The 72,089-nt window shown below is 43.9% G+C and overlaps 2 protein-coding genes across 3 annotated transcripts; one reads left to right on the forward strand and one right to left on the reverse strand.

Annotated features, from left to right (window-relative positions):
* Positions 1–11,766: 11,766 nt before the first annotated feature.
* LOC124661031 (alcohol dehydrogenase-like 4) lies at positions 11,767–17,409 on the forward strand. Its single transcript, XM_047198893.1, has 9 exons — positions 11,767–11,883; positions 11,996–12,132; positions 12,213–12,262; positions 15,074–15,417; positions 15,961–16,043; positions 16,200–16,275; positions 16,551–16,708; positions 16,945–17,106; positions 17,195–17,409. The coding sequence occupies exons 1-9, from the start codon at positions 11,823–11,825 to the stop codon at positions 17,309–17,311; spliced, it is 1,188 nt and encodes a 395-aa protein (XP_047054849.1). The 5' UTR covers positions 11,767–11,822; the 3' UTR covers positions 17,312–17,409.
* A 14,729-nt stretch (positions 17,410–32,138) lies between these two features.
* On the reverse strand, positions 32,139–37,467 carry LOC124666043 (calcium-transporting ATPase 1, plasma membrane-type). Of its 2 annotated transcripts, none has more exons than XM_047203389.1 (7): positions 37,273–37,467; positions 35,480–35,534; positions 33,423–35,371; positions 33,179–33,337; positions 32,930–33,101; positions 32,549–32,841; positions 32,139–32,447 (listed from the first exon to the last, which is right to left on the reverse strand). In XM_047203389.1, exons 1-7 carry the CDS (start codon positions 37,465–37,467, stop codon positions 32,139–32,141), a joined length of 3,132 nt encoding a protein of 1,043 aa, XP_047059345.1. The 2 variants fall into 2 exon arrangements, with proteins under 2 accessions (XP_047059345.1, XP_047059346.1); XM_047203390.1 differs by having other exon boundaries at positions 33,423–35,370; positions 35,476–35,534; positions 37,273–37,443.
* Between the last annotated feature and the right edge of the window lie 34,622 nt (positions 37,468–72,089).

Genomic DNA, 72,089 nt, shown 5'->3' on the forward strand with positions numbered 1-72,089 from the left:
TATTTCCAAGAAATTGTTTCTAGCGAAGTATATTTGAGTGGGAGGACAATAGAACTTGATAAGGTTTATGAACCTGAGCATAATGATCAGAATAGCGCAGCATCGGAATTGGTTTCGAAGCAGCCACAACGATCATGGCTCCCATGACTACAAAGTGTTTTAGCCATGGAGATCAAAGTACATATTGAACTTTGTAGGTATGGTTTACTTTGTGATCAAATAAATGATTTGTGGACAAAGAATTGATTTTAAAATGATAAACCAACTACAAAACAAAGAAGTTATGATGGGCCCTGACTCCGTTAAAATGGCTATACGCCATGAAATCCAAGATAGATGAATACTTTTTGAAAGTAAATGTATCTATAAAATTGATGGACTTGGATGGAATATCCTTGAAGAAGCTTGACTTGTCGAAAAGTTGTTTACGACAAAGTTCAAAGAGTTGACTATGATAAGATTAGATCTTCCGTAGCAATGCTTATAGTCTATGTGGATTATTCTAGTAATCACTACATATTTCTTTTATAAGATATTTTAGTAGGATGGCAAAATACATTACTTATCAGAAGTATGTATTAAAGGTGTATACAAGATACAACCAAGAGTCTTGCTAGTCCATGGAATACTAGATAGGTATACGAACTTCAATTGGATGAAGTGAGTATCACAGAGTTGGAATCTTGACTAGATGAAATAATCAAAGAGTTTTTGATTTCATCAGAGACGATGAAGAGGCTTGCATTTGCAAGAAATTAAGTGGGAGCGCTAAGACATATTTATAATACTTTTTGTAGATGACATATAGTTGGTTATAAATGATGTAATTATATACTTGATTAAAAGGTTTCATTGAGAAATTAACTTCAATGAAAGTGATATGGCTGAAACAAATTTTGTGTCAAGATCTATGAAGATAGATTGAAACACATAAATATGTTCAAAGTCAAAGTACATAGAATGGATATTGAAAAAGTTCAATATAAAGAAAATATTCTTGTCATGTTAAGTTTTAACAAGACTTGAGTGTATCTGACACTCAATGAGTAAAAACACATGAGTGATTATAGATCACGAATAATATGTACACAATCAGATGTCATGTGCTATAAAGTGTTATGAGCATATACCAGAATGATTCATATGATGATCATTGGACGACAGTAAGAATATTCTTGAGTACTTTAGAAGAACTAAGGATATATATATAGTTTTGTATGGGAAATGACAAACAAATCGCTGTAAGATGTTGCACCGATATTTGTTTTGTCACATATGAAAATAAAATTTCAAATCTCAAATTAGACTAAGTATTGTTTAAAAGGTAGCACAATGAGCTAGAAGTTGTCTATGCTAGATTTAGAAGAGTTCTAAATATTGTGACGGACTCTACAAAAGAAGGCAGAGTATGTCATTGTTTTGACAATAACAAAGGATGTTAAGTCAAGAGGTTCTTTTAGAACTTGGTGTAGTTCGACAGCAGTCGAACTTTGAAGCTATATTGTGTGTGACAATATTAGTAACATATTTCAGGACCGCGGAACTAAGGTTCCACCAGAAGACCAAACATATTTAATGCCGACTCATTTGGAAATGAGTGATGCGTTGAGACGCAAATGAATTACAAAATACATACGTTTCTGAGCATGTCAGATCCGTTGACTAAAACCTCTCCCGTGAGCAAAACATGATAAAACACCGGAAGGCCAAGGTGTTATATCTTTACAAATGTAAACTAGATTATTGACTCTAGTGCAAGTGGGAGATCTGTTGGAGATATGCCCAAGAGGCAATAATAAAATGGTTATTATAATATCTTTAAGTTTATGATAATGTTTACATACCATGCTATAATTGTATTAACCGAAACATTGATACATGTGTGTTATGTGAACAACAAGGAGTCCCTAGTAAGCCTCTTGTATAACTAGCTTGTTGATTAATAGATGATCATTGTTTCATGATCATGAACATTGGATGTTATTAATAACAAGGTTATGTCATTGTGTGAATGATATAATGGACACACCCAATTAAGCGTAGCATAAGATCACGTCATTAAGTTATTTGCTATAAGCTTTCGATACATAGTTACCTAGTCCTTATGACCATGAGATCATGTAAATCACTTATACCGGAAAGGTACTTTGATTACACCAAACGCCACTGCGTAAATGGGTGGTTATAAAGGTGGGATTAAGTATCCAGAAAGGATGAGTTGAAGCATATGGATCAATAGTGGGATTTGTCCATCCCGATGACGGATAGATATACTCTGGGCCCTCTCGGTGGAATGTCGTCTAATGTCTTGCAAGCATATGAATGAGTTCATAAGAGACCACATACCACGGTACGAGTAAAGAGTACTTGTCAGGAGACGAGGTTGAACAAGGTATAGAGTGATACCGAAGATCAAACCTCGGACAAGTAAAATATCGCGTGACAAAGGGAATTGGTATCGTATGTGAATGGTTCATTCGATCACTAAAGTCATCGTTGAATATGTGGGAGCCATTATGGATCTCCAGATCCCGCTATTGGTTATTGGTCGGAGTGAGTACTCAACCATGTCCGCATAGTTCACGAACCGTAGGGTGACACACTTAAGGTTTGATGTTGAAATGGTAGAACTTGAATATGGAATGGAGTTCGAATATTTGTTCGGAGTCCCGGATGAGATCCCGGACATCACGAGGAGTTCCGGAATGGTCCGGAGAATAAGATTCATATATAGGAAGTCATATTCCAATTTTGGAAATGATCCCGGTGCATTTATGGCAGGTTCTAGAAGGTTCTAGAAAAGTCCGGAAGAAATCACCATGGAAAGTAGAGTCCCGGAGGGACTCCACCATGCATGACCAGCCAACCCTAAAGGGGAGGAGTCCAAGGTGGACTCCCCTAGGGTGGCCGGCCAACCCACCTCAAGGAAAGGTGGGAGTCCCACCTTGGGTAGGACTCCCTCCTTGAGTAGGTTTCCCACATATGGGAGGTTTTAGTGTTGTGGTCTTATTCGAAGACTTGGACTAGAACTCTTGGGGCTTCCACCTATATAATGAGGGGCATAGGAGAGGGGGCTGACCACTTGAAGCCTCAGCCTTGGCCGCACCCCTTAGAGGGCCGGCGCCCAACCCCCTCTCTCCCCAAACCCTAGCGGTCTCTCTCCTCCACCACATCCCGCACGCTTAAGCGAAGCTCCGCCGGATTTCTCCACCACCACCGACACCACGCCGTCGTGCCTGTCGAATTCAAGAGGAGCTAGTACTTCCGCTGCCCGCTGGAACGGGGAGGTGGACGTCGTCTTCATCAACAACCGAACGTGTGACCGAGTACGGAGGTGCTGCCCGTTCGTGGCGCCGAAGCGATCGTGATCAAGATCTTCTACGCGCTTTTGCAAGCGGCAAGTGAACGTCTACCGCAGCAACAAGAGCCTCATCTTGTAGGCTTTGGAATCTCTTCAAGGGTGAGACTCGATACCCCCTCATTGCTACCATCTTCTAGATTGCATCTTGGCTTGGATTGCGTGTTCGTGGTAGGACATTTTTTGTTTTCTATGCAACGTTATCCTACACCAACATCTATGAAAGAGCGTTTATGGGGTGATGTGTGCATTAGATGAAGTAGCATGGTTATAGTGATTGAATAGTGACAACAAATTCATGATCTATTATAGTTTTTACCTTCTCCTTTTGCAGCATATTTGATATTCAAACATCATGACAAAATACTTAAGGCTATGCTCTGTAAATTCTTAATACAAGATTGCTTGGAGTTTTCCCTTTCTTGTGGACGTGATGCCAATATAAATATGAATACGTATCAAACACATATTGAAATTCCAGCAATATCAAACGGAGTAAAAATACTTAAGGCTATGTGTTGCATCATCTCTATGTTATGACGTGATGCACATATGAATGCGTATCAAACACACACTGAAGTTCCACCAATATTATGTCATTAATGAATTGTTAGTGTCCACTACAACTTAAAAAAGAGTAGACAAGTGAATAAATGAACCCCAGTCCAATTTTAATCATAAGAAACATATTTCCAACACTTTTATCATACTTTAAATTTGCTACACATAATACCCAAAAACAATCATCCCTTTACTGCTTTTATCTAGTTTAGTAAGTTTTATTTACCTTACTTTACTTTGAGTTTCTCTTTTACCTACAATTACTAATATGAAATCTTGTGCTTGATAACTACACGTGGAGTTGGGGACATAAGAAAAAAAATTTCTTTACAAGATTGTTAGAAGAAGAGAAAGAGGAGACAACGCTGCGCCAATTTCCCAAGAGTTCGATATAAACCCCCCGAGTCACCCTTGTGGGGAAAGGTACTCTTGACAAGACACTCTACACTTGGAGTCTCAACGAATTGATGATATATGCGAGCGTCATCAATCGCCAAGATCAGGCACTATGTATGAAAAAAGCGATTCCTAACACTTTTTCTCTCCTCCTCTTGAACTGGCTCAACACATAGCAGGGAATCGATTCCTATAGCCTGACAAGCAGCACAACAAATTGGTTTATTTTTTTTAGCAATTGTAGGACCTAGCGGTAGAATTTTGAGGGAAAGGAGGATGCATGCGTGCAAGAGATGTCACATGAGGGTCCCACTACCGATTTGAACACATACATCATAACCAGAGCGGATCCTAGCTCTTACACAATTAAACCAAACCGATATAGTGCATGTCTAAGTAAGTTGATGACCCACAAGTCTAGGGGGTGTATCGCAGTACTTTCGATAAATAAGAGTGTCGAACCCAACGAGGAGCAGAAGGTGTTGACAAGCAGTTTCGATGAAGGATTCACTGTAAATGCTCACAGACAAGTATTCAGGGGTTTTTGTTATAGCAGATAAATAAAATACAAGTAAGTAAAATGTGGGAATAATAATTGCAGAAAGTGGCCCAATCCTTTTTAGCACAAAGGACAATCCGGTTTGTTTACTTATGATGACCAAACGTTCTTGAGGACACACGGGAATTTAGTCTAGTGCTTTCGCTTCATATAGTTGATTAATCTTCATTGTTTTGATAAGTGTTGTGTGGGTGAACCTATGCTAATGCACCGCCCTTCCTAGGACTAATACATACTTGTGATTAAACCCCTCGCAAGCATCCGCAAATACAAGAAAGTAATTAAGATAAATCTAACCACAGCCTTAAACTCTGAGATCCTGCTATCCCTCATGCATTGATTTACCAACGGGGGTTCAGGTTGCTGTCACTCCGGCAACCCCACAATTAGCAAACGAATACAAGATGCATTTTCCTAGGCCCATAAAGGTGAAGTATCATGTAGTCGACGTTCACATGACACCATGATGACCCTCAAGTATAGGGGGTGTATCGTAGTATCTTCGATAAGTAAGAATGTCGATCCCAACGAGGAGCAGAAGGTGTTGACAAGCAGTTTCGATGAAGGTTTCACTGTAAATGCTCACAGACAAGTATTCAGGGGGTTTTGATGTGACGGATGAAATAAGTACGAGTAAGTAAAATGCGAGAGAAATAATTGCAGCGAGTGGCCCAATCCTTTTTAGCACAAAGGACAAGCCGGTTTGTTTACTTATAATGACCAAACGTTCTCGAGGACACACGGGATTTTAGTCTAGTGCTTTCGCTACATACGGCTGATTAATCTTCATTGTTTTGATAAGTGTTGTGTGGGTGAACCTGTGCTAATGTACCGCCCTTCCTAGGACTAATACATACTTGTGATTATACCCCTTGCAAGCATCCGCAACTACAAGAAAGTAATTAAGATAAATCTAACCACAGACCTTAAACTGCGAGATCCTGCGATCCCTCCCGCATCGATATACCAACGGGGTTTAGGTTTCTGTCACTCCGGCAACCCCGCAATTAGCAAACGAGTACAAGATGCATTCCCCTAGGCCCATAAATGGTGAAGTGTCGTGTAGTCGACGTTCACACGACACCACTAGAAGAATAACACCACAACTTAAATATCATAACATTGAATATTACTCAACCATAGTTCACTACTAACAATTAGACTTCACCCATGTCCTCAAGAACTAAACGAACTACTCACGAGACATCATATGGAACATGATCGGAGGTGATATGATGATGAATAACAATCTGAACATGAACTTGGTTCAATGGTTTCACTCAATAGCATCAACAACAAGTATGAATAGATACCGGGAGAGTTTCCCCTATCAAACAATCAAGATCAAACCCAAATTGCTACGGCGGTGACGAGGTGCTGCGGAGGAGATGGCGGTGATGATGGTGGAGATGATGATGATGGTGATGGAGATGATGTCCAGCTCGATGGCGGTGACGATGGCGTCGATTTCCCCCTCCGGGAGGGAATTTCCCCGGCGGATTCCTGCCCGCCGGAGAGCTCTTTTCTCTCCGGTGTTCTCCGCCCCGCAGAGGCGGCTGTAACCCTTCGTGAGGATTCCTCTGTGGCTTAGGTCTTCGAGACGAAGGGTTTCGCGAAGAAAAGGAGGCGAAAGGGGCCGAGGGGGCCCCACACCACATGGTGGCGCGGCCAGGCCTTGGGCCGCGCCACCCTATGGTGTGGGCCCACCCTGGGTCCACCTGGCTCCCCCTTCTGGCTTCCTCCGTCATCCGGAAAAATAGGAGTTTCGTAAAACTTCCTTCCACAATTGATCTTCCGAAATATCGCATCCCGACGGTGCTTTTTCCAGACAGAATCCCGCCTCCGGTGCTCAATCTCCAAATAATCATGAAACATGCAAAATAGATGAAATAACATAAGTATTGTGTCCCAATATGAAATATATCAATGAATAACAGCAAATTATGATATAAAATAGTGATGCAATTTGGACGTATCACACCACTAGAAGAATAACACCACAACTTAAATATCAAACCATTAAATATTACTCAACATAGTTCACTACTAACATTTAGACTTCACCCATGTCCTCAAGAACTAAACGAACTACTCACAAGACATCATATGGAACATGATCATAGGTGATATGATGATGAATAACAATCTGAACATAAACATTGATTCAATGGTTTCACTCAATAGCATCAATAACATGGAGTAATCAACACCGGGAGAGTTTCCCCTATGAAATAATCAAGATTCAACCCTAGATGTTACAGCGGAGACGAGGTGCAGCGGTGGAGATGACGGTGTCGGTGGTGGATATGATGATGATGATGATCCCAATGAAGTCCAGCTCGATGACGGTGATGATGGCGACGATTTCCCCCTCCGGGAGGGAATTTCCCCGGCAGATTTCAGCCTGCCGGAGAGCTCTTTTCTCTATGGTGTTTTCCGCTCCGCAGAGGCGGCTGCGACTATCCTCGATGTTCTCCTGCACCTTAGGGTTTCTGGGAGATGAAGTACGCGAAAGGGCGATGGCCGAGGGGGGTCGTGGGCCCCTTCCCCACATGGCGGCGCGCCAGGCCTGGTGGCCGCGCTGGCCTATGGGGAGGGCCCATGGTGGCCCTCCTCAGCCTCCCCTTTTGGCTAGCTCCGTCATCTGGAAAAATTGGAGCTTCGGTATATTTTCCGTCAATTGTTGATCTTCAGAAATATTGTATCCTGACGGTGCTTTTTCCAGCAGAATTCGACTCGGTGAGTAATTCTCCAATAATCATGAAATATGCAAAATAGGTGAAATAACATAAGTATCATCTCTAAATATGAAATATATCAATGAATAACAGTAAATTATGATATAAAATAGTGATGCAAAATGGACGTATCATAAGTCTAGTATGCAAACAAGCCGACTAAAGTGGCACGATCCAAAGGGTACATAAGTGGTTGAAAATTTTCTTAGAGGCTACAAATGGTTAAAAATTCAGCTAAGGGTTATTTATGTTAAAGTGGTTCAGTCATCTAGATGTGTTTAAAGGTTGCATGTAGGCTAGGCCCGCCAAAATCGAGAGGTAATGCTATAGTGCTCGACCCTATCCTATATTGGGTAATACAACGTTAGGTTTAGGTGTGACACACTAACCTTACACAAGGTGCTATGATATAGAAGGCAGCACCCCAAAAAGAGGCATTATACCTTGAATAACACTCGGGTTCTCGAAGTTTGCCAAAATAGTCAGTCTTTGTCATTTTCACCGATTTGGCTAAGTCGTGCACAGCCGTGTGACATCCCATACGTCCATGACTTCCCGTGCAGTACGGTAGAGAAAATTAGAGTCGAGTTAAGTCAACTAATTAGAACTGGACTAAGGGCCAAAGGGTTTCATTAGATTAACAGATGGAGTTGATCACTCACCTTTGGTTTCCAGTGTCGTTGAACAGCAGTAGCTGTCTCTCTCACCTCACGGGTCACGGCTGTTGCGGTTGCCGTTGCCGTCGGCGGCCGGTCTGCCGCTGGCCACTTCTTGGTTTCTAAGCTTGGCCAGTTGCCGTCGCTGTTGTTTGCAATAGACATATCAATCTAATTAGCTGACGGACGGAAGGATAGTCCGTGGTCATAACATGTTTTAAGGCCTAATCAGTCAGGCCTATTACGTTTTTTTTTTTTTGAAAAGACATATTACGTATTAACCATGCGACGGTCCTCCACCGCTGCCCCTCTCTACAATTATATAAATCACATACTAGCCAGCAGCCGGCTGCCAGCGATTTTCACGGAAATAACCATTTATACAAAGAAATGCACAAAATAACCTTCGGTAAAACTATTTCACTTCACTAACCCTTTTATGTGGCGTTTATACGTGCGGCGCCACACTTAACTGTGTGACGTCCATGCGATCGGCGCTATATACCTTGCCTGCGTGTAGCTGTCAACGTGAAAGCCCATGGCAAAGACGCAACACTACTCTTTATATATAACGTTTGTCTAGAGATAACACAATATTATAGTAGCTCAGCTCGAGTTCAAACCTCTCATACCTCCTTATTTACTTTTTTACTTTTAAAAGTTATGCTAGACATTGTAGTATGTTTCAAAACTTGGAACCCAACCTCGTATTGGGTTTAAGACTTTTTTTTCCATTTTTTAGACAGTGTGGTAAGCTACCCATCATTCTAATGGAGTTACAGCTATTTTTCAAATGCTTCAGTTCAGTTAACTTGGCGAGGTAGCTAGACATCCTACAACTTCAGAATCTCTGTCTGCTTTATTTTTGGACATGTTCGGAGCCTGAAAACGCGAGCATCTTTTACCAGTTGTAGCAACTTCCTCATTTCGAGTTCCGGACCCTTTCACCGCGGTCGATCCGGTCAGTGGGCGAGATCAAATCACCAGGAATTGGCTCTCCATCACGCACAAAATTTGAACCTTTCAGTCACCCATCCGTCTATCCATGCATCTATCCGTCCATCCCATGCTGAACAGATATAGAGGTAGCTACAGCTGAATGCGCGCCAGATGCCGTAACTTTTCTCTGTTCGAAACTACGAATTATACTCGCAGACTCTCTTTCGCTCCGGCCGATGCAATCATGCCTATCAGCCCGGCCGGCGCGCGCGCAATTCCTCACTGGCAGAGACGACACATCGAGCCTGCTCTGCTCCCCGGCCCCTAGCTACTAGCTAGCTCAAATACTCTCTACTCGTTTCCAGCGCGTTCCTCTGCTGAAAATGGCGATCGGCAACGAAAGCTGTCTGAAACATGCGATCGATGAGATGCAGTTAGGTCTATGCCGCTGGGCGCTGCGAGCGCCGGCAGCAGTGGCGACTACGCACGCAGGGAAAGAGAGTGCGTGTCTGTGCAAGGTAGACGAAGCTTGCACATTGGCAGCTGCACGCCACGCAGGTAAGCTGTGTGGCGCCGATCGCATGAAGTGTGGCGCCGGTTGCATAGACGCCACATAAAAGGAAGGGCATCTCCAGTCGCGTCCCCTAAATGCCTCCCCAAAGTGATTTGGGATGCGCCAGACAAAAAAACGTTCACAGCCGCGTCATCCAAACCCTCTTTTTGTCCGACGCGGCCCAATACGGTGTCCGGCGTTCCGAGGTCGTCGCCGCCTCACAGGGGACGCTCGAGGCACGCCGGACACAACGAACGCAGGGCCGACCCGTCAGCGGCACATTGAATTTTAACCTAACTGTCGCCTACCTCGCGAAGGAAGTTATTCGCGCCCAGTGACATACAACGACATCTTTGCCTTAATGGCAGATGCCTTAATGGCGACGGAGGGGCAGGCGAGACGTCTCGTCGGTGTTGCGCAACCTCCACGCGTCGCCGGCGTTCGCACGCCACCGCGCTTTCTTCCCGACGCCGGCGGTCGAGGCGGAGGAGGAGGAGGCGGAGGAGGACGACGACGACTTCGAGTGGTCCAACGACGACGGGCCGCACCCGGACGAGACAGCCGATCAGCAGCGCGCCCTCGTCGAGTCCTTCGAGTAGGAGGAGAAGCTCCAGGACACCGCCCGTGCCCGCGAAGAGGCGCAGATTCACCGCGCCGTCGAGCTCTCCCTCCAGACGGCGCAGCAGTGGAGGGCAGGCGATGAAGCCCTGCTGGAGCAGCGGCGTCTGGCCACCCCCCTACGCATGGAGAGGCGGTGCGCGCAGCAGGAGCTGCGGCGGAGGGGTGGCGACGACAGGGCAGGCCCGTCGAACGCACCGCCGGGGGTCAGTAGGCTAGGATTTAGATGAAATGTAGCCGTTTTCATTCGAACTTTGTAATATATAATCAAATTTAAATGAAAACCTTTATTTTTGTGCACTAATATTTATTTGGGGATTTTGTTTGGGGGACACGACTGGAAAGCGACAACCCCCAAACGCGGCACGAACAAAACACGTCCCCTAAACGCTCAATCCGGCGCCGTTTGGGATGACGCTTTGGGGGACGCGACTGGAGATGCTCTAAATGGAGTGAAATAGTTTTACCGAAAGGTTATTTTATGCATTTCTTTGTACAAAAGATTATTTCCGTGAAAATCGCCCCGGCTGTCTCGCCAAGAACCAGAACCCCTCCTCTCCCTCAAGACAAAAAGAAAGAAGAACCAGAACCCCTCCTCTCCCTCAAGACAAAAAGAAAGAAGAAGGGGAAATTTCACACCATGGACACCAGTAGCTTATCCAATGGCGGCAGCACGAGGGAAAACCCATCAAGTGCAGAGGTCATTTTCTGATACTGATAACCCATTAACCCCTCCTCATCATCTTCTTCAGTTCATTATCCTTCTTCTTTCCCTTACCTATATTTGGGTTAGATTTGAAAATAGTTTCTCAAATTCGGTAAAATAGTCGGTCTTTGTCATTTTCGCCGACTTGGCCAAAAAGTCGTGTAATCCCACACGTTCATGGCTTCCCGTGCACTACGGTAGAGAAGTCTAGAGTCAAAGTCAAGTCAACTAATTAGTACTGGACTAATGGCCAAAGGGTTCCATTAGGCTAACACCGTAAACAAGATTAATTGGCTGAAGAGGAAGGCATGGAGAGAAGGGCTTGATCACTCAGCTTTGGTTTCCAGCGTCGCTGAATAGCACTGGCTCTGGCTGTCTCTCTCACCCCGCGGGTCAGGGCTATTGCCGTTTCCGTCGCCAGCCGTTCTGCCGCTGGCCACTTCTTGTTCTGGAAGCTTGGCCACTTATTTGCAACCGACAGATCAATGCAATTAGCTGACGGAAGGATAGATCGTGGTCATGCAGAATTACAGATACAGATGTTTTAAGGCATAATCAGTCAGGCCTATTAAGTAGTACTGTATTAAAAACCATGCGAGGGTCCTCCGCCACTGCCCCTCCCTCTCTACAATTATATAAGCACACACCAGCCTGCCAGCAGCCGGCTGCCTCTCTAAGAAGAACGGGAACCTCCTCTCCCTCAAGACAAAAAGAAAGAAAGAAGGAAAAGTTCACACCATGGACACTAATGGCTTCTCCAACGGCGGCAGCAGCCATGGAAAGCCCATCAAGTGCAAAGGTTCTTTTCTGATACCGATAATCCCTCCCCATCATCATCATCTTCTTCTTCTTCAGTTCACTACCCTTCTTCTTACCTATGTTGCCGTTGCCGGCCATGACTGATTGAGCAGCGGCGGTGGCGTGGGGCCCGAGCGAGCCGCTGGTGATGGAGGAGGTGGAGGTGGCGCCGCCGGAACGCATGGAGGTGCGCATCAAAGTCCTCTTCACCTCCATCTGCCACACCGACCTCAGCTTCTGGAAAGGAGAGGTGACTAAACTAGTACATGTTCCATCATCACAAGTTTACTGTGCATGTTACTAATTTCCATCTCTTCATCGATTATGCAGAACGAGCTCCAGCGCAGGTTCCCTCGCATCTTGGGCCACGAGGCGTCCGGGTACGTTTACCTAGCTCTAGTTATGATCCCATCTACCTATTTGACTATTCACTACTTTTTTTGTTCTCAAGGGGCTATATATGTGTTGACATATATAGTTTACACGGTTGAATTTAGTTTGTACAACCTTTTGTTATTTTAGTTAATACTACAAACTTATCTTTCAAAAAAAGTGAGGCGGACAGGTTTATATTATTTAGGACATGTTTTAATTATCTTCCTTGATGAAGTGGTTCCATTTGTTGCTGTTCCGGAGAGAGGTCAACTGTCAAGCGACTGCTCTGTTTGCCTAAACAAAGCCATCCATGCACAGTATGTACAACAGCTATTCAGACTCAAACTTTTTCTGCAGCAAAGGAAACTAATCGGAAATGTCTTTGTCAATTTGTTAGAAAATGAAAAGAAACTATATATGCATATATTCTTTGTGCAACTGGTCGACAGGAAGTAGCTTTTCGGAATGTTGATATGTCCATCTTGGAGATAGAATCGGTGCATTTTATATTGGCTTGGAGATGCACATCAAAATAAAAATATGGCTAATTAGTTGGCTGTTTGCACGTGGTCTGGGCGATCAACGACCGACCCCTTGTTGCTGGCCTTGAATCATCCCCAAGGCATGGCTCCATCGTGCCAGCTTTTCCTATAGGCACACCCTTTGGCTGGTTTCTATCTTGTCGTACTTGTTAGCTGATGCCATGCACACATTGACTCGAGAATGCATCAGTTTGGATGTGGGAGAAGTCAGGGATCAGATGAACCTTCTTGACACACATAGTCACTTCTTAGTCACTCTATCTCTACTCCTAGTTGCTTAAACAAAGCCAGGGCTTGCATGTACTACAGCAGTTATTCAGATAGATTTGCCACTCATGCAGCAATGGAAATCAAAAGTGTCTTCCCAGCTTTTGTGTGAGACTGAAAAAGGAATTATGCATACGTATATACTGGTTTTTTAATCTGCACAACTGGTCGACAAGAGATGTCTTTTAGGAAGGTATGATGTATGTTTCCATCCATGTCGAGCAGATGGAATCACGGGAGTCAGGGAGTATACTGAGTACTACCCATCTACTCTCGAGAGTAGTATGTACACGTCTAATGATCTAAATATACTACTACTAGTTAGCTAGGCGGTCGTTGGCACGTGGACACGGCGATCACAACACCCTCCTTGGTGGCCTTGGATCATGCAACGGCGGCATTAAGGCATGGGGCTATGTGCCTATGTGTTGACATATATAGTCTGTACTGTAGGGTTGAATTTAGTTTGCAGTACCCCCTACAACCTTTTGTGATTTGAGGGTATAGTACAAACTATCTTTCAAAAAAAACTTGGCGACTCTGTGTATTTTCTTAGCATATATATGTTTTAGTTAGCTTACCTGATGAAGTGGCACCATATGTATTGTTGTTCCTGAGAAAGGTCAATTGTCAAAGGACTGCTCTGTTTGCCTAAACAAAGCCAGCCCTGTTATGTATTCAACAGTTATTGAGACTGGAACTTTTTCCGCAGCAAAGGAAACCAATCGGAAATGTCATTGTCAATTTGGCTGAAAATGAAAAATAAACTATATGTGCATCTATTCTTTGTAGTACAACTGGTCGTCGACAAGAAGTATCTTTTAGGAAGGTGCGATATCTCCATCCACGAGATAGAATTAGTGCATTTATATAGGGTTGGAGATGCAGATCAAAATAAAAATAAAATATAGTTAGTTGGCTGTTTGCACGTGGTCTTGGCGATCAACGACCGACCCCTTGTTGCTGGCCTTGGATCTTGCAATGGCATCCTCAAGGCATGGCCCCGTCATGCCTGCTGATCCCATACCACACCCTTTGGCTGGTTTCTATATTGTCGTACTTTCTAGCTGATGATGCCATGCACACATTTGACTTCACGAAAACCAATAGGGACTCTACCCCTTTTTGTACAACAGTTATACAGACAGATTTACTACTCATGGAGAAAAATGGAAATCACAAGTATTTTCCCACCTTTGTGTGAAAATGAAAAAGGAATTAGGCATACGAATAAACATGACATGAGATATCCTTTTAGAAAAATATGATGTACGCAGGGGCTAAATCAGAATGGGGGGAGTATATATCCATCCATGTCGAGCAGATGGATCATGGGAGATAGCATTCGAGCCATTGTATATACTCTCGAGACTAGCATACGTTAATATAGTTAGCTCGCCGGTCGTAGGCACGTGGACACGGCGATCACAACACCCTCCTTGGTGGCCTTGGATCATGCAACGGCGGCATCACGGCATGGCTCCATCACGCCAGCATAGCCACGTTTCTGGCTTGTCGTACGTGTCAGCTGATGCCATGACATTGACTTGAAGAAAGCGACCGTTTTGATGTGTTACTTGTCCATTGCATTGAACTCTCGTAGCTAGCTACTCCCTCTTTACAGGTTTATAAAGAAATTATTTCGAGAAAACATTTAACTACAAATTTAGTTAATAAAAAAAGATATATGCCAAAAAATATATTGATTATATTTTTGGGCATATATCTTTTTTTGTTAACTAAATTTGTAATTAAACTTATTTCTCGAAATACGTAATTGACCTGTAAACCGATGTGGACGAAGTAATACTTTTCTAGAGCAACAAAATATAAGTGAGAAAATAATCAAATTTAGACATAGTTCTTGAATTAGAGGCTTGACAATTACTGTGATGATATCTATAACGTGTCAATACAGCTTTTTTAATCTATATATACATATATACATGAATTGTTATTGTGAATTGGAGGAAGTATTTATTGACGATCCCAATAACTCGTGTACAGAGTGGTGGAGAGCGTGGGCGAAGGAGTGGAGGACCTTGTGGCCGGAGATCATGTAGTCCCCATCTTCAATGGGGAGTGCGGGTCTTGCGCCTACTGCAACTCCACCGCCACCAACCTCTGCAAGTCCGCCCGCGTGAACGCGTTCAAGAGCACCATGACTCTCGACGACGGCACGAGGTTCTCCGTCGTTGATCAGTCGACGGGCGCACGCCGGCCGGTCTACCATTTCCTCAACACCTCCACCTTCGCCGAGTACACCGTGCTCGACTCCGCCTGCGCCGTCAAGATCAACCCGGCGGCCCCGCTCGAGAAGATGTGCCTTCTGAGCTGCGGCATCTCAACCGGTAACTTAATCTGATCCTTTTTTTTGGCTCAATTTGTGTTCCTATGATTGTCATATTATAATTGGGTGCAGTGTGCTCGATCTCGATTGGATTCAACGTTGATTGATTATTCGATCAATCATTCTGAATTAACTAACTTGGCACCCAAACAAACGGACGGTATGCAAGTAGACATGGCATGGGCTTATCAGCTACATGCTGTCTCTGGTTTTTAAATCTCAAACTGAAACTGAGAGCACGGCACCTGTTCAGTGCGTCGCTGTCCCTCCTCGCATCACTGCCCAGCCCAAGGATCTTCCAAGAAGAAAACTTGTATTAAACTGTCACGTAAAGTTGCTGTCATGCATCGGTTTCCAAGGGTGTCTGCTATGCATGCCGGGTAGCCTTCTGAAGAAGATTCCTGAGAAAATAAACAAGTTCACATCACACGGATACAGCTTCCCTAACCACTCGTTCTTCATATGTGTGTTCTATTGTATTCAATTTCATGGATTCAATGGTGTTCATGTTTTTTTTTTTTTTTTTTTTTTTTGCTTTCAATAGGAATTGGAGCAGCATGGAACACTGCAAACGTGTCCAAGGGGTCCACCGTGGCGATATTCGGACTTGGTGCTGTCGGTCTTGCGGTCAGTCAGTTAATTACCATCTTTTATTCTCCAAATACACAATACAATAAGAATTGCATTTTTTTTCGGCTCTATGCAGTTACCACTAACTAGTGATCAAATTTTTACAAACGGTTAGTAGAAAAACAATTCAGTGATACTTTTCCTTTACCTTAGGTTGCTGAAGGCGCCAGGATAAGAGGGGCAGCCAAGATCATAGGTGTGGACATCAACCCTGAAAAGTTCACCAAAGGTGCGCATTCAGCCACGTGATTTTGCTCATTGATTAGCCGGTTCCAATGTCGCTTTCTAATCATAAACGAAAGTATAATTTTCATCTCATATATAACCAGTACAACAAATTTATGAATTTTTTTTTCAAATAGCTTAAAGCCTATGTCTTCCATTCATTTTAATTTTGTTCCAAAACAGAAATAAAGACCACATGTCGGTAAAATAGCAACATGAACCGTCAGTGCCTACAGATGTCACTTTCTCAATTGGCATGAATGTGTCGCGCACGTGCAGGAAAAGAGATGGGAATCACCGATTTCGTCAACTCAAAGGCGTGCGGCAAGCCTGTTCACGAGGTTATCAGGGAGATGACGGATGGGGGCGTCGACTACAGTTTCGAGTGCACCGGCATCCTCGATGTTCTACGAGAGTCCTTCGTTTCTACACATGACGTACGCATTCGCCTTGCACTTTCTGTTTATTTTCAAAAACTTATAGTATTAACTGTTGAAAAACAATTTTACTATCGTGTACAACTAAAAAAAGATGACATGTTTATTCTAAATTTTCGACGACCATGCCATGCGTAACAGAATTGGGCATATCCAAAGTGGGTTCCTAATACAATCAGTTGGCCAGTTTATAAAATTAATTAGGCTCATCAGCAAGAAAAATATTGTGGATCCAGGGTTGGGGATTGACCGTGATCCTAGGGATCCATCCAACGCCGAGAACACTGCCACTGCATCCCATGGAGCTCTTCGATGGCCGTCGGATCGTGGCTTGTACCTTCGGTGACTTCAAGGGCAAGACACAGCTTCCACTCCTCGTCGACCAATGCATGCAAGGGGTAATAACATTTTTGTCATTATTTCTGCACACATCAAACACCAGTGTGTGATTTATTTTGTTGAAGGAAAATTACTATTTTTTTACAGGAGGTTAAGATAAACTTTGATGGCTTCATAACCCATGAGATGCCATTTTCTGAGATCCGAGAAGCTTTCCGGCTGCTGGAGGAAGGCAAGTCCTTGAGGTGTGTGCTACGTCTGTAGTGAGGCCCGGGAGTAATTGAACAATAAATACATCCTAGTCGTGAAATTTGTTGCACTTGTTACTACCATGTGTTGTACATCTTGTAAAATTTGTACTGGAGGTTAAATTTGGCTCAAAGAAGGCAACTTATTATTTCGAAAAAAAGAACGGCAGTTGTGTTGGAGTGCTCATATTGCTCGCTCTTAGAGGGAAATATGGAAGCAACACTAATATCAAAAACAGAAAGGCCCAAAAGTGTAGCTCTTTATTTGTTATAGTTTGGCAAGAAGATCGTCTAAAACTGAAGTATTACAAAACTGCACAATTTTGGGGAAAAAAACTGAAGATCCAGAGTTGTTTCTTCAATACTTCAAAATCGCATGTTTTGAGAGATAATGAAGTATTGATAGCCCAGTTTTTAGTCACAGCCAAATACATCAAAGTATTTAAAATTGTGATATTTTCAAAAACTGTAGTACTACAAAAATACTTCAAAAATATTTTGCTAACAAACGGAGCCTAGTTTCTTAGATTTTCTATGGCTTCTTATTTTCCATTTATTTTGAAAATAAGAAATGGAAACTTCTAACACTAGAAAATATAAATGCAGTCCTTGACTCTGTAAGATATTTGTATGTTGCAGCAATTTAATGCATTGGCATAGATTGACAAACACGATTAGGTGGAAATGAAAATGTTTTCGGTGAAGCGTGAACTCCCACTAAACCATATCAACAATCCAAATGTTGGAAAAGACGAGGCATCAAGACAATGCCAATAAGATTTGTGTGGATCAGTGGTTGCCTTTGGATGTCTTGTTAGTGCACGTACTGTAATCCAACTTATACCAAACAAAAGTGACCAAGGATAGTTGTTACTCCCTCTGTCCGTAAAAGGATGTCTTTTTATGGATAGAGGTAGTATTATTCCTGCAACTATGTTGTCACATACATAGCTAAGCTCACGTTCAAATCGTAGTTTGAAAATAATTTATTCGATGAGATGATAAGAGAACGGTAAATAAATAGATTTAACTAAGTACATACTAGAATATAAACTAAATATTACTCCCTCCGTCTTGAAAAAGATATATTAACTTTATCTATAGATTTGCATCTACCTACATGTATCAAACCTAGACAAAGTTAAGACATCTTTTTTAGGACAGAGGGAGTAATACAATCGTGAAATTACTAGAGAGGTTTAATAAAATCTTTACTTGAGCAAAAATGTTGTCTGGGTAATTGTAGAAGGGTTTTGGGGGAAGCCTCACACGTATAATGACGTGGGGTTCCGGTATTTATATAATAGGCCAGAGGCCTAGGGTTAGGTTACAATTACAATACAGTCCTACTGTAAATACAATATGTGCAATCTAACACCCCCCGCAGTCCCAGCGGGAGGTTCTCGGACGTTGAGACTGGACCGAAAGTCGAGGAAGAGCTGACTCGGTAATCCCTTCGTCATGACATCCGCGAACTGGTGGGAGGACGGAACATGCGGAACACGGACCTCTCCCAAGGACACCTTCTCGCGGACGAAGTGGATGTCTATCTCGATGTGCTTGGTACGTTTATGTTGCACCGGATTCGAGGACATGTAGATGGCGGAGACGTTGTCACAGTAGACAACCGTGGCAGAGCTCAGGGGGCGATGAAGTTCCTGGAGCAGCTGGCGGAGCCAACAGCACTCGGCGACGGCGTGGGCGACGGCGCGGTACTCAGCCTCTGCAGAGGAACGGGACACGGTGGTCTGTCGCTTGGAGGACCAAGAGATGAGACTATCACCGAAGTAGACGCAGTAACCGGAGGTGGAGCGGCGCGAGTCCGGACAGCCGGCCCAGTCGGCGTCGGAGTAGGCCACAAGGGCGGTCGACGAGGAGGCATGGAGCTGGAGACCAAACTCCAGTGTACCCCGAACATACCGCAGAACACGTTTCACGAGAGCCAAGTGAGACGTGCGCGGAGCATGCATGTGAAGGCAGGCCTGCTGAACAGCGTAGGAGAGATCGGGGCGCGTCAGTGTGAGATACTGAAGGCCGCCCACGATGCTCCTGTAGTCGGTGGCGTCGGGAAGAAGCTCGCCGTCGGAAGCGAGAGAGCTTCGAGGACGTGTCGACCGGTGTAGGTGAGGGGTGACAGTCGGACATGCCAGCCCGGCTGTAGAATATCCGGAGCATACCGTCGGCCGTGACGAGAAAGAGACCAGCCGAGGACCGGCTGACCTTCATACCCAGGAAGTAGTGGAGGTCCCCGAGATCAGTCATGGCGAACTCGCTATGGAGACGCGCAAGGAGCCCCTCAAGAAGGCTCGTCGACGAGGCGGTGACGATGATATCGTCCACATAGAGCGATAAGTATGCCGTGTCCGCCGCAGAGTGGAGGACAAACAGAGACGTGTCCGTGGCGGAAGCAACAAATCCCGTAGTGGCAATGTAGGAGGCGAACCGGTGGTACCGGGCGCGAGGGGCCTGGTTCAAGCCGTACGGGGACTTGTGGAGGCGACGGACGTGGTCGGGGCGAGAGGCATCAACAAACCCAGGGGGGCTGCTGACAGTAGACCACCTCATCCAAGGAGCCATGCAGAAACGCATTCTTCACATCAAGCTGCCGTATGGGCCAGGAGCTGGAGACAGCAATGTGAAGAACAAGACGGATCGTAGCAGGCTTGACGACAGGGCTGAACGTCTCCTCGTAGTCGATGTCGGGGCGCTGAGAGTACCCACGAACGACCCATCGGGCCTTGTTGCGCGCAAGGGTGCCATCCGAGTGGAACTTCTGACGAAAGATCCACTTGCCAGTGACGACATTGGCCCGCGGAGGGCGAGGAACGAGGGACCAAGTGTCGTTGTTGACGAGAGCCTGGTACTCATCAGACATGGCAGCACTCCACTGAGGATCCTGCATTGCCTGGCGAAAGGTGGTGGGGACGACGTCGGGGACGGAGTCCACGGCGGAGAGGTTGAGCCTGTCCACGGGACGCACTTGGCGTCCGGAGCGCGTGCGGCGAGGGTTGGAGGCCCCACTCGAGGAGGCCGCCGGGGCAGCATTGGCAGCCGGGGCAGGGTCCGGTTGGACCGGCCTGGTGCGCCGGCGTGACCGGCACAGGGCCCGGCCTGGCCGGCTGGGGGACCGGCTGCTCGGCGCGGCGAGGCGGCGGGTCCGGATGGACCGCCAGGAGCGCCGGCGTGACCGGCACAGGGCCCGGTCTGGCCGGCCTGGCAACCGGCTGCGCGGCTCGGCGAGGCGGCGGCGAGGCAGGGGCGCTCGCGGCCAGGGCGGGCGCACTCGGGGCCGGCGCATGGGCGCGCGGTGGTGGCACGATCAGCGTGCCGAAGAGGTCGTCGAGTCTGCGCGGCGCAGGAGGCGCAGGCGCAGATGACGAAGCTGCATGCTGAAAAGGAAACACCGTCTCATCGAAGACAACATGTCGTGAGACAATAATTCTCCCAGTGACAGGGTTAAGGCAGCGGTAACCACGATGGTTGGAGGGATACCCAAGAAAGACACATGCCATGGAACGTGCACTGAGCTTGTGTGGGACGGTGGAAGCGATGTTAGGATAACAAAGGCAACCGAAAACTCGAAGATCAGTGTAGGAGGGAGGACGACCATGGAGGCGTGTGTAGGGAACTTGGGATTGTATGGCTGTACTAGGACGGCGATTAAGCAAGTATGTGGCAGTAGCCAGAGCCTCGGCCCAGAAAGGGGCTGGGATGTGAGCCTGGAACATAAGGATGCGCATAGTATCATTAATGGTACGAATTGCACGCTCGGCTTTACCGTTCTGCTGTGAGGTGTATGGGCATGACAACCGTAAGGCGGTGCCGTGGGTGGTGAGGAGAGTATCAACAGTCTTGTTGAGAAACTCGGTACCGTTATCTGTCTGGAGAGAGCGAATAGTGACACCAAACTGCGTGCGCGCATAAGCGAAAAAGGTTTCGAGAGTGCGGGCAGTACAAGACTTGTTGCAAAGTGTAAAAGACCAATAAAAGTGAGAGTAGTCGTCGACAATGACAAGGTAATATCGAAAACCAGAGGTGCTTATAATTGGAGATGTCCACAAATCACAATGTATCAAATCGAAGATGGCACTAGACGCGGTAGTAGACTGACGAAACGGTAAACGGACGTGCTTGCCAAGTTGACATGCATGACACACCCGAGGACGACTAAATTTATTACACTTGATAAAATCTAGACGCTGAAGAGCCGACATGGCATCATGCCCAGGATGGCCAAGACGCTGGTGCCATAGCTCGGTGGTGGCGGTAACGACCAAAGCGGTGGAGGAGGAACGGCGAAAAATGCTCCTCCCGGGAAAGGTGTAGAGATCCCCGTCACTATTGCAACGAAGAATCACGCGACGGGTCTTCAGGTCCTTCACAGAGAAACCAAAGGCGTCAAACTCAATGGAACACATATTATCGTGGGTAAACTTGCGAACCGAAAGCAAATTGCGAATAATGTGCGGTACTAGGAGTACATGGTTGAGTCGAAAGACGTGACCAGAAGGTGTGCGAAAGGAGGTGAAACCAGAAGAGGTAATGGGGATGGTGGTGCCATCCCCGATGGTGACGAAGTGAGGAGTGCGAAGGTGGGAGGAACAAGTGAGGTTACCATCGTCGTCGGTCATGTGTGAGGACGCGCCTGAGTCCATGACCCAACCACCTTGCTGAAGCGCGAGGTTGTTGAGGGCGGCGATGAGAGCCGAGCTGTCCCATGTAGTCGCTGAGGTTGACTGCGCGGTGGCGGTGTAGGCCTGGGGCCGAGGGCCCGGGATGCCTGTCCCGGAGAGGAGGGCGCGCCACGCGGCCAGCACCGGGGAGAAACGGACCCACGGGCCGGTCGGGCCGGCGCGCGGGCGGGCTGGGTGCCTCGGGTGGCGCCTCCACCCCTGGCGTCCGCCAGTGCGGCCCTTCTGCTTGGCCGGCTGCTTGCCTTTCCCGGCGCCTGCACCAGGGGCGGGACCGTGACCGCGGCAGCCGGGGCCGGGGCATGAAGAGGCGGGGCCACGGGCCTGGGCGACGAGAGCGGTGTTGGCGGAGGTGGCCGCCGCGTTGGCCTGCTGCATCTCCTCCATCAGGAGCATGGCCCTGGTGCGGAGGAAGGTGGGCAGCGGGTCGGTCATGGAGATGACCGTGGCGGCGGAGGCGAAGCGAGGGCCGAGGCCGCGCAGGGTGTTGAGGACGAGGGCGCGGTCGCTCACGGGAGAGTCGTTGTCGGAGAGTGCATCGGCGAGGTGCTTCTGGCAGCGACAGTACTCGTGGATGGAGAGGGATCCCTGCGCAAGCTGGTGAAAGTCATTGTCAAGGTAGATGGCTTTGTTCGCCTTGTTCGCGGTGAAGAGGTCACGTGCCGCGAGCCACAGCTGACGTGCGGTCTGATTCCCCGCAAGGATAATATCCGCGACGTCTTCGTCGATGGCGGCGTGGAGGTGATTGAGGACGGTGTAGTCGGCGGTGGCCCACGCAGCGTCGGTGGGGGCGGCGGCGACGGTGCCGTCGACATGGCCGAGGTAGCCGGAGCGGCCCAGGGAAGCGCGCATGTAGATGCACCACTTGGATTAGTCTGATACCATGTAGAAGGGTTTTGGGGAAGCCTCACACGTATAATGACGTGGGGTTCCGGTATTTATATAATAGGCCAGAGGCCTAAGGTTAGGTTACAATTACAATACAGTCCTACTGTAAATACAATATGTGCAATCTAACAGTAATGGCACACTAGTAACAATTGGACGATCACTGACACTAATCTGCCGTTGGGCGGTTCCTCAAAGCACATTTCCTCTCAAATTGTTGCTGGACAATGAACTTTTTTTAAGTATTGAAGAAACAACTATGGATCTTTCAAAAAACTAAAGTATTGCTATGCCCGGCAGTCAAAATATTACAGTTTTCAACTCACTTGTCCTCTTCCTGTCACATACTGGGCTAACCGTACGAGACAATGAAGCCAGAAATACTTGACCAAAGTCCCTAGATGAGATGTGCTCATCTGAAAATATCAATCATGGTCACACAAAGGTCTATATAATTCTTACAAATACAAATATATTACTTCATGTGCCACCTCACTAAAAAAGATCATTATTAGGGACATATTTGCCTGACGACTCTGGTAGGTGGTGACCCATCTACCAAGTTTCGGGCGGGTTCTGTGGTGCATTGTAACACTTCATTTTTTTTCTTGTTTTGTAGTTCTCAAATACCATGGATTTTTTTTTAAAAAAAAAACAAATGGTAGATGCTTGGCTGGTGCATGCTAGATGTTGATTTTTTTTTTTTTTTGCGTGTGCAAATTCAACTCAGATCAGCATCGCTGGGTTTTTTTTATTTTTGAAGCTCGTGGGAACACAACGGCAGTATCTCTAGTGAACTTTTTTTCAATAGTGACTTCTGTTTAGACCTAGTTAACATTGCTCAGTGCAACACTTTATGGTTCCGGAAGATGGATCCCGATGTTATCCACTCTATACAAAAAAAATTGATATTTTGGATTAATTTTTTAACCGTGATTTTTTGCTAGTTGATTTTTATTATCAAACCCGACAGTTAAATTTTACCTTGTTAACATAGAGGGACACCCCAAGATGATGGGTTCCCAAAGTCATTCTCCTTGTACAAGAAACATGGAGGACGTATCCGGTGAAACATGCCAATCTATTCCCGCAAAAAAAAAATGCCAACCTATGCACCAACTGTACCCATGGTTTATGAGCCTTTGGATGAAACATGGTGGTACCAGATCAAACCATTAGATGGGCTGCTGGTAAATTTTAGAAAGCGAACCTTTTAGTCTCGTCAAATGGCACGAAAAATCCTCCCCAGTTCCATCATCTTCCCCTGCCCTATACCGATTCAGGTCATGATGCATTGTTGAGGCATCCATGTTCCTCGTATCTCCCATCCTTAGCTTCCAGCACGCGAAAACGAAAACGTATTTCACCAAACATAGCCAGGTGTAGCTCAAGCAATTTCCTTATCTCAATACCTTGCAGCTCCCATAAAATATCTGAGATCTCAATTCGAGTACCATCTCAAGTTTCTCTCCAGACCACAATATGCTAGAAGAAATCCCCAATCCAGGGGAGAACAATAAGATGGAGAGGTAAACTAGGATTTCCGAGCTTGTGTATGCTATAGAAGTACGAGAATATGCTACAAGGGAGAGAGACGACCTGAGTTGTGTAGAGTGGAGACATGAGCAGATATGTAGAGGAAAATTTGCTTGATTCAAAGACATTACAAGGCCTTCTCTGCAATTTTGTCAACAGTCCACCTTCTTCCTATACCATATCCGTTCGATTTACATCCAAAGGCCCAAAATACACCGGTGCAACTGGTGCATGAGTTGTGTCGTTTCATAGGATACGTTCTCAAGAAACATGTGCTATCTTGATTATTCTTTACCCATGATTACGTGCTACTTGAATTTTATTTTCGACCTCTTTATTATATTGTAGCTTGTTAATGTCAGGAACACTACATGCGGATGGATCCCGTGATCAGCCTCCCTGTACAAAAAAAAAAGTGTTTTTAATGCTATCTTCTTAGCCGTGATTTTTGGTGAATTGCCTTTTTATTTTTTATCCTACCGTCAAATTTTACTTTGTTAACATTGAGAGGTAGTGCAGAATGATGGATCCCCTATACTAGCCTCCCTATACAAAATAAAAAGCATGTGCTATCGTCATTATTTTTTACTCGTGATTGTGGATGACCAGACCGTTAAATTTTACCGTTTGCAAAAAAAAAACATTGAGAGATGCTCCAGCTGGAAAAAAATTGAGGGTCATTGCAGGGTAATGAGTCCCTGAGGTTAGCCTCTTTGCATAAAATACGGTTGCTATGCTGGATTATTACCGTTTGCGGGCTACTTGACAATTACTTTTGAATCAAGTTGTTAAATTTACCTTGTTAATGTTAAGGGACGATGCATGGTAATGGGCCCTGAGGTCAGCCTCTCTGTTTAAGAAATAATTGCGATCTTGGATTATTTTTTATCTATGATTTCAAGCTACTTGAATTTAATTTAATTTATCTCTAGCTTTAAATTTTATCGTGTTAACGTTGATGGACGCTGCAGACCGATGGGTCTCCGATGTTAGCCTTTCTGTATAAGAAAAGTATGCTATCTTGGTATTTTTTTTCCTGTGATTCAGAGCTACTTTACTTTATTTTTTCAAACCCGGTCGTTAAATTTTACCTTGCTAAGGTTGACGGACGTTGCAGAATGATGTGCCCACAATATCAGCATCTACATACTACGCATACTATAATGTAGCTACATTAAAAATATTTTAAAAAATGGCATAATTTTAGCTAAATGAAAAATATTAAAATATATTGGATAAGGATTCGAAAACAACACCTTGGTTGAGCTCACTGGACTGGGTGCCTTCCTCTATGCCAACAACTTGATGCAGTTACTTTCTGCTACATAGCTTTGTTAAAGTTTTTCTATTTGCGTATTTTCTGTATGTAATATATTTAGGGTTTTTCTCAATGGAGATGGTGCACTTGCTCTTGTTGTTAGTGCCTCCTTAAAATACAAGTTATTGTGGTATCACCATAGACTAGGTCATATATCATTCAGGGTTAAGTATTGTATGTTGCCCTCTCTTTTTTGCATCATGTTCTCATGACGAACTTGTATGTGATGCATGCGAACTTGCTAAGCACACAAGAACTACATATCCGAGTAGCGGGAAAAAAAGCTATATGCTTCTGAGGTTGTTCACTCTGATGTTTTGGGACCTAGCGATACCCCATCAATCTACGGTTGTTTGTGACCTTTATTGATTGCTTTATTCGTTTCACTTGGCTTTACTCGCTAAATAAAAATATTGATGTTTTCTCTACCTTTTAGGATTTCTATGATTTGATTAGGACACAATATGGTGCAAATAGGAAAATGATTTGCATTAATAATGGCACCAAATATGTTAACAATGATTTTGATTGTGTTCTATCGTCTAGAGGCATTATACACCAAACTACATGTGTAAATACTCTGCCTCAAAATGATGTCTCTGATCGAAAAAAAAGAACATTTATGAGCTTACTCGCTCTCTCATGTTTACAACAAACGTACCTAAGTTTCTATTGGGGAGGCAATCAAACCAGAAACTTACGTCATAGATCGTATGCATCTTCGTATTTTACAATATAAAACCCCTCCTGAGAGTTTAGGGTCTAATCTTTACATTGTTCCATCCAAAGTTTTTGGTTGTGTTTGCTTTCTTCATGATTGCAGAAATTTTATTGAAAACTTGACCCACGAGTTGTTCGTTGTGTCTTTGTTGGATAATCGTCAGACCAGAAAATGTTATTGTTGTTGGTGCCCCTCTAAGCGTTGGTTTTTGTAAGTATGGACGTGACTGATGCATGTAAAGTGCATACATGAACATTATCCTTTATCATATTAAATTCCCACATATTTGCAACATATCTGATGATAATACCATGGTTTACATTGATTTATGGGGATTTACCAATGATCCCCTTTATTTGTTTATAACCCTGCAGAACAAGAAAACCCTGTTTCGCGTATTTTCACTTTCAGGGACCTATACGGAGTAAAATTGACATGGGATTTTTGGAGCATTATTTTTTCACTGGGAGAAACAACATGGACTTTTGAAGCTCACTTGGAGAGGCCCGATGGCCAAACGAGGCCAGGTGGCGTGGCCGAGAAGTCTGGTCGCGCCACCCACCTCCGTTTGACCGTCGATCGTCCATTTGCCCTAATTCTTTCGCGAACCGACTTATTTTGCCCTAAAACCCCTATATATATGGCCCCGAAGAGTTCTCGGGAGGAGAGCGCCGCAGAAAGACAGAAACACCAAAACGGAGGCTGCTGCAGAGAAGATTGGAGGGGAAACTCCGCCGGGATCACCGCCGGAGGGATCGCCTCCTTCTCCAACGTCTTCATCATCACCATGATCAACAGGGAGTAGTTCACCTCTGGACTACAGGTTTGTGGCAGTATCTTGGTCTATTTCTCTCATGTTCTTCATGTACTTAGTGTCATATGAGCTACCTATCATGATTATGGGCATATTTATAATACCTATGTGGTGGATCCTTGTTCTATGATATTGATATATGAGATCTGATCTTATTATATTTGGGAGATGTATTGATAGATGCATATTATGTACCCCGTTCTTAAGTTTATGTTGTGATCCAACATCTATGCAAGAGCATGTGTGGGATGATTTGTGTGTTAGATGGAGTAGCGAGGTTTTAGTGATTGGATAGTGACAATATATTCAAGAGCTCTTATGGTTTTGCCTTTGTTTTGCTACCTCACTAGGGATTAAGTGAATGCATGTGCTATGTTTATCATGTGATAGTAATGACTACCTTGTTTGTTCAAGGTAGCATATTTGATATTCAAACTTCATGTCAAAGTACTTATTGCTATGCTTTGTTAATTCTTAATACAAGATTGATGAAGTTTCATTCTTGTGGAGCATAAGAGAGATGTGCTGCATCATCTCTATATTAGGACGTGATGCCCATATTAAATCTGATCTTACATATAATATTATTTGCACATTCATATCTCATTGATGAATTGCTTTTTGTCCACCACAACTTTAGGAGAGAGTAGTCAAGTGAACCCATGAATCCCGGTCCACTTTTTATCATCAGAAACACCTTTATATTGCATTTACATTGTTTTCTATTTGATGCACTATTTATTCCGAAAATAAAAAAAAATTTACCTTTCTTATTTGCACCCAAAACACCAAAAACAATCAAGCCCTTTACATGTTTTACTTAGTTGCTTTGTCTAGTTTAGTTTACTACTTGTTTTATTACTACTTGTGTTATTTACTTACGCGAAACCTTGTGCTTGACAACCACACGGTGGAGTTGGGGACACAAGACATTTATTTTACTTGCAGGATTGCTTGAAGAAGAGAGAAGAGTATACTCTTACATCCAGTTCCCCGAGAGTTCGATATAAACTTTCGAGTCACCCTTGTGGGGAAGATACTCCCTTGATACAACACTCTGCACTTGGAGTCCCAACGTATCAAGATCTTTTTGCGAAATTGCTTGGAAATCATCAAGCCCCTCAACCGCTATCTGTGACATTTAGAGAACATGAACCATTGTATGGCTCTGCCAATCATTCTAGCACCATTATCTCCTCGCCCAATTCTAGTTGGATTGGTCAAGAGGGGGAGCAAGACATGTGCAACCAAGAAAGACTCATTCTTACCGAATCAAACTCAAGTACATACTTATTACATTGTACCAATTTCACCTCAAGTCCAGGACAGTACAAGTGGGCAGGGCCAATTTTCATGATTCTTGTCATGATAGTTCGTGTAATGATTTAGAATTGCATGAGGCAGAAGCACCCGATGGTTCACCATCCAATTCTCCAGCTATTGTGCAGCCCACGGTGCAACACTCTCCAGCTTTAAGTTTGTCTCTACGATAATTTACATGTTGCCGAGTATGCCTAATAGCCAGTCTAATATTTCGCCACATCGAAAAGATTATGTAGGCTACTAAAACAACATTCCTAATTTCATCTAATATAAAAATTATAGCTCTCGGTTCCAAAGTTGCATTACTTCTCTTGATTTTGTTATTATAGAAAAAATCTTGGACATGGTGATTCCCTTAAGTGCAAGGGATCGCTGAAATCTTCTATGGGAAGTATTACCCAAATTTATAGTTCGACACAAGGGGAGCAAACGAGAATATCAGTAAGACTTTAGCAATTGAAACTTCGGTCTCAACCACAACTATGTATCAATATTCTCAAAAGGCAGGTGGTGATTATTGCAGTTGAAACAAAGCAGTAAATAAAGCAGCAAGCATCAGTTTTCACCGGAAGAGAAAACCTGTAACTTTCAATGATTAAAAGCGTAGGCATGAGGTAACTAGTGGGGTGCTACATGAATAAGATTGATCATATAATGAAAATATAAATAACATATGTTTATCTCTAATTCTTTGTGTGTAGGCGTGTGTGTTCCAAATATAGTTCTGCGTACTAGCTAGGTGAATTTGCATAACATATATTGTCCTACCTATCCATTTCACCGGGGCCAACTTGGAACTACAGGTAATTAAGGTCTACCATTTCGAATAGCCGGAACAATATATTAACACTTCGTGAACACACATAATCCTCAGACTAAAACATACCCCCCCTTGATATCCCCATATGTCACCTTGGGGATGGCATGACCAACATAATAGCCGGTAATACACTTTGCATATAGATACCAATACTCATATATATGATAAGCAATAGGAGTTCAGTACTAAAATCATGTCATGCAGGCCTAGCTAGTAACAAGCATTAAAAATAGCAATAGTGCATCAACACCCATACAAGAATATTCTCAAGACAAACACCTCAAATCTCAACTTTTATTACATGATCAATCTCATCCAATTCTCATGCAGCTCACATGCCTACAGATAACTACTCACACATTGTGATGGAGAACAAGCACATGGGTGGTGGAGATCGTGTTGGCGATGATGGCGGTGAAGAAACCCTCGAAATCCTCCTCTCCAACATGGAGATAAGGATCAACCTAACCCCTAAAACGAAGATCGTGGTGATGGCGGCGCTCTGGTTTGCGAAAAGCTCTCCCCTCCTGGAGGCGTAGGTTTTCGGGGTATATAAGGACTTGGCCCGAAGAAGAGGCCGATTCGACGTCCAAGACCCAAAAGGTCATGGGTGGCGCGGTCCCCATCCTGGGTCGCGCCACCTGGTCTGTTTGCAGGGTGTGTGTCCCCCACTCTCTGGTTTCTTCTCAAACACCTTCTTTTCCATAAAAACTTCCGCCATAATTTTCCCGAAATTTATTTCCAACAATACCTTCGTCAAAAAGATGGAAAGAAGATTTTGCTAAAAACAGCGTCAGATTCTGCAGGTTTATTTCATATTTGGTGAGATTCCGGAGAAAAACTATGAGAAAAGTACTTGTAAAAGTAGATGCATTTTGGATCCATCACATGGCAATGAATAACCCAAGTAGAAATCGGCTATGCTCGAAGAGATGAGAGCTTTGATAACAACAGAGCCTGGGTTGCACATGGGTGAAAATGGATGTTTACAATGAAGCAGAACCAGATGGTAAGGTGGAATGGTATAAAGCCTGGCTACTAGCAAAAGGGTACACACAAACATATGAAATCGATTATGACAAGACGTTTCCAGTTGTTGCAAAAATGTACTCTGTGAGAGTGCTCATCTTGTGTGCAACTAATTTAGGGTGGGATCTTTTCTAGCTTGATGTTACAAACGCTTTCCTTCGCGGTGATTTACGAGAAGTATATATGCAGATTCGTCTTGGGTTTAATACAAGTCGAACGGAAGGTAAAGTGCTTCTCTTGCAGAGATCATTGTATGGTTTAAAGAAATCTCCACGTGCTTGGTTTGATCACTATGGACGGTCAATTTTACAAATGGGATACAAGCAAAGTAATGCTCGTCATATATTATTATTCTACAAGTGTAATGGAAGCAAGATAGCCATTTTGATTGTGTATGTGGACCACATAGTGATCATGGGAAATTACTGCGAAGAGATTATATTTTCTCAAAAAGGGAAGTTAGCTCAAGGGATTGAAATCAAAGACCTGGGACAATTGAGGTAGTTTATTGGAATTGAGGATATCTCGCAGCTCAAAAAGAATTTATCTTACCCAAAGAAATTATGTATTAGAGTTACTTAAAGAAGCAAACATATGTGAGTGTCGCCTAGCCTCAACACCCATTGATGTGAATCCTCGCTTAGTAGTTGATAGTGGAGCCCGGTTGACAAAGAATCTTACCAAAGATTAGTTACCAAATCGATATATCTATCTTATACCTGACCATATATTGCTTTTGATGAGTGTGGTAAGTCAATTTATGCATGATCCTCGCTCTCGTTATATGGATGTTGTCACTGGGATTATTCGATACCTAAAGAGTTCCCCTGATCACGGCCTATTTTATACATCCCAAGGTAACGTCCGAGTGAAATATTATACCGATGCGGATTGGGCAGGGTATACGTCTGGTTATTGTACATGTGTTGTAGAAAATTTGGTCACATGGCCTAGTAAGAAACAACATGTGGTTGTTGCAGGTTCCATGGCTGAAACAAAGGTTAGAGCAATTACACATGGTGTATATGAAGTGTTATGGTTGTGCATCCTCTTGGGTGAACTTGGACTGCTCCGAACAAAACCGTTTATGCTATATTGTGATAAAAGGTTGTGATTGATATAGTTCATAATTCTATTAGACATGATTGGACAACACATGTTAAAATTGATCGCCATTTCATAAAGAATCTACATCAAGAAGTGATATGATGCCCTCCGTGAATTCATCAAATTGATTGGCTGATGTACTTACGAAAGGGTTGACTGAGCGTGGGGCACGAGCTAGAACAGTCTAGCTCTCACAGGAGAAACTCCTAAATCCATCTTCTTGCAAGCCCACAGTATGTTTTTTTTTTTTTTTTTTTTTTTTGCGGGGAAGCCCACAGTATGTTAGTGTCACACTGATTTGACTATGTAAATTCAGAGGCTTTGTTTGCTAGAAAGAATGTAGTAATAAAAATGCTCGAATGTCTCCCCAAACCCACACTGATCTGACTATGAAATTTCAGAAGCATTGTTTGCCAGAAAGAATGTAACAAAAACAAAGACGGAAAATGCTCGAATCACACAGAACGATCTTCATCAAAATAAGTCCGTTCCGGTAACCACCTACTAAAAAACCCAAGCTGCAAAGTTCGTTTGTAAATCATAATTTCTTCTTCTTCTTCCTAACAAAAAAAAGGGGGTCAAAATGTTTTTGAAAATCACACGGCACTCGGTCCGGTGGGGATTGGCTGGTATCCGTCGTGTCGATCAGACGAGGCGTCGCCGGAACTGATGGGGATGCACTTGATGAGAGCGCCAACGACGAGACTGAAGGACCCGATCAGTACGCTCATGAGCCACAGCCAGCCGCTGAGGTGCACGGTGCCGGCGAACGTCCCCAGCAGCTCCACGAGGATCACCTGGAACACGACGGTGGCGGTAACCACCGCCGAGAAGACCCAGCTGCTGAACATGCCGCTGAAGACGTTGATCTTCTCCATCTCCCGGCTGTTCACCTCATTGAAAACCTGCAACACAGATGAATGTTTCAGTGAAAGCACAATTATCCGGTACATTTGTGCTTTGGTCTCTTAGTTCGTAGAGGATCTGCATGAAGAAAATTGAGTACCTGGCAAAAGACAAATGTGTTGAACACAAAGGTGTTGAGCAGGTCGTCATTGTTGTTCATCTGCAGAAGGCTGTCCCCTCTGAAGAGGAGGATGCCGAGCACAAGGAGCTGGTAGATGCTCTGGCCGGTAATGTTCCTCCACATGACCTTTGTGATGAAGTTGTCGCCCCTGCCCACGGGTGGCCTCCGCATCATGGCATCACTCGGCGGCTCGGTGGCCAGTGCGAGAGCGCCAAGAGTGTCCATGATCAGGTTCACCCACAGCAGCTGGACGATCGTCAATGGCGCGCTCCCTGAAACATTGCAAGGTTTAATCAAGAGAGTGCACAGATGGCAGGGACTTGTGTCTGTGTAAAATCAATGGAGTCTAGCTTCGTGTACCTGTGAATGCTGCGGAGACGAAGTTGACCATGAGGGCGACCACGTTGACGGTGAGCTGGAACTGCACAAACTTCTGGATGTTGATGTAGACGGAGCGGCCCCATTTGGCGACGTTGATGATAGTCGAGAAGTTGTCGTCCATGATGATCACATCGGCGTTCTCCTTGGCAACCTGACAAGTCACAAACAGTTTGTAACTCAACAACGAATTCTTCAGAAAATGGCATGGAGGTACGGTACAACACAAACCTCTGTTCCGGCAATGCCCATAGCAAGACCAATGTCCGCCTCGTGCAGAGCCGGCGCGTCGTTGGTGCCGTCGCCTGTGACGGCCACCACCTCGTTGAACATGCCTCTGAGGTTGGTCACCAGCGTGTGCTTGTCCAGCGGCAGCGACCGTGCCATCACCTGCAAGACACACCAAAGAATGTCACCATCGGCACCAACGCTCTGCTACAAAGTTCAGAAGAAACAGAGACTGATGAGTACGTGCCTGGATTTTTGGTATGATCGCCCTCATCTGGTCGGGGCTCATCTGCCGGAAGTCAGGCCCCTCGATGGCAACGCCCTCCTCTGTCAGGATGCCGCACTCCCTCGCGATGGCCTTGGCCGTGCTGATGTTATCGCCGGTGACCATGCGAACGTTAATCCCAGCAGCGTGGCAGGTCGCCACGGCCTCCCTCACCCCCGGCCTCAGCGGGTCCTTGATGCCGAACACCGCGATCAGTGTGTACCCGTCGGCGGGGAGCTCGCCCTCGCCGCCTACGTCCTGGTACGCCAGGCAGAGCGTGCGCAGCGCCTCGCAAGCAAACGTGTCGATTGCGCCGGCCACCTGCTTTCCGTAGTTCTTCTCCGTCAGGGACACGATGCTGCCGTGGCGGTCGACGACGACGTTGCTGCACTTGCGAAGGACGACCTCGGACGCACCCTTGAGGTACGCGCGTGGGCGGCCGCCGGCGCTGGGGGACGTCACGACCACGCCCATCGTCTTCTTCACCGAGTTGAACGGCTCCACCCTGAGCTTCGCGGCGGCGGCATGCTCGATGCAGGTGCGCTTCTCCACCCCGAGCCCGAACTCGAGGATGGCAGTCTCGGTCGGCGTGCCCATGACGGTGGTCGTGCCGTCCTTGCCGCGGACAACCTCGGAGCCGGAGCACTGGAAGACGCCCTCCAGCAGCAGCTTCGCGAACCCCTCCGACAGCGCGGACGACGTGAGCTCCTCGAAGCCCTTAGCGGTGCTCACCGTGGTGGCGCCGCCGGCAGCCCAGACCTTCTCGACGACCATGTGGTTGGTGGTGAGCGTGCCGGTCTTGTCGGTGCAGATGCAGCTGGCCGACCCCATGGTCTCGCACGCCGAGAGGTGCCGCACGAGCGCGCGCTCCTGCATGAGCTTCTTCATGGCGAACGCAAGGCTGAGCGTCACGGCGAGCGGCAGGCCCTCCGGGACAGCAACGACGATGATGGTGACTGCCACGGCGAAGAAATTGAGCACGGACAGCGCGTCCTCCATGCCCCACTCCAGCAGACCGCCGGGGGAACCCGCCTTGCCGTACAAGAACCGCGCCATGAGCACGGTGAAAGTCAGCACGGCGAACGCGAGCCCGATCTTGCCGATGATGGTGGCGACACCGTTGAGCTTAACCTGCAGCGGCGTCTCGTCCTCTCCGCCCTGACTCAGCGTCTCCATGAGGTTCCCCCACTCCGTCCGCATCCCCACAGCCGTTACCAGCATCCTGGCCGACCCATCCTGCACCTTGGTCCCGCCCAGCAAGAACCTGTTCGTCGTCGACACGTGCACTGGCTCGCTCTCGCCGGACAGGCTCGACTCGTCCACCACGAAGGAATAACCGTCAACGAACAACCCATCCGCCGGTACCTGGTCGCCGATGGACAGATGCACGATGTCGCCCACGACGATGTCGTAGATGGACACTTTCTGCCGGAACTTGTCACGCGTCACCTGAATCTCGATCTTCTTCTTCTCCCTGTCAAGGTCACGGAACTGGAGCGACTGCTTGTAGTCGCTGGCGGCGGTGATGGCGACGACGAGGAAGATGGTGAGCATGATGCCGACGCCATCGTACATGCCGCCGGGAAACCCCTCGGTGGCGACGCCGATGGCGACAGAGACGACGGCGCAGAAGGCCAGCAGCATGAGCGTCATGTCCTGGCAGGCGTCCCACAGGAACATCCAGAACGTGCGCGGCGGCTTCTCGGAGTATTGGTTGGCGCCGTAGACCTCGGTGCGGAGGCCCACGTCGTCGGACTTGATGCCGTCGGCGAGGGAGACGTTAACCTTGCGCGCGAGGCCGTCCACGCCCTTGTGGAGGCGAAGGCTCTTGGAGTCCTTGCCGCGCACCAATGAGGCCAGCTCCTCGGCGCTGATGGAGAAGCCACACTGTCGCGCCAGCTCCGGCAGCGGATGCTCCGTCCGGCGGGCGGCTGCGGCGAGGGGACGGAGGAGCATTGCAAATTTTGTTATCATTATCATCGATTGTTTGGTCATAAATCTTATGGAATATGGAATGTTTTTTCAGACAGTGTACATACCATCGATGAACTGCAGTGCGGCCTTCTGCACGTACAGTGCAACCCGAAGCTTTTCCTGTGGAAATGCAACAAAAGATTGTCGGTACATTTTTTTTAATAATTGTTAAAAGTCAGTGGAACAGCTTGTACCATTTGGTTCATAATTTATGATTTAAGCTGACAATAAAAGATAATTTACTTGTCATCTGAATTCTTTTGGACTTGGATGGTGTATATGTGCATCTCGTGTAACGTATAAATGCCTCTTTGGTTCACAGTATTGGAAAACAAATGAATAAGAAAACAGAGAAATCTAAAGGATTGTAAAACACAGAAAAATGTAGGAATAGTCGTTTAGATGAAATACATGAAAAACACACAAAACAAGATTGTGTCTTAAAAATGAAATTGGAATAGATGTTCAAAAATCCTATGGGATCGGAACATAAGAAGTCAATCCACATAAATCTATGTAGCATCATTCATTTGATACAAAGGCAATTCATAGGAAAATCCTAAGTATTGGAATCATACAAAAGTCCCGTGAAATTCCTACAATCCAAAGAGAGCATAAAAGGTTAATAGATTCATGAAAAGTCATCTTTTCAAACCATGTCATGTTGTTTATCATGTTAGTGGCATGGAAAAATAGTGTATTACTCCCTCTGTTTAATTTGAACCCCAAAATATCTTATATTTAGGAAAATGTCTTATATTTAGAAACATAGATAGTACTTTCATAAAAATAAGGTGTATATTTTTAGTTAAAAGTCAACATGTTACAAGTTTGACCAATATTGTATGTTATAAATATAAACATCTAAACTATTCAACGAATACACTATGAAAATATATTTTGTGGTGCTAAAGTTGATTTGGTAGTATATATGTTCATATTATTTTCTATATTATATCGGTTAAAGTTACAGTACGTTGACTTTTGACTAAAAACATATGCCATGTTTTATAAAAGGGAGGGAGTAAGTAATAAGGAGTGACTAATTCTCCATGAAAAGACAATTATCTTAATTCTCAGTTGACTAATAGTACTTGTAAATCTGGTGCTACCTTCACCATCAACATAGCAGGCAAAGGTTTTGCGTCTTTAAAAAAACGCTAATACTTGTATTGTTACAATTGATTTTAGTAAAGTATTTAAACCAGATAAACCCATTGATTTCTTCCATATATATTCTTACCCACTTAAGTTATTTTTGTTTGTGTTAACGTGCCGGAGCAGATTTCTTGGAACAAAGTTGCGCATCTATTCGTGCTAGTACTAGATCCCAAAAAGAAGTCATTCGTTGGTGTTCAAGACTTCATGAAACCTGACATTTAATTAAGGAAGGTCAATTCTTCCATATACGTTATACTACATGAAGACAGCGAACCTCTCCTCTTTCTCCTGTCAGTGAGAGTCATCTCTCAACTTTTTTTTTATCTCTTATTAAGGACCGCTTATTAAAGCATGTTTATGTGATTTGCCGGTGTACTTCAGCACATGTAACTGTCCTAGTATCTGCGTTGCAGTTTACTGTTTTCCAACAAATTCAGTTGACCAGACCAGAGAATTTCATGGCCGACTTTTGAATGTAAATACTGCGCAAAATTGACTAGCAATCCTAACGCATTGCAGATTAAAGACGAATTAATCCCCCGCAATTGTACTTGTATCAAATTAATCGAGCCATGGCCATGCACGCAGGCGCAGTAGATTGACTAATACCCCTTAATTAGGGCGCGTGGCGAGATGAGAATACATGTCGATCGCGAAGAGAGATCGATCGATGAACCAAAAAGATCGGATAAATCACCTGGATGTTGCGGCGCTGGGTCTCTGCCTGGGAGCGCTTGTCGAGGTCGGGGACCATGCGGAAGCGGCGGCGGCGGTTCTTGACGAGGGTGCCGACGGCCTCCCGCCATCGCCGCTGTGCATCCTCCGACGGGTTCTTCGACGGTACATCGAAAGTTTTCAGAAACTCCATGGATTTCTTCTTTAGGTAAGCCATGGTGATCGATCCTTCGATCGATCGAACCCTCCTCCTGACTCTCTACTTCTCTATCTCTAACTCGGTCTATCCCTCGCGGAGGAGAGGAGGTAGTCGTTTGAACGCAAGTCTCATGGAATTTTAGTCATGTTCTGGTGCTCGGCCGCGATCCGTGCTTTCCACAATGAGTGGAGGTCTCGTACGGACCTGCTAAATATAGTCAGCCTCATGCACGTGCTATTTCCGGTATCCTGTTGGATGGCTGATCGACAGGAGCCGAGATACTCTTTTACCGTCTTTTTTGTAGCAACCAAAAATAATGAAACAATGTGCTACTATATATATTGTTTCGTCCTAAAACATCTCTAGCCGATCCCTTAAACACTGTTATAGAGCATTAGCTTTTTTATTTTAGGGGTTAACCTGAACCTAGCCGATCCCTCAAAATCTTTAGAAGAGTAAAATTTATAATAGTGGCCTCCGAAAGAAGCCCAACTCTCTAAGAGACCTAGCACTCTTTAGAGGAACTCTTTTGTTCGCCTTCCTCTCGTCCTCTTCGCAAGCACCGATGCTCCATCTAGATCGTCGACTGGAATGTGGGCACCACGTGCCCTGCATCTTGGCGTCACCCCTCTATTCGCGTGCACCTCATCGTGTTGGCTCCGTCCTTAGAGGTGGGGGTTAGTATGTCGTTCTGAGACTAAGGCACCATTCTGCACCGCAAAGTCCCATTCGCTACTCAAGACAGGTAGATGTGATGAAGACCGCGGCTCCATTTAGATCTTGCAAAAGGAAGCGAGCCCGACATCCACCTCAATAGAAAGCGGAAGGTTAGATTGATTTGGGGAGGACCGTCTGTGCCTTTTCATTATATACGGTAGGTTACGAGGTGTATAAACACCGGTACAGCAAGTATACAACACCAACACCTACATATTCTATCACCCTCCCTCAATCTCAACCATTGACAGAAGATTGAGATTGCGCTTACAATGCTCATACAATGGTAAAGGGAGTGGCTTAGTGAATATATTAACAACTTGATCCTTCGAAGAGATGAACCGAATTTGAAGTTTCTTATTAGAAACGCGCTCACGAACAAAGTGAAAATCCACTTCGATATGCTTCGTTCTTGCGTGAAAAACTAGGTAAGATGATAGATATGTTGCACCAATATTGTAGGGTTCATAGCATAGAAAACAAAAAAAATCTACCGCAAGAACGAATAAAACCAAGATCCAATCTATGGAAAAGCCAAGATCCAATCTATGAGATCTATGCAACGAGAGAGATCAGATCTGCATACCCTTGAATATCCAAAGTATTAACAAGATCAGATATCGTGGTTGATGTAGATGTACACTTGACGAACTCCGGTTCGTGTTGCAGTCCTTTCCAGTGCTGCGATCGGGCAACACTTCTGTACTCGGTCACACGTACGGTGTCGATGATGACGTCATCTCCCCGCTCCAGCGGGGCAGCGAATGTAGTAGATCCCCTCAAAACCCCAGCAGCACGACGGCGTGGTGGTTGTGATGGAGGAGAATTCCTGCAAGGCTTCGTGAAGCCTGCGTAGGAAGAAGGAGGAGGGAGAGAGGGGGCGGCTAGGGTTTGGGGAAGGGTGTGTGTGACCCCCTGCCCTCTCCCCACTTTATATAGGGACTAGGGTCGGCCAAGGTGTGCCCCAAACTCATCTAGGGCCGACGACCAAGGGGGAGATTTGCCTCCCAAGTTTCCCGCCCTTAATTTTGGGATTTGGCCTTATCCCTTTAGGGAGGGCGCATGGGCCATGGTGGGAGCTCTTTTTCTGGCGCCATTGCCGGGGAGATCAAGACACGCTGCAAGGGGAGTCTCTCACATCCAATCTCTTTAGTTTGTTATTGTCTCGCTTTACTTTATTTTATTTTCTGTTTTGTTTGCTTTCTTTATATCAAAAACACACAAAAATTAGTTACTTGCATTTACTTTACTTTATTTAGTTTGCTTTACTTGTTTTTATTACTGCTAAAATGGGTACTCCTGAGAATACTAAGTTGTGTGATTTCACTAGCACAATTAATAATGATTTCCTATGCACACCTATTGCTCCACCTGCTACTACAACAGAATTCTATGAAATTAAACCTGCTTTACTAAATCTTGTTATGAGAGAGCAATTTTCTGGTGTTAGTTCTGATGATGTTGCTGCCCATCTTAATAATTTTGTTGAACTTTGTGAAATGCAAAAGTATAAGGATATAGATGGTGACATTATAAAACTGAAATTGTTTCCTTTCTCCTTAAGAGGAAGAGCTAAAGATTGGTTGCTATCTTTGCCTAAAAATAGTATTGTTTCATGGACTAAATGTAAAGATGCTTTCATTGGTAGATATTATCCTCCTGCTAAAATTATATCTTTGAGAAGTAGCATAATGAATTTTAAGCAATTGGATAATGAACATGTTGCCCAAGCATGGGAAAGAATGAAATCTTTGGTAAAGAATTGCCCTACCCATGGACTAACTACTTGGATGATCATCCAAACCTTTTATGCATGACTGAATTTTTCTTCGCGGAACCTATTGGATTCAGCTGCTGGAGGTACTTTTATGTCCATTACTTTGGGGGCGGCAACAAAACTTCTTGATGATATGATGATAAATTACTCTGAATGGCACACGGAAAGGACTCCACAAGGTAAGAAGGTAAATTCTTTTGAAGAAACCTCCTCCTTGAGTGATAAGATTGATGCTATTATGTCTATGCTTGTGAATGGTAGATCTAATGTTGATCCAAATAATGTTCCTTTAGCTTCATTGGTTGCCCAAGAACAACATGTTGATGTGAACTTCATTAAAAGTAATAATTTCAACAACAATGCTTATAGGAATAATTCTGGTAACAACTATAGGCCATATCCTTCTAATAATGGTAATGGTTATGGAAATTCTTATGGTAATTCTTACAACAATAGTAGAAGTGTACCCTCTGGTCTTGAGGTCATGCTTAAAGAGAATTTATTAGTACACAAACTGCTTTTAACAAATCTGTTGAGGAAAAGCTTGGTAAAATTGATATTCTTGCTTCTAAGGTTGATAGTCTTATTGCTGATGTTGATCTTTTAAAATTGAAAGCTATGCCTAATGAAGATAAATATATTAAGTCATTTTCTACAGCAAACGCTATCCAAGTTCGAATTAATGAAAATATTAGATTGATGGCTGAATTGCATGCTAGGTGGGAAAGAGAAGAAAAAGAAGAAGAACTAGCTAAAGAGAATAATGTAGCTAAAGTTTGGACTATTACCACCACTAGTAATGATGATGCTTCACATGTTGCTAAACCTACTACTATCAATGGTAAAATAATTGGTGTTGGCAATGTTTCTACTCCTAATGCAAAGCGTGCAAAACTGCCTGAAACTGCTAAAACTGCTGAAACTGTTTGTGATAAAACTGCTGAAATTTTTCAAAATATTGGGGACAATGATCCCATTGCTGTAGATCATAATGGTTTAGATTTTGATGATTGTCATATCTCTGAAGTTATTAAGTTCTTACAAAAACTTGCTAGAAGTCCTAATGCTAGTGTTATAAATTTGGCCTTTACAAAACATATTACAAATGCTCTCATAAAAGCTAGAGAAGAGAATACTTGAAGCTTCTATTCCTAGGAAGTTGGAAGATGGTTGGGAGCCCATAATTAATATGAAAGTCAATGATTTTGATTGTAATGCTTTATGTGATCTTGGTTCAAGTATTTCTGTTATGCCTAAGAAAATCTATAATATGCTTGACTTGCCACCATTGAAAAATTGTTATTTGGATGTTAATCTTGCTGATAATTCTACAAAGAAACCTTTGGGGAAGATTGATAATGTTCACATTACGGTTAACAATAACCTTGTCCCCGTTGATTTTTTTGTCTTGGATATTGAATGCAATGCATCTTGTCCCATTATTTTGGGAAGACCTTTTCTTCGAACTGTTGGTGCTATTATTGATATGAAGGAAGGGAATATTAAGTATCAATTTCCTCTCAAGAAAGGTATGGAACACTTCCCTAGAAAGAGAATGAAGTTACCTTTTGATTCTATTATTAGAACAAATTATGATGTTGATGCTTCATCTCTCGATAATACTTGATCCACACTTTCTGCGGCTAGCTGAAAGGCGTTAAAGAAAAGCGCTTATGGGAGACAACCCATTATTTTACTTCTGCACTTTTGTTTTATATTTGAGTCTTGGAAGTTGTTACTACTGTAGCAACCTCTCCTTATATTTATTTTATTTCATTGTTGTGCCAAGTAAAGTCTTTGATAGTAGGGTTGATACTAGATTTGGATTACTGCGCAGAAACAGATTTCTTACTGTCACGAAATTGAGCAGCCCCGTCTGTAGGTAACTCAGAAAAATCTGCCAATTTACTTGCGTGATCCTCAGATATGTACGCAACTTTCATTAAATTTGAGCTTTTTCATCTGAGCAAGTTAAGTGCCCCAGAAAAATTCGTCTTTACGGACTATTCTGTTTTGACAGATTCTGCCTTTTATTTCGCATTGCCTGTTTTGCTACGTTGAATGGATTTCTTTGTTCCATTAACTTTCAGTAGCTTTGTGCAATGTCCAGAAGTGTTAAGAGTGATTATGTCACCTCTTAACATGTGAATTTTTGATTATGCACTAACCCTCTAATGAGTTTGTTTCGAGTTTGGTGTGGAGGAAGTTTTCAAGGATCAAGAGAGGAGGATGATACAATATGATCAAGAAGAGTGAAAAGTCTAAGCTTGGGGATGCCCCCGTGGTTCATCCCTACATATTTCAAGAAGACTCAAGCATCTAAGCTTGGGGATGCTCAAGGCATCCCCTTCTTCATCGACAACTTATCAGGTCACCTCTAGTGAAACTATATTTTTATTCAGTCACATCTTATGTGCTTTACTTGGAGCGTCTGTTTGCTTTTATTTTTGTTTTTGTTTGAATAAACTCGGATTCTAGCATTCTTTGTGTGGGAGAAAGACACGCTCCGCTGTTTCATATGAACACATGTGTTCTTAGCTTTACTTTTAATGTTCATGGCGAAGGTTGAAACTGCTTCGTTCATTGTTATATGGTTGGAAACAAAAAATGCTTCATGTGTTAATTGGTAGATTGTCTTGAATAATTTGATACTTGGCAATTGTTGTGCTCAAATAGATCATGTTTAAGCTCTTGCATCATGTACTTTGCACCTACTAATGAAGAACTACCATAGAGCTTGTTGAAGTTTGGTTTGCATGATTGGTCTCTCTAGAGTCTAGATATTTTCTGGGTGAAGTGTTTGAACAACAAGGAAGACAGATGTAGAGTTTTATAATGCTTGCAATATGTTCTTATGTAAATTTTGCTGTACCGGTTCATACTTGTGTTTGCTTCAAACAACCTTGCTAGCCAAAGCCTTGTACTGAGAGGAAATACTTCTCGTGCATCCAAAACCTTGAGCCAAAAACTATGCCATTTGTGTCCACCATACCTACCTACTATGTGGTATTTCTCTGCCATTCCAAAGTAAATTACTTGAGTGCTACCTTTAAAATTTCATTCCTTGTCTTTGCAATACATAGCTCATGGGAAAATAGCTTAAAAACTATTGTGGTATTGAATATGTTGCTATGTATCTTATTTCTTATAAGTTGCTTGTTGAGCGGTAACCATGTTTCTGGGGAAGCCATCAACTTTTACACCTTTGTTGAATATCATGTGAGTTGCTATGCATGTTCGTCTTGTCTGAAGTAAGGGCGATTTATCATGATCAAATGGTTTGAGTATGCATATTGTTAGAGAAGAACATTGGGCCGCTAACTAAAGCCATGAATCATGGTGGAAGTTTTAGTTTGGACACTAATCCTCAACCTCTTATGAGAATATTATCTATTATTGAATGCTTATGCATTAAAGAGGAGTCCATTATCTGTTTTCTATGTTGTCCCGGTATGGATGTCTAAGTTGAGAATAATCAAAAGCGAGAAATCCAATGCGAACTTTCTCCTTAGACCTTTGTACAGGCGACATAGAGGTACCCCTTTATGACACTTGGTTGAAACATATGTTATGCAATGATAATTCATGTAAATCCAAGCTAATTAGGACAAGGTGCGAGCACTATTGGTATTCTATGCATGAGGCTTGCAACTTATAGGATGTCTTATACATAACACATATGAATTATTACTACCGTTGACAAAATTGTTTCTATGTTTTCAAAATAAAAGCTCTAGCACAAAAATAGTAATCCATGCTTCCCTCTGCGAAGGGCCCATTCTTTTACTTTAAGTTGAGTCAGTTTACCTACTTCTTTCTATCTTAGAAGCAAACACTTGTGTCAACTGTGTGCATTGATTCCTACATACTTGCTTATTTGCATTCATCATATTACTTTGTGTTGACAATTATCCATGAGATATACATGTTGAAGTTGAAAGCAACCGCTGAAACTTATATCTTCCTTTGTGTTGCTTCAAAACTTTCTACTAAGAATTTATTGCTTTATGAGTTAACTCCTATGCAAGTCTTATTGATGCTTGTCTTGAAAATACTATTCATGAAAAGTCTTTGTTATATGATTCAGTTGTTTAATCATTGTCTTTACCATTGCTTCGAATCACTTCATTCACTTCATATGCTTTACAATAGTATTGATCAAGATTATGATAGCATGTCACTTCAGAAATTATCCTTGTTATCGTTTACCTACTCGGGGGCGAGTAGGAACCAAGCTTGGGGATGCTTGATACGTCTCAAACGTATCCATAATTTCTTATGTTCCATGCTACTTTTATGACAATACTCACATGTTTTATACACACTTTACATCATTATTATGCATTTTCCGGCACTAACCTATTGACGAGATGCCGAAGAGCCAGTTGCTGTTTTCTGCTGTTTTTGGTTTCAGAAATCCTACAAAGGAAATATTCTCGGAATTGGACGAAATCAACGCCCAGGGTCTTATTTTTCCACGGAGCTTCCAGAAGACCAAAGAGCATACGAAGTGGGGCCACGAGGGGCCGTAACCATAGGGCGGCGCGGCCAGCATGGGGCCCGCGCCGGCCTATGGTGTGGGGCCCCTGCGCCGCCTCCAACTCTGCCCTTCCGCCTACTTAAACTCTCCGTCGCGAAAACCCTATTACCGAGAGCCACGATACGGAAAAGTTCCAGAGACGCCGCCGCCGCCAATCCCATCTCGGGGGATTCAGGAGATCGCCTCCGGCACCCTGCCGGAGAGGGGAATCATCACCGGAGGGCTCTACATCATCATGCCCGTCTCCGGATTGATGTGTGAGTAGTTCATCCTTGGACTATGGGTCCATAGCAGTAGCTAGATGGTTGTCTTCTCCTCATTGTGCTATCATGTTAGATCTTGTGAGCTGCCTATCATGATCAAGATCATCTATTTGTAATGCTACATGTTGTGTTTGTTGGGATCCGATGAATATTGAATACTATGTCAAGTTGATTATCAATCTATCATATATATGTTGTTTATGTTCTTGCATGCTCTCCGTTGCTAGTAGAGGCTCTGGCCAAGTTGATACTTGTGACTCCAAGAGGGAGTATTTATGCTCGATAATGGGTTCATGCCTCCATTGAATCTGGGACGATGGATGAGAGAGTTCTAAGGTTGTGGATGTGCTTGTTGCCACTAGGGATAAAACATCAATGCTTTGTCTAAGGATATTTGTGTTGATTACATTACGCACCATACTTAATGTAATTGTCTGTTGTTTGCAACTTAATACTGGAAGGGGTGCGGATGCTAACCCGAAGGTGGACTTTTTAGGCATAGATGCATGCTGGATAGCGGTCTATGTACTTTGTCGCAATGCCCTGATTAAATCTCATAGTAATCATCATGATATATATGTGCATCTCTATTTGTCAATTGCCCAACTGTAATTTGTTCACCCAACATGCTATTTATCTTATGGGAGAGACACCACTAGTGAACTGTGGACCCCGGTCCATTCTTTTACATCTGAATACAATCTACTGCAATCATTGTTCTCTACTGTTCTTCGCAAACAAACATCATCTTCCACACTATACATTTAATCCTTTGTTTACAGCAAGCCGGTGAGATTGACAACCTCACTGTTACGTTGGGGCAAAGTATTTTGATTGTGTTGTGCAGGTTCCACGTTTGCGCAGGAATCTCTGGTGTTGCACCGCACTACACTCCGTCACCAACGACCTTCACGTGGCCCTTGACTCCTACTGGTTCGATAAACCTTGGTTTCTTACTGAGGGAAAACTTGCTGCTGTACGCATCACACCTTCCTCTTGGGGTTCCCAACGGACGTGTGCTTCACGCATTATCAGTGGGCTGCATCCATAGCCCATGTGGGTGTGGTGCATCACCCATTTAGCCCATATGGCTCCTCGGGGACAGGTGGGCCCCACCGTGGGGACCCTGGAACCTCCTTGAAGATTCCCGGTACAATACCGGAAAAATCCTGAACTTTTTCGGAACCTAAAATCAACTTCCCTTATATGAATCTTATTCTCCGGACCATTCCGAACCTCCTCGTGATGTCCTGGCTCCAATCCGAGACTCCGAACAACATTCGGTCTCCATCTCATATTTCATATCTACTTAAACAACATCGAACCTTAAGTGTGTCACCCTACGGTTCGCGAACTATGCAGACATGATCGAGACAACTCTCCGATCAATAACCAATAGCGGGACCTGGAGATCCATAATGGATCCTACATATTCAACAATGACTTCGTGATCGAAAGAACCATAAACATACGATACCGATTTCCTTTGTCGCGCGAAACTTTACTTATCCTAGGCTCGATCATCGGTATCTTCATACCTAGTTCAACCTCGTTACCAACAAGTACTCTTTACTCGTACCGTGATATGACATCCCTTGTGACCTAGTCACATGCTTGCAAGCTAATTGGATGACATTCTGAAAGATCGAGATGTCGCCTAGAGGGGGGGGTGAATAGGCAATTACAAACTCTTGCGGATTTGTCTTGTAAGAATGCGGAATTAAACTATCGTTTAGTTTACAAGCACAAACCCTAAATATGCTAAGCTCAACTAAGTGTAACAATAGCAACTAGAGCTAAGCAAGATAGGCACAAGATATATGTAGCACAAGTGATAGCAAGATATATGTACTTCAAGCACGATGGCTATCACAAGGAAAGAGAGCTCGGGTATAGAAATAACCGAGGCACGCGGAGACGAGGATGTATTCCCGTGTTCCCTTGCTTTGCAACAAGGTACGTCACGTTTGGAGGAGTGGAGGTCCCACGAAGGATTCCCCGCGCCACGAAGGCTCACCCTATTCTCCGAACCACACCCACGAAGGATAATGGCCCTTTCCTTATGGTTAGCTTTTCCTCCGCTCCGGAGATGGCAAGCTCCACAACCACTTCACAAGCTCCACGAAGGAGAAGCCCGGGCCTCTTCACAATCTTCTTGAAGAGATCACCGGAGCACCAATCACCAAGCCAACTAGGAGGTCACCCTCCAAGAGTAACAAGCTTACGGTCTCTCACTCGAACAAATCGTGGTGGAGAGCTCAACACTATGCAATGATGCAAAGCAAGAACACCGGAGGTGTTCAAGTCCTTCACACTCAAATCCCACCAAAGCAACGAATGCTAGGATGAGATTGGAGAGGAAGAACAAGGGGAAAAGTCAACCAAAGACTCCAAGATCTAGATCCCAAGAGATTCCCTCACTTAGAGAAGAAACGGTTTGGTGGAAGTGTAGATCTAGATCCCCTCTCCCAAATCCTCAAATATGAGCAAGAATGGTTGGAGGATTCAAGGGGGAGAGCAAGTTCTTCAAATAGTAGCAATGGAGGAGAGAGAATGGGAAGAACTAACTGGCTCAAGGTGGAAGAAGAGCTATTTATAGCAAAGGGGGCAAAATAACCGTTGGGGGAAAAGACAGAAAAACGCACAGTGAAAAACGCCCAGAAAATCGGCCCAGCCGGCTGCCAGGCCGGTCGACCGGAGCAGCAGCCGGCCAGGCCGGTCAGCAGCCCGGTCTGACCGGCCCAGCAACCGGACTGGGCTGGGCGCCCGCACGGGCGGCGGGGAGCAAAGGGGCGCGCGGGGGAGCAGGCCAAGTGAGGCTCTGTGGGCCGCGCGGGGCAAGCTGGCCCAGCCCCGGCCAGGGCGCGCGGGGGCAGCGCGCGGGCGGCGCGGAGTGGAGCGGGCCGCGCGAGGCCGCTCGGCCGCGCGGGGCGCCAAGGCCCAGCCGGGTGGGAGGCCGGTCCCGGCCGGGAGAGGCGCCGGGCGGGCCGGTTGGGAACCGGCCGCCGGGCCGGATGGGGTGGCCGAGCCCCCGGTTGCCACCCGGATGGCACCGGTTCCCGGGCCGGTTTTCGACCGGGTGGGCCGGCGCCTGGCCCGGTCCGACCGGCTGGCTCCTTTCCCTTTTTTCTTTCTTTTTCTTTTCTTTTTATCCTTTTCTCTTTTCCCTTTTCTTTAATAACAAATGCTCCCGAACTCCGAATCGCATGAAACCAATTTTGTTTGGAAGATAACAACAAATGCTATCTTATGGAAAGTGAAAACCCAAGAATCTGTAGGAGGGGATTTTATCATGAATATAAAAGGTAGAACCTTATATCATGAATAACCGGTAAAATCACCCAACCTCGAAAACGCAATAGAAGATGCATGTGAACTCCGTTTTCGATGAACTTGGGCTTGTTGTAAAGCTAGCAACAAGCTCAAGAACCTCACACCGAGAAATACCAAGAAGCAATAAGAATATGCAACGCATGCAAGGATTGAGCTCCCTAAGACGATGTGATCAAGATAACCAACCGAAAGCCCCTCTTGATAGTGCGGCTATCTATCCTATAATCCGGTCTCCCATCGACCACCTCGAGACCGGCAAAAGGAAAACCTATCAAGGTCATACCTTTGCCTTGCGCATCCCATCACTTGATCATTGTCGCTTCGTGAATACTCACAAATGCTCCCCCATACACTATGATGGGAAAGGTTCATTGATGCACATCTTCACTATCACCAAATGGACGGCAAGCTTCAAGCATGTGATCCACACAAGATGCTCATCTTGAACTTGCCCAACTCAACCTTGTATCTTCTCATACTCACTTAAGATAGAGCATGGCTAATATTGAGTTCCACATAAGAACTCCATCTTCATTTCTTCTTCTTGATCATATCACATATATATCTTCATACCGATGATCTTGATGCCAATACACAAGGTATATCTTTATCTTCATGGCATCCATACTTGAATCCAACACATGGAGAGCAAGTAGTACCTATGGAATATTCCTTCATATAAACTCAATGAAAACATTAGTCCATAGGGGTTGTCATTAATTACCAAAACCACACATAGGGGCAATGTACCCTTACAATCTCCCCCATTTTGGTAATTGATGACAACCACAATAAGAGGGTTTATATAATGAATATTAGTGGCAAGTACGCAACTTATCCGAGAATAAGTTGTATACAAGAGGTTGTATTTGATATGGTCAAGTAACACAAGCAACTAGTCCATATCAAAACCGACTCTACTCACACAACTTCAACAAATGCAATGGATGTGAGTAGAACCAATATATATAGAGAAAACTCCCCCACAATGTATGCACGTGTGATGAACATGAATTCATTGCATATATTGTCAAGATTAACCTTTGGGATAGTTTCCACTATATATATACAACCATGCAAGACATATAAATATGGAATGCATGAGAGGCAAAACACTTAAGCACAAACCAAACTTAAGTATAAAACCATTCCCTTAAACCCTCTAAACTTCTCCCTCATTGGCATCGATTGTCAAAATGGGTGAAAAATTTAGAAGGCCAATATAATGTGAGTTCCTCCCCAAAGTGTGCACTTCTCATAATTTGAGTGGAATCAAGTGCACATATCCAATGATGAATACTTGAAGGAAGTCAAACTATATTGGGGATCAAAGATTGCAAAAAGATAACATGGTGAAGTGAGCTTCAATAAATAAAGCAAGCAATCAAAGATCCAATTGGACAAACAAAGATATCATGATAAGAGAGATATAGTGCTCTAAATAAAATAAGAAAGCTCCCCAAGGTTTGTGCACAATTTATAATGTTTGCATTTGAATACAATATGCACAAACATGGAATCCTCACTCCCTATATATCATTTAGAACGCAATTAGGATAAAGAGAATATGCTTATCAAGAACAACTTTAGTCCAAAAATTACGAGATATGAGTGCAAGAAGAAAAACAAATAAACCAAGCACTCATAAGTCTCCTTTACCAACACCACTAACAATTAAAGGATAAAAGATGGTCGGCAAAGAACAAAGATATCAAGGTGATGGATTAACGCTCTTATGTATATAAGTTTCTAAAGTGGACAAAATGATCCATAAAGGAACATGCACACACAAGAGGTTAACAAAATAAATAGGACTAGATATCTAAGATGAAGTAATAACATATACCAATGGATGTTTGCTTAAAAGCATATATAGCCTATGGCTCCACTTTTCACTTATGGTATATGAAAGAACTTCAACCAAATAAAATCTCAAAAACATCACAACTAACAATAAGGGAAGTAAAGCTAGTTGGAATGTTTTGAGAGAGGCAACAAATATCACAAGTACGGATTTATTTCACAATTTCATCAATATTGTACACAAGAGCTCTTTGAGGAATTGATATGCAATAAATTGCTAGAGGGCATATTTGTGATAGGTGATTCATAAATATGATATATATATATATAACCTATCATATGCATCTTCTCAAATTACTCAAATGTACAATAAGAAGTTTTCTTTAAAAGGATTTTTCAAGAATCGCAATATTTTCGAAATAAAGAATTTCATGCCAAGATGCAACCTACAAGAGGTTGGATGCTATATGAGTATGCATGAATAAGATACTTGTTACCGAGATGGCAATGGCTTGATGTAGTAGATAAGAGTTCATTGATCATCCTAGCTTGACTCCAATTCTCATATGGTGACAACACCTTCCTTATAGATGAGACAAGCCTCCATTGCATCTCCAATGTACCTAAAACATCATTCAAGTACATCTTCGTCCCCAAACTCATTGGGTCCAACATGGTTAGACTAACCACAATATATAGGACATACTCCATATAAACATGTGCATATTTAGATGAAGTTTGAATTTCATGCACATCTTAGCCATTTAGGATTTGATGGAGTATATCCTACATAGTGGATCAAAAGAAGGCAAGCATGCTACAAGTATAAACAAATTACATATAAGCATGCACCAAAACCTTTAAAGATCCAAGAAAGATATACTTTGGACAAAACACCAAAAGAATTAGATAAGGCATAGAGGTGCCACAAAACAAATTTGTTGTCCAAGTTATATCTAAGAAGCAAATCACAAAAGATTTGTTCAACAAAGTTCAACAAATGAACTAAGGAGAGACCATTGAGCATAAAGGATGAAATAAAGCAAACATGCTCAAAGATCTATCTCATTCAAGCAAATAAATCATGTAAGAAAGAATGAGATAGCAAACTCCCCCAAAGAGCAAGGTTCAAACAAAATAAACCAAACCCTATACACTTTTCACAATGGCACACTGTACCGTAAGGAAAAGATTTGTCTTCCAAAACAAACACTTGATATGAATCAAGAGAATTTATCAAAAGATTTTTCAAAGGGACAAGGAAGACACATGGGAGCAACAAAGATTTGTTGGAAATAAAATAAGGCAATAAGAAACAATCCAAGGTGAAGATGATCCAAAAATTCAACCACATACAAGGTTATCAATTGTCAAAGACAATGAGTATATTGGAAATAATTTCCGGTGGAGTATTGACAATGTTAGAAAGGATCAACTTCACAATAAAAGGCATAGGATAAGTATATAGAATTGAGCACTATGCACGGATGAAGATTCTTGATAGCTTCAACTAGTCACACAATCACGCACGGCAATGATTAGAATAACTTGAAGCAAACGGTGTCCCAAATAAGATATAGAGATATGTATTTGAGGAAAAACCGCACCAAGAATTTCTTATTCAAACAAGAACCAAAAAATGAGCAATAAAATCTTTTTACTACAAGTGGAGCTTGTTTGAGCAAACATGCCACCTAGAAACAAGATAATTAAGAGCATCAACTCTAAGTGGCATAACCTCATATGTTCACATTTTCTAGGCTTGTGATATGTACAAAACATATTACTCCCCCATAATGTGATAAGTCATTTCTTCCCAAACAAGAGGCAACTAAAATTTAACTAGAGATGATTAATGGATATTTTAGAATTTGAATTTCTCATGAGTATGACACACCACATAGTGACTAGATAATCTTGCAATATCAATACTAAGTGGTGGTACCCATGTACACATTTTTAAAGAAAGAGAGATGCACAAAGCATATCACTCCCCCAAATGGGATGTTCCATTAATCACTTCAAAGAGAGCCAAATAAAATATCATCAAGATGCATTAGGCTCAAAACAATACACAAGTATATGATGAGTCAAACAAACATACTTGAATACACAAGATAGGTAAGTAAGACACAACACATACACACAAATATTTGGTACAAAACCAAACATGCAAAGGGGCAAGTAACTTACAATATACATGAAGAGTTGAAGTATAAGTTACCACAAAGAGGAACATTGGATATAAGATATAGATGATAATCCATACGACTTGGCTTGGTAAAAATACAATATATGAAGATCCCTTAATTCTTCATGAAGTAGCCAAGTCTCCAATGACCTCCAACTGTACCTATTGATCAAGTTTGAGATTGTTGGTCCCCAACCAAGTTGGGTCCAAAGAGGTTAGTCACAATAGGCTTGGCAACCCAAATGGTTCTTTTCTTGAAACCACTTTGAGCTCCAACAAACTTGGCAAACACATTGCCATCCTTATCCTTCCCTAGAGAATAATCATCATCAACAATTATAGGGTTAGATAAGGTACCACCTAAGCAAGAAGAAGCAAAGTGCCCCTTCTCACGACATAAGTAGCAAGTGTTCCCCTTTCTCTTCTTTATTGATTTCTTCTCTTGGGGAACAATATCTTGATTCTTCTTGGGAAGTGCCCTATCTTCAACTTGAGGTCGAGCATGAGCTTGACCTTGACCTTGTGGCCGTTTCCCTTGTTGTTTCTCACTCAAGTGCTTCTTCTTCTTCAATGGGCATGATCTAACATGATGCCCTTCAACCTTGCACTTGAAGCAAACCAACTTGGCCGGATCCTTGACTTTGTCTTGGCCCTTCTTCTTGTTGCTCTTGCTCTTGGACTTGTTCTTGTTATTGGAGTTGAATCCAAGTCCACTTTTGTCATTGGGGGATTGTTGCACACTTAGCATCTTGTCAAGTGCGGAATTCCCTTCATGACGCTTTTCCAAGTCTTTCTTCAAAGAAAGGACTTGAGCCTCGAGCTCTTTTATTTCCTCTACATGGTTAGTAGAAATACAAGTACTAGAGGAAGTAGAAGCTTCATTGTTAGAGCAACAAGGCAAAGTGAGTAATCCAACACAAGGTGTATCACTAGTTTGACTAGATGGATTACAAGGACTAGCACATGGTGATATAGCATTTGTAGTAGAGATTGTGCTAATGTCCATATGAGGCTCACAAGATGTTACCTTAGTGATACTTGCCTCATGAGCTAACTTTAGCCCATCATAGGAAATTAGAAGATCATCATGAGAGCTTGAGAGCTTTTTATGATTTTCTTCCAATTCCCTATAATTGCTAGCTAGCAACTCAAGTTGAGCCCTTAGCTCAACATTCTCCTCTAGGGTAGATGCTTCACAAGAATTAGAGTTAGTAGCACAAGTAACAACAATAGTTTTCTCATTTTCATGCATATAGGATTCAATTTTTTGTGTAAGCATGAAATTAGCATGCTTCTCATCTTTTAGCTCATGCTTGAGGAGAGTGAATCTCATTTCCTCATTTTCAACATGGGACTCCAACTTCACTATGGTTTCCTTATATTTATTCAAGATATCCATAGAGTGTTCGAGATTAGCACGAGCTTCTTTATTATCATGAAGAGAAGCATATATCATTGCCATATTATGCACCAAGGTATTATATTCTTCATCATTATCATCATCATCACTCTCATCATTAGAGGAAGTGTTAGGAGTCAAAGTAGGAGATACCTTTGATCCATTTGCCATAAGGCACATGTGCATACCGGAGAATGAAGATGAAGATATTCTTGAATCCTCATTTGAAAACATGTCTTGATCCATATAGTGTTCGGTTTCCTCTACATTGTTAGTCAACAAACAACTAGAGGAAATATAAGCATTTTGATTATGGGGGCAAGACAAGGTAAGCATATCTTCATTAGATCTATGTAAGCAATTTACACATGATATGCAAGGACTATCAACACAAGCATGTATATTATTTTCTATGCTACATGTGTTTAAGTCCAAAAAGGAAGCATTGCAATGGGATAGAGATGAAGAATCATCACTATTGAGCACAATATCAACATTGCAATTTTCCTCACCACTCACCATATCATTACCTCGTGTCTTGCTACACGTTGGTGAAGTGGAAGAAGATGATAACTCATCACGACCGGAGGTGGAAGCAACTTGGAGCTCTTCATGATGTGAAGGGGAAGAGAGCTCCTCGGAGTCACCACCGACCAATTGAGAAGTGGATCCACCAAACATTTCCTTAAGCTTGATCCACATCTCATGAGACGATTTTCGCTTTATATATATCAAGAACCTACGAAAATCGGGTCTCAAAGAGAATAAAAGCTCATTAGATACTTGAGCTTCAAGATGTAAGTTTTTCTCATCCTCTAAAGATAGATTTTGAGAATCCATCGGAGGAGAAAAACCGACATCTAGAAATTGCTCTATATGTGGACACAAGGTCCGAAGCTTACAAAGCAAGCAATTTCGCCACAAATGATAATTTGTGCCAACAAAGATAATTGTGTCATTGTGCACTAAATTACTAGCCGACATCTTTACTCTCAAGGCGGTGAAGCCTAAAACAAGGAGAGACCTTGCTCTGATACCAATTGAAAGATCGAGATGTCGCCTAGAGGGGGGGGGTGAATAGGCAATTACAAACTCTTGCGGATTTGTCTTGTAAGAATGCGGAATTAAACTATCGTTTAGTTTACAAGCACAAACCCTAAATATGCTAAGCTCAACTAAGTGTAACAATAGCAACTAGAGCTAAGCAAGATAGGCACAAGATATATGTAGCACAAGTGATAGCAAGATATATGTACTTCAAGCACGATGGCTATCACAAGGAAAGAGAGCTCGGGTATAGAAATAACCGAGGCACGCGGAGACGAGGATGTATTCCCGTGTTCCCTTGCTTTGCAACAAGGTACGTCACGTTTGGAGGAGTGGAGGTCCCACGAAGGATTCCCCGCGCCACGAAGGCTCACCCTATTCTCCGAACCACACCCACGAAGGATAATGGCCCTTTCCTTATGGTTAGCTTTTCCTCCGCTCCGGAGATGGCAAGCTCCACAACCACTTCACAAGCTCCACGAAGGAGAAGCCCGGCCTCTTCACAATCTTCTTGAAGAGATCACCGGAGCACCAATCACCAAGCCAACTAGGAGGTCACCCTCCAAGAGTAACAAGCTTACGGTCTCTCACTCGAACAAATCGTGGTGGAGAGCTCAACACTATGCAATGATGCAAAGCAAGAACACCGGAGGTGTTCAAGTCCTTCACACTCAAATCCCACCAAAGCAACGAATGCTAGGATGAGATTGGAGAGGAAGAACAAGGGGAAAAGTCAACCAAAGACTCCAAGATCTAGATCCCAAGAGATTCCCTCACTTAGAGAAGAAACGGTTTGGTGGAAGTGTAGATCTAGATCCCCTCTCCCAAATCCTCAAATATGAGCAAGAATGGTTGGAGGATTCAAGGGGGAGAGCAAGTTCTTCAAATAGTAGCAATGGAGGAGAGAGAATGGGAAGAACTAATTGCTCAAGGTGGAAGAAGGGCTATTTATAGCAAAGGGGGCAAAATAACCGTTGGGGGAAAAGACAGAAAAACGCACAGTGAAAAACGCCCAGAAAATCGGCCCAGCCGGCTGCCAGGCCGGTCGACCGGAGCAGCAGCCGGCCAGGCCGGTCAGCAGCCCGGTCCGACCGGCCCAGCGAACCGGACCGGGCTGGGCGCCCGCACGGGCGGCGGGGAGCAAAGGGGCGCGCGGGGGAGCAGGCCAAGTGAGGCTCGTGGGCCGCGCGGGGCAAGCTGGCCCAGCCCCGGCCGGGCGCGCGGGGCGGCGCGCGGGCGGCGCGGAGTGGAGCGGGCCGCGCAGGCCGCCTGGGCCGCGCGGGGGCGCCAAGGCCCAGCCGGGTGGGAGGCCGGTCCGGCCGGGAGAGGCGCCGGGCGGGCCGGTTGGGAACCGGCCGCTGGGCCGGATGGGGTGGCCAGGCCCCCTGGTTGCCACCCGGATGGCACCGGTTCCCAGGCCGGTTTTCGACCGGGTGGGCCGGTGCCTGGCCCGGTCCGACCGGCTGGCTCCTTTCCCCTTTTTTCTTTCTTTTTCTTTTCTTTTTATCCTTTTCTCTTTTTCCCTTTTCTTTAATAACAAATGCTCCCGAACTCCGAATCGCATGAAACCAATTTTGTTTGGAAGATAACAACAAATGCTATCTTATGGAAAGTGAAAACCCAAGAATCTGTAGGAGGGGATTTTATCATGAATATAAAAGGTAGAACCTTATATCATGAATAACCGGTAAAATCACCCAACCTCGAAAACGCAATAGAAGATGCATGTGAACTCCGTTTTCGATGAACTTGGGCTTGTTGTAAAGCTAGCAACAAGCTCAAGAACCTCACACCGAGAAATACCAAGAAGCAATAAGAATATGCAACGCATGCAAGGATTGAGCTCCCTAAGACGATGTGATCAAGATAACCAACCGAAAGCCCCTCTTGATAGTGCGGCTATCTATCCTATAATCCGGTCTCCCATCGACCACCTCGAGACCGGCAAAAGGAAAACCTATCAAGGTCATACCTTTGCCTTGCGCATCCCATCACTTGATCATTGTCGCTTCGTGAATACTCACAAATGCTCCCCCATACACTATGATGGGAAAGGTTCATTGATGCACATCTTCACTATCACCAAATGGACGGCAAGCTTCAAGCATGTGATCCACACAAGATGCTCATCTTGAACTTGCCCAACTCAACCTTGTATCTTCTCATACTCACTTAAGATAGAGCATGGCTAATATTGAGTTCCACATAAGAACTCCATCTTCATTTCTTCTTCTTGATCATATCACATATATATCTTCATACCGATGATCTTGATGCCAATACACAAGGTATATCTTTATCTTCATGGCATCCATACTTGAATCCAACACATGGAGAGCAAGTAGTACCTATGGAATATTCCTTCATATAAACTCAATGAAAACATTAGTCCATAGGGGTTGTCATTAATTACCAAAACCACACATAGGGGCAATGTACCCTTACACATTCCACCGAGAGGGTCCAGACTATATCTATCCGTCATTTGGATGGACAAGTCCCACTCTTGACCCGTGCGCTTCAACTCATACTTTCAGAATACGCAATGCCACCTTTATAACCACCCAGTTATGAAGTGGTGTTTGATGTCATCAAAGCATCCCTCCGGTGTTTGTGATAAACATGATCTCATGGTCGAAGGATTAGGTTACTATGTATATGAAAGCTTATAGCAAAACAAACTTAATGACTAGATCTTATGCTATGCTGACTATGGGTGTGTGTCCATCATATCATTCTCCTAATGACATGATCTTGTTAATAACAACATCCAATGTTCATGATCAGAAAACCTTGATCATCAATTAATCAACAAGCTAGTTTAAACAAGAGGCTTACTAGGGACTCTAGTTTGTTTACAAAACACACATGTATCAATGTTTCCGCTTAATACAATTATAGCATGGAATGTAAACATTTATCATGAACACTAAGATATAACAATAACCACTTTATTATTTCTTCTGAGGCATATCTCCAACAATATTGGCAGACCATAACATTGGAGGATGAGCCTGCATAACACCAAGCTCCTGCAACAAGGACTGCACGCCCAGACATGCTCTGTTGTAGCATTAGCAAGAGCCTTATACTCAGATTTTGTACTTGACCGAGAGACAATAGACTACTTACAAGGACTCCGGGCAATAATATTACCTCCATAAGATATAGCATATCCACCCATGTATCGCCGATCATCCATACTTCCAGCTTAGTCTGGGTCAGAGAATGCAGACAACATTGTAGAAGAGGAGGACCGGAAACAAAGACCGCTATCAACCGTGAACCATACATAAGGAAGGATACGTTTTACCGCAGACAAATGAAGAGTGTGAGCCTCATGAAAGTATCGACACACCTTATTGACAGCAAATGAAAAATTAGGACGTGTCACTGTGAGGTACTGAAGGCTGATACGTCTCCAACGTATCTATAATTTCTGATGTTCCATGCTAGTTTTATGACAATACCTACATGTTTTATTCATACTTTATATCGTTTTGATGCATTTTCCTGAACTAACCTATTAACAAGATGCCGAAGTGCCGCTTCGTTTTCTCGCTGTTTTTGGTTTCAGAAATCTTACACAGGAAATATTCTCGGAATTGGACGAAATTAATGCCCACGATCTTATATTTCACGGAAGGTTCCAGAGCACCGAAGAGGGGCCAGAGGGGGGCCAAGGGGGACCCACACCATAGGGGGCGCGGGTCCCACCCTGGCCGCGCCGCCATGTGGTGAGGGAGCCCTGTTGCCCCTCCGAGGCTGCCCTTCCGCCTATAAAGTCTCTCCGTCGCGAAAACCCTAAAGAGATAAGCCACGGGACGAGAAAAGTTACGCGGCCGCCGCCATCGCGAAGCCAAGTTCGGGGGACAGAAGTCTCTGTTCCGGCACGCCGCCGGGACGAGGAATTGCCCCCGGAAGGCATCTCCATCGACGCCACCGCCATCTTCATCGCCGCTGCTGTCTCCCATGATGAGGAGGGAGTAGTTCTCCCTCGAGGCTAAGGGCTCTACCGGTAGCTATGTGGTTAATCTCTCTCTCATGTACCTCAATACAATGATCTCATGAGCTGCCTTACATGATTGAGATCCATATGATGAGCTTTGTATCACTATTAATCTATGTGCTACTCTAGTGATGTTATTAAAGTATTCTATTCCTCCTTCATGATGTAATGTGGACAGTGTGTGCATCATGTAGTACTTGGCGTAGGTTATGATTGTAATCTCTTATAGATTATGGAGTTAACTATTACTATGATAGTATTGATGCGATCTATTCCCCCTTTCATAGCTATTGTGGACAGTGTGTATGCTATGTTAGTAATCAGTCTAAATTGCAATGATCTATTATGCTCTAGAGGTTACTTAAATATGAACTCCAAATGTTGTGGAGCTTGTTTACTCCGGCTTGAGGTGTGCTCTTGTAGCCCTACACAATGAATGGTGTTTGTTATCCAACAATAGAGTCTTTGAAAGTAGCATAAGAGAAGAGAAGTTATTTATTTATGTGATCATTGTTGAGAGTGTCCACTATAGAGTTATCCCCGGCAATGGCGCCAGAAAATAGCTTGATGTCTACGCATGCTTCTATTCCTGTAGACAGTGTTGGGCCTCCAAGAGCAGAGGTTTGTAGAACAGCAGCAAGTTTCCCTTAAGTGGATCACCCAAGGTTTATCGAACTCAGGGAGGTAGAGGTCAAGGATATCCCTCTCAAGCAACCCTGCAATTAAGATACAAGAAGTCTCTTGTGTCCCCAACACACCTAATACACTTGTCAGATGTATAGGTGCACTAGTTCGGCGAAGAGATAGTAAAATACAAGCAATATGAATGAATATGAGTGGTAATAGCAATCTGAAATAAAGATGGCAGCAAGCAAACATGTAACAGAACTTGATGGAAACGGTATTTCAATGCTTAGAAACAAGGCCTAGGGATCATACTTTCACTAGTGGACACTCTCAACATTGATCACATAACAAATAAATAACTTCTCCTCACTTGTGCTACATATACTCTCTTGTTGAATAACAAACACCATTCATTGTGTAGGGCTACAAGAGCTCCCTCAAGCCGGAGTTAACAAGCTCCACAACATTCGGAGTTCATATTTAAGTAACCTCTAGAGCATAATAGACCGTTGCAATTTAGACCGAGTACTAACATAGCATACACACTGTCAACAATAGTTATGAAAGGGGGAATAGATCGCATCAATACTATCATAGTAATAGTTAACTTCATAATCTACAAGAGATTACAATCATAACCTACGCCAAGTACTACATGATGCACACGCTGTCCACATTACATCATGAAGGGAGGAATAGACTACTTTAATAACATCACTAGAGTAGCACATAGATTAATAGTGATACAAAGCTCATGATCACATAAAGATCACATGGGAGAGAGAGATGAACCACATAGCTACCGGTACAGCCCTTAGCCTCGGGGGAGAACTACTCCCTCCTCATCATGGGAGACAGCAACGGCGATGAAGATGGTGGTGATGTCGATGGAGATGACTCCGGGGGCAATTCCCCGTCCCGGCGGCGTGCCGGAACAGAGACTTCTGTCCCCCCAACACGGAGTTTCTCGATGGCGGCGGCGCCCCTGGAGTCTTTCTGGAGTTTCGTCAATCGGTATCGAGGTTTTAGGTCACGAGGGGTCTTATAGGCGAAGAGGCGGCGCAAGGGGGCTCTTGTAGCCCTACACAATGAATGGTGTTTGTTATCCAACAATAGAGTCTTTGAAAGTAGCATAAGAGAAGAGAAGTTATTTATTCATGTGATCATTGTTGAGAGTGTCCACTAGTGAAAGTATGATCCCTAGGCCTTGTTTCTAAGCATTGAAACACCGTTTCCAACAAGTTCTGTTACATGTTTGCTTGCTGCCATCTTTATTTCAGATTGCTATTACTTGTATTGAAACACCACTCATATTCATCCATATTACTTGTATTTCACTATCTCTTCGCCGAACTAGTGCACCTATACATCTGACAAGTGTATTAGGTGTGTTGGGGACACAAGAGACTTCTTGTATCGTAATTGCAGGGTTGCTTGAGAGGGATATCTCCGACCTCTACCTCCCCGAGTTCGATAAACCTTGGGTGATTCACTTAAGGGAAACTTGCTCGCTGTTCTACAAACCTCTGCTCTTGGAGGCCCAACACTGTCTACAGGAATAGAAGCGTGCGTAGACATCAAGCTATTTTTTGGCGCCGTTGCCGGGGAGGTAAGGTAAAAGGTATTCACATCCTCCGACTACTAAGCTATTTCCTAGCACTGTTGTCAGTGTGTGAGTGCTCGAAGGTATCTCCTTTAGATCCTGCAATTATATCTTTTTGTTTCTTGTTTTCACTAGTTAGGCTTAATAGAAAACAACAACAAAATGAGAGATCTTTATGAACTTTATCTTGAATTAGGACATGATGTGTTTGAAGAGAGAATTAAAAAACCCATGGAACTTTATATGCATGCTAATGGGAATGTTATTAGTATGAATGCTTTGAACACCATTGTTGCTAATGCTATGGAAAATTCTAAGCTTGGGGAAGCTGGTTTTGATGAGCATGATATTTTTAGTCCCCCAAGTTTTGAGGAGAAAATTTTCTTTGATGATACTTTACCTCCTATTTATGATGATTATAATGATTGTGGTATTTTGGTGCCACCTACTATGTAGGATAAAGGTTATTATGATTATACCATGCCTGCAATTTATGATGATTACAATGATGGTTATGGTAGTTTTACTCCCACTATTACTAATAAAATTGATTATGCTTATGTGGAGAGTAATAATTTTATGCATGTAGCTCATGATAAGAATGTTTCATGTGATAGTTATATTGTTGAATTTGTTCATGATGCTACTGAAAGTTATTATGAGAGAGGGAAACATGGTTATATGCATCTTAATAATATTAAGTTTCCCCTCTTTATGTTGAGAATCTTGAAGTTGCGCTTGTGTTGCCTTTCTATGCTTGTTGCATTATGCTTACATGATTTGTTTATTTACAAGATTCCTTTTCATAGGAAGTGGGTTAGACTTAAAAGTGTTTCTAATTTGCTTCTTGATGCCCTCCTTTGCTTCAATTCTTATTTCTTGCGCGAGCATCATTAAAATTACCGAGCCCATCTTAATGGCTATAAAGAAAGCACTTCTTTGGAGATAACCCTTGTTTTTATTTTGCTACTGTTTTGTTGTGTCTTGGAAGTTGTTACTACTGTAGCAACATCTCCTTATCTTTATTTTATTGCATTGTTGTGCCAAGTAAAGTCTTTGATAGTAGGGTTGATACTAGATTTGGATTACTGCGCAGAAACAGATTTCTTGCTGTCACGAAATTGAGCAGCCCCGTATATAGGTAAGTCAGAAAAATCTGCCAATTTACGTGCGTGATCCTCAGATATGTACGCAACTTTCATTCAATTTTAGCTTTTTCATCTGAGCAAGTTAAGTGCCCCAGAAAAATTCGTCTTTACGGACTGTTCTGTTTTGACAGATTCTGCCTTTTATTTCGCATTGCCTCTTTTGCTATGTTGAATGGATTTCTTTGTTCAATTAACTTTCAGTAGATTTGGGCAATGTCCAGAAGTGTTAAGAATGATTATGTCACCTCTTAATATGTGAATTTTTGATTATGCACTAACCCTCTAATGAGTTTGTTTTGAGTTTGGTGTGGAGGAAGTTTTCAAGGGTCAAGAGAGGAGGATGATATAATGTGATCAAGAAGAGTGAAAAGTCTAAGCTTGGGGATGCCCCCGTGGTTCATCCCTGCATATTTCAAGAAGACCCAAGCATCTAAGCTTGGGGATGCCCAAGGCATCCCCTTCTTCATCAACAACTTATCAGGTCATCTCTAGTGAAACTATATTTTTATTCCATCACATCTTATGTACTTTACTTGGAGTGTCTGTGTGCTTTTATTTTCATTTTGTTATTTTCATTCTCTGAATAAATTCATACTTATGTGGGAGAGAGACACGCTCCGCTTATTCATATGAACACTAGTGTTTTTCGTTTTACTTTTAATGTTCATGGTGGAGTTGAAAACCGCTTCGTTAATTGCTATTTGGTTGGAAACAGGAAATGCTTCATGTGGTAATTGGTATATTGTCTTGAATAATTTGATACTTGGCAATTGTTGTGCTCAAATAGATCATGTTTAAGCTCTTGCATCATGTACTTTGCACCTATTAATGAAGAACTACCATAGAGCTTGTTGAAATTTGGTTTGCATGATTGGTCTCTCTAAAGTCTAGATATTTTCACGGTGAAGTATTTGAACAACAAGGAAGACAGTGTAGAGTCTTATAATGCTTGCAATATGTTCTTATGTAAGTTTTATTGTACCGGTTCATACTTGTGTTTGCTTCAAACAACCTTGCTAGCCAAAGCCTTGTACTGAGAGGGAATTCTTCTCGTGCATCCAAAACCTTGAGCCAAAACTTATGCCATTTGTGTCCACCATACCTACCTACTATGTGGTATTTCTCTGCCATTCCAAAGTAAATTGCTTGAGTGCTACCTTTAAAATTTCATTCCTTGTCTTTGCAATACATAGCTCATGGGAAAATAGCTTAAAAACTATTGTGGTAAAGAATATGTAGCTTATGTATCTTATTTCTTATAAGTTGCTTGTTGAGCGGTAACCATGTTTCTGGGGACGCTATCAACTATTACACCTTTGTTGAATATCATGTGAGTTGCTATGCATGTTCGTCTTGTCTGAAGTAAGGGCGATTTATCATGATCAAATGGTTTGAGTATGCATATTGTTAGAGAACAACATTGGGCCGCTAACTAAAGCCATGAATCATGGTGGAAGTTTCAGTTTGGACATCAATCCTCAATCTCTTATGAGAATATTATCTCGTTGTTGAATGCTTATGCATTAAAGAGGAGTCCATTATCTGTTGTCTATGTTGTCCCGGTATGGATGTCCTAAGTTGAGATCTATCAAAAACGAGAAATCAAATGCGATCTATCTCCTTGGACCTTTGTACAGGCGGCATAGAGGTACCCCTTTGTGACACTTGGTTGAAACATATGTTATGCAATGATAATCCGTGTTAATCCAAGCTAATTAGGACAAGGTGTGAGCACTATTGGTATTCTATGCATGAGGCTTGCAACTTATAGGATGTCTTATGCATAACACATATGAATTATTACTACCGTTGACAAAATTGTTTCTATGTTTTCAAAATAAAAGCTCTAGCACAAAAAATAGTAATACATGCTTCCCTCTGTGAAGGGGCCATTCTTTTACTTTATGTTGAGTCAGTTTACCTACTTCTTTCTATCTTAGAAGCAAACACTTGTGTCAACTGTGTGCATTGATTCTTACATGTTTACTTATTGCACTTGTTATATTGCTTTATGTTGACAACTATCCATGAGATATACATGTTACAAGTTGAAAGCAATTGCTGAAACTTAATCATCCTTTGTGTTGCTTCAATGCCTTCTACTTTGAATCTATTGCTTTATGAGTTAACTCTTATGCAAGACTTATTGATGCTTGTCTTGAAAGTACTATTCATGAAAAGTCTTTGCTATATGATTCAGTTGTTTAATCATTATCTTTACCATTGCTTTGAATCACTTCATTCATCTCATATGCTTTACAATAGTATGATCAAGATTATGTTAGTAGCATGTCACTTCAGAAATTATTCTTGTTATCGTTTACCTACTCGAGGGCGAGTAGGAACTAAGCTTGGGGATGCTTGATACGTCTCCAACGTATCTATAATTTCGATGTTCCATGCTAGTTTTATGACAATACCTACATGTTTTATTCATACTTTATATCGTTTTGATGCATTTTCCGGAACTAACCTATTAACAAGATGCCGAAGTGCCAGTTCTGTTTTCTGCTGTTTTTGGTTTCAGAAATCTTACACAGAAAATATTCTCAGAATTGGACAAAAGTAATGCCCACGATCTTATATTTCACGGAAGGTTCCAGAGCACCGAAGAGGGGCCAGAGGGGGGCCAAGGGGGACCCACACCATAGGGGGGCACGGGTCCCACCCTAGCCGCGCCGCCATGTGGTGAGGGAGCCCTGTTGCCCCTCTGAGGCTGCCCTTCCACCTATAAAGTCTCTCCGTCACGAAAACCCTAAAGAGATAAGCCACGGGACGAGAAAAGTTACGCAGCCGCCGCCATCGCGAAGCCAAGTTCGGGGGACAGAAGTCTCTGTTCCGGCACGCCGCCGGGACGGGGAATTGCCCCCGGAAGGCATCTCCATCGACGCCACCGCCATCTTCATCGCCGCTGCTGTCTCCCATGATGAGGAGGGAGTAGTTCTCCCTTGAGGATAAGGGCTCTACCGGTAGCTATGTGGTTAATCTCTCTCTCATGTACCTCAATACAATGATCTCATGAGCTGCCTTACATGATTGAGATCCATATGATGAGCTTTGTATCACTATTAATCTATGTGCTACTCTAGTGATGTTATTAAAGTAGTCTATTCCTCCTTCATGATGTAATGTGGACAGTGTGTGCATCATGTAGTACTTGGCGTAGGTTATGATTGTAATCTCTTGTAGATTATGGAGTTAACTATTACTATGATAGTATTGATGCGATCTATTCCCCCTTTCATAGCTATTGTGGACAGTGTGTATGCTATGTTAGTACTCAGTCTAAATTGCAATGATCTATTATGCTCTAGAGGTTACTTAAATATGAACTCCGAATGTTGTGGAGCTTGTTAACTCCGGCTTGAGGTGTGCTCTTGTAGCCCTACACAATGAATGGTGTTTGTTATCCAACAAGAGAGTGTATGTAGCACAAGTGAGGAGAATTTATTTATTTGTTATGTGATCAATGTTGAGAGTGTCCACTAGTGAAAGTATGATCCTTAGGCCTTGTTTCCAAATACTGCAAACATCACTTGTTTACTGTTTTACTGCATCTTTACTTCCTGCAATATTACCACCATCTATACCACCTATGTTTTACTATCTCTTCGCCGAACTAGTGCGCCTATACATCTGACAAGTGTATTAGGTGTGTTGGGGACACAAGAGACTTCTTGTATCTTAATTGCAGGATTGCTTGAGAGGAATATCTTTGACCTCTACCTCCCTGAGTTCGATAAACCTTGGGTGATTCACTTAAGGGAAACTTGATGTTGTTCTACAAACCTCTGCTCTTGGAGGCCCAACACTGTCTACAAGAATAGAAGCATGCGTAGACATCAAAGGCAACCAACAATATTGCAATACTAAGTAGCCTCCTAAAACTAATACTGCACAAATGCTTAGAAGATAAAATAGGGATATTATCATGACTGCACTTCAACATACCAGCACACGCAAGAAGCTCAAGGGCGTACTTGCGCTATCGAAGAATAAGACTGACCGAAGAAGGTGAGTGCACCTCAATACCCAGAAAGTAGTGCAAGGCGCCGAGATCTTTAACAGCGAACTCGGCCCAAAGCTGAGAGATTATCCTAGGAATAGCATCAGCAGTCTAACTAATCACAATGATGCTATCCACATACACCAGCAAATAAACAATCACATCATAACGATGGTGAGAAACCTAAAGAGCCATGGACAGAACTGAGACGAGCATGCCACACACGGGGAGCTTTCTTCAGACCATAAAGGGACTTGACCAAGTGACAGTAATAATCAGACTTATCAGGATCAATGAAACTAGGAGATTGTTGCATATATACCTGCTCATCAAGAAAACCATTGAGAAAGGCATTCTGAATGTCAAAATGGCGAAGATGCCACTTGCGAGAGAGAGGCAACGATAGTCAAAGCCACACTATTGCTGGTTTGACCAGAGGGCTGCAAGTCTCCTCATAATCCTGATTGTAATGTTGCTTGAATCCTTTAGAGCAACCAGGTGTGCTTTGTAGCGCTCAATGGACCCATCAGCATAAAGTTTAACCTTGAACACCCACTGAGAATCCATCAAATTAACACCAGAAACTGGGGGCATAAGTGTCCAGGTACCATTCCCCTTCAATGTTGGGAATTCGGCCTCCATGGCGGAGCGCCAGTGTGGAATATGCATCGCTTCACAAAAATCACAAGGTTCAGCAGTGTCCCACTGCTTCATATGATGTCAATATAGTGTTCCATGCTACAGTCCTGTCAGTACGCACCTTTGGCTGAGAAATCCCTCGATGCAGACGTGTTGTTGGACCATACGGAGCAGCAGGTGGCGTAGTTGGCGATGGAACCATTCTAGGAGATGCAGCGGCAGGTGAGCCTGCAGCAGATGGCGATGGCAGACGGCCCACAAGAGCACGGCGAGGGCGGCCCACTAGGAGGAGGTGATGAGGGCGATGTTTCTTGTGGCATGGACGGGTTGGGCGGCTCTGGATCCAGTCCATAGGACGATGGCGCAGGTGAGACAGGCATGCAACCCGAGACAATTCCATACAGGGGTACTCGAATGGTTGACGTGAGCTCCAAGAGGTGTTGATTCAAGCGTAAGGACCTCCAAACGAGCAGCTCGATTCGTTCCTGCACCATGATTATCAAGTAATGGCAAGGCATATGTAGTATCCATAAATTGGTCAGCAGAAAGTAAAGATGATTATGTGACTGGTGGTGACAAATGAGAATTAGGCATGTTGACAAAGGAAAACTATTCTCATCGATGATGACATCCCTAGAGATATACACTCGATTAGAAGAAACGTAGATACATGTGTACCCTTTGTGTAAAGAATTGTAGCCTAGAAAGATGCATTTCTTCAAATGAAAATCAAGTTTGTGGTTAGTATAGGATCAAAGATGAGGCCAACATGCACAACCAAAGACCTTAAAAAGGGTATAATCCGGGGTTTCATTAAGGAGACACTCAAAAGTTTTCTTCATATCAATGGTGCGACTAGGATTGTTTATAAGGAAACTGGCCGTAGAAAATGCATCACTCCAAAAATGTAATGGAACAAAGCATGAGCAAGCAAAGTAAGACCGACCTCAACAATATGAAAGTGTTTTCAACAGTGTCATTTTGTTGGTGAGTGTGTGGACATGACACACGATGATAGATGCCTAGGTTGTGAAAGAAGGGGTGAAGTTTCTCATATTCACCACCCCAGTATGTTTGCACATGTACAATTTTGCGGTTAAGAAGGCGTTTAACATGTTTTTGGAACTAAATGAATATATTATAGACGTGAGATTTGTGCTTAAGTAAATAGAGCTAAGTGAAATGAATGTAAGAATCAACAAAACTCACATAAAAGCGATGTCCACTAATAGAATTCGGGACAGGACCCCACAAATCTGAATAAATAATCTCTAAAGGAGATCGTGTTACGAGTGGACAAAGAGGAAGGCAAATGATGCATTTTCCCTTGCTGACAAGCATCACAGACTATTTTATTTTTATTGGACTCTAAGATAGATGGTAAATCATGACGAGGAAGAACATGTTGAACAACTGGAAGTGCTAGATGACCTAGGCTACTATGCCACATATCACGTGACACCTTAATACTATTGCGCGCTTGGAGCTTTAATCTCATAGAGACCACCATGACGACGACCTCTAAATATGGGTGCCCTCGTGTCCAGATCCTTCAAGAAAAGATCATAGCGATGAAGTTCAGTAAACACATTATTATCAAGTGAAATTTTACTCATGCACAGAAGATTACGAGTAGCATTAGAAACATGAAGGACACGATTCATGTTTAAAGGTTTGGATGATGGAGTAGATAAAAGTTCTTGACCCATACTATGTATATGCATACCTGTTCCATTTGCAACGTGGACCTGGTCGGTGTCGTGGTAGGTTTCCCTCGTAGTCGGCTTCTCTAGCTCATGAGTGATGTGGTGCGTTGCACTGGAGTTGGGAGTTGGCGTACCATGCTGGATCGACGGAGTGCTGCCCGCCGTAGGTACCTTGATGGCAGCCATTGTTGTGGCGATTTGCCGCTCAGTACCGATGTCGTCGTTGTTGATCCCAGGAAAATTGTGACCGAATCTCTTAAAAAATTGTGATGATGTATGGCCAGGAATATCACATAGTTGGAAAGTTAGATCACTGTGTCTATTTTTGGTGTTGTTGGCACCTGACATACCTAACGTTGCTTGTGTTGGTGCACCCTTGGGGACATAGGAAGGTTGTGGTGGTCTGTATGGAGGCCTAGACCCTCCTCCACGCACATCACCATAGGCTGCAACGGACGCACCATGGGTTGCAGGGTAATGGACGGCGCGAGGATCTGAGCGCCGCACCGAAGTACGGTGGTTCTCCATGGCCAACATTTGGGCGAATAAGTCGCGGATGGGCAGAGGGGTGGTGCGCATTGCAACCTTGTATAGTGCGTCGTAGTCGCTGTCAAGGCCTGAGACCACATAAGAGATGAACTCCATATCACGAAGAGGCTGCCCAACGCTCATCAAGGAATCCGAGAACGCCTTCATCTTGTGGAAATAGATAGTAATGGTCATGTCTTCCTTCGTGAGATCCGCCATCTATTGGAGAATACCGGAGGACCGTGTGATGGAGATGGATGCAAAGGCGCCGCTGAGGGTCTCCTATGCATCGCGTGAGGTTGCAGCAAACAACACCATGCCGACCACCCCTTCTGTCATTGACAACAGAAAAGTTGAGAGGATTGCTTGATCTTGTCGTGCCCACTGCTGGAACACCGGATTAGGTTGTGGAAGCATCATCCCGTCACGCAAAACCCTAATGTGATCAGGTTGCAGGGGTTGATCTGTCAACATAACCCATCAGCAGATGACTTCGGAGGAGAGAGGCAACTTGGGCCCTCCAGAAGAGATAATTCTTGCTTGTCACCTTTATTGTTATAGCCGAGGCGATGGCGACAATAGGAGGCACCACCAGATGGGAGATCACGGGGTCGGCCATGGAGTTGAACGCATGCATGTTGTTGATCCACGTGTACGCAAGAGCAGTGGCGCCAGAGAAGGTTGTGTTGGCAAAGGTTGTGTCCGCGAAGGTTGGCAGCGCGGTGGCATCGGTGAACTTCTCCATGGGCAGGAACGACGGGATCTCTATCGGCAGTGACGACGGGATTTCTATGGGAAGCGACTGCATGGTTGTCGCATGTGGTGTCGGATCCGAAACCGAGAGAGAAGAGATGGGAAGAGATGGCATAGGTGTGGAGGAGGTGACAGGGCCCACATACATTGTGGTGGAGGCTCTAGAGGTTGTGTAGGCCATCGGAGAGGAGAACGATGGCGGCGGCTAGGTCAGGAGACGTGCTCTGATGCCATGAAAAGCGGAAGGTAGATTGATTTGGGGAGGCTCGGCACACAAGGACTAGCCTTGCCTTTTCCATTTTATACAGTAGGTTACAAGGTTTATAAACACCAGTACAACATGTACACAACACCAACACCTACGTATTCTATCACTCAATAGCAGACCGCTGCATGATGATGACCCGGTCCAAGGCTGCCCAACGGTTGCGTGTTGTTGGACAAAGTAGTTGCGTCGAGGCAGTGGAAGCAGACGCCAGAGCTATTGTGGGTTGGAACGGGGAGGAAATAACTATGGTTAGACGGTATGGGAGCCAAATCCCAAATTAGTGTGATTTTTGGAGGGGAATGGGAATTGGTGATGCAAGTTCACAAGCAGGGCGAGGAGCCAGTGGACGGTGATATCGGACCAAGTTTGGCGACAGTGGAAGGGAACCGACGGGGCGAAGAGCGTCGTCATGTCCTGCAGTGAGACGTTCTTGTTGTCAAGCATGGAGATCAGCATGGCAAGGCTGGAGCTAGGGCCAGGGAAATGAGTCTGGTCGGAGGAAGAAGAAGCAAAAGGAAAGAGGAATATGTGGAGACGATTTCATGTGGGTCCACTTCGTTTGAGAAGTTAAATTTAAGGGCTCAGTAAGGTCCACCATTGTTAGAGGAGTTTGCTCATCTAAGAACATATATAACCAATCAGTCAAATTTTAGAGGAGTAAACCACTCCCAATTCTTTAGAGTAATATATATGATCCTCTAAAGAAGTCCTTTATTCTGACCGAACCCCTAAATTTACCTCATTAAACATAGATTCATACCAAATCATACAAAGTTGACTCAAATTAGAGCCTTCAACATGATTTGAACTACTACTAAACTTGATTTAAACTACTACTGATCTACTCCTCGTCGCTAGGGAAGTGCAACTTTAACGCTTCCTCTTCGATGAGTCGGTTTCATCGTCAGAGCTAATGTAGATGACCCGCACAGCTTGGACTATGGGTGTCGTTGCTAGATCTGTCTTATAGAGATCGGAGGCGACTTGATCCTCCTGGACGAGCTCCGGATGCTACTTCGGGAGAATATCCATGTATGCCTTGTCGGCTTGATCGCCTTGAGGCACTCGCGAGCCTCTCGGTCATCATGCGCCTTGCGCGCACCGACGACACAGGGGACAGCCACGATGTTGTGCAATAAACTTGCGACATCATTTTATGGATAGAGTTAGTATAAAAACAAGTAAAAGCCGGATGAAAGTCTTAAAGTTTAAGCCACATAAACCGGACGAGTAACTCTATGTTTCTATCACAACCATAAGTTATAGCACAAAACTTAGGCCTCTCAAAACTAAAATATCTGTAGAGATCGAGGGCGACATATAGCTAGATTGCTAGCTAGCTAGCTCGTTATTCTTTTCTTCCAGACTTCAACAAGAACGGGGTGGCTATAGTAGCAGGTATCTGCCCTGATAGGGTCCATGTCACCCTGCGCACTGCTTCGCTGTCGGGTCGTTGCGGCTAGCGTCGTTGCAGACCTTGCAGAAACACGCATGAAGGAGCAGCATCCCCGCCACCCTCACCGGCCAGAGGTTGCAAGCTCCGCACTGTTAAACATCATGTATTACAAGAGTTTGTAAGTGCCACGTGTGGGGCTTTTCCACACCTATATAAACACGCACCCCGGCCCAGGAAGAGGGTACGGTTCCAACCCTAGGAAATTCACATGGTATCAGAGCAGCCTCCTCCCATAACGTAAGAGCGGCCGCCGCTTCCAAAACCCACCCGCCGGTGATCTTCTCGCCGGTGAAGGACCAAAAACACCATCAAAGAACAGCCAGAAAACTAGACACACAAAACCTGCTCCGATCGCCCCTTGCCATCGAGAAGCCCAAGAAAATACTCTGATCTCCGATCGCCTCCTGCCATCGTGAGTTACAAAACCTAGATCGAAAAAAACCCAAAAACCACAAAAACCCTAGCTCGACTGCACGTCTGCCGTCGCCAATCACACCATCATCATGTCGGCGTCAACCTCATCATCACCGACTGCTGCAGCAGCGAGTCTGATCGCTGCCCTTGGATCTCCGCCATCGGAGAAGCTCTCTCGGGACAACCACCTTTTCTGGAAGACCCAGGTTTTGCCGGCCTTCCATTGTGCGCAGGCCATGGGCCTCCTGGATGGCACCGATCCTGCGCCGCCCGCTACCGAGGAGATAGAAGATACAGACAAGAACAAGATTCAGGTCCCAAGCCGAGCCTATGCTGTCTGGTTTGCTCGAGATCAAGCCCTGATGAGTTATTTGGTGAAATCCCTAGATCAAGATCTCTTGGCTCAGATGATT

The sequence above is a fragment of the Lolium rigidum genome, chromosome 6, assembly GCF_022539505.1.
Source record: "Lolium rigidum isolate FL_2022 chromosome 6, APGP_CSIRO_Lrig_0.1, whole genome shotgun sequence".
In the NCBI taxonomy this organism is placed as follows: Eukaryota; Viridiplantae; Streptophyta; class Magnoliopsida; order Poales; family Poaceae; genus Lolium; species Lolium rigidum.

Coding starts and splice junctions, on each gene's coding strand:
- LOC124661031 (XM_047198893.1), top strand. CDS start 11,823: ATGGACACTAATGGCTTCTCCAACGGCGGCAGCAGCCATGGAAAGCCC. Junction 16,709..16,944: donor CCTTCGTTTCTACACATGAC/GTACGCATTCGC, acceptor TTGTGGATCCAG/GGTTGGGGATTGACCGTGAT. Junction 17,107..17,194: donor TCGACCAATGCATGCAAGGG/GTAATAACATTT, acceptor ATTTTTTTACAG/GAGGTTAAGATAAACTTTGA.
- LOC124666043 (XM_047203389.1), bottom strand. CDS start 37,467: ATGGCTTACCTAAAGAAGAAATCCATGGAGTTTCTGAAAACTTTCGAT. Junction 35,535..37,272: donor CCCAGCGCCGCAACATCCAG/GTGATTTATCCG, acceptor GCATTTCCACAG/GAAAAGCTTCGGGTTGCACT. Junction 32,842..32,929: donor CGTCTCCGCAGCATTCACAG/GTACACGAAGCT, acceptor GCAATGTTTCAG/GGAGCGCGCCATTGACGATC.